General features: G+C 47.1%; 3 protein-coding genes across 8 annotated transcripts; all 3 read right to left on the bottom strand.

The window, feature by feature from the left end:
• Window positions 1-6,718: 6,718 nt before the first annotated feature.
• On the bottom strand, window positions 6,719-16,445 carry LOC101826305 (zinc finger protein 709). Of its 3 annotated transcripts, none has more exons than XM_013122988.3 (5): window positions 16,021-16,445; window positions 10,454-10,543; window positions 9,676-9,802; window positions 9,417-9,477; window positions 6,719-8,875 (listed from the first exon to the last, which is right to left on the bottom strand). In XM_013122988.3, exons 2-5 carry the CDS (start codon window positions 10,478-10,480, stop codon window positions 7,381-7,383), a joined length of 1,710 nt encoding a protein of 569 aa, XP_012978442.1. In that variant the 5' UTR covers window positions 10,481-10,543; window positions 16,021-16,445; the 3' UTR covers window positions 6,719-7,380. The 3 variants fall into 3 exon arrangements, with proteins under 3 accessions (XP_012978442.1, XP_012978443.1, XP_012978444.1); XM_013122989.3 differs by having other exon boundaries at window positions 10,454-10,540; XM_013122990.3 differs by lacking the exon at window positions 10,454-10,543 and having other exon boundaries at window positions 16,021-16,444.
• A 9,438-nt stretch (window positions 16,446-25,883) lies between these two features.
• Window positions 25,884-45,039, bottom strand: LOC101830905 (leukotriene-B4 omega-hydroxylase 3). 4 transcript variants are annotated; one of them, XM_040738132.1, is made up of 13 exons: window positions 37,388-37,433; window positions 36,773-36,971; window positions 34,194-34,338; window positions 31,392-31,445; window positions 31,176-31,303; window positions 30,881-31,002; window positions 29,680-29,950; window positions 28,660-28,726; window positions 28,353-28,482; window positions 27,199-27,350; window positions 27,058-27,122; window positions 26,802-26,884; window positions 25,884-26,504 (listed from the first exon to the last, which is right to left on the bottom strand). In XM_040738132.1, exons 2-13 carry the CDS (start codon window positions 36,968-36,970, stop codon window positions 26,327-26,329), a joined length of 1,593 nt encoding a protein of 530 aa, XP_040594066.1. In that variant the 5' UTR covers window position 36,971; window positions 37,388-37,433; the 3' UTR covers window positions 25,884-26,326. The 4 variants fall into 4 exon arrangements, 3 of the variants coding, with proteins under 3 accessions (XP_040594066.1, XP_012978446.1, XP_040594067.1); XM_013122992.3 differs by lacking the exons at window positions 36,773-36,971; window positions 37,388-37,433 and adding an exon at window positions 43,747-45,039 and having other exon boundaries at window positions 27,199-27,332; XM_040738133.1 differs by lacking the exon at window positions 37,388-37,433 and having other exon boundaries at window positions 27,199-27,332; window positions 36,773-37,177.
• A 709-nt stretch (window positions 45,040-45,748) lies between these two features.
• On the bottom strand, window positions 45,749-66,515 carry LOC101831167 (cytochrome P450 4F6). Its single transcript, XM_005083394.4, has 13 exons — window positions 66,310-66,515; window positions 65,749-65,947; window positions 65,164-65,308; window positions 58,766-58,819; window positions 58,551-58,678; window positions 56,057-56,178; window positions 53,938-54,208; window positions 53,586-53,652; window positions 53,254-53,383; window positions 47,261-47,394; window positions 47,099-47,163; window positions 46,869-46,951; window positions 45,749-46,506 (listed from the first exon to the last, which is right to left on the bottom strand). Exons 2-13 carry the CDS (start codon window positions 65,944-65,946, stop codon window positions 46,329-46,331), a joined length of 1,575 nt encoding a protein of 524 aa, XP_005083451.1. The 5' UTR covers window position 65,947; window positions 66,310-66,515; the 3' UTR covers window positions 45,749-46,328.
• Window positions 66,516-68,771: the final 2,256 nt, after the last annotated feature.

Here is a 68,771-nt window from a genome sequence, read left to right as displayed (position 1 = left end):
AGTTATTTGTGAGAGCTTAGGTTTGAATAGAGGTAAACATTAACCACTAGAGTAAGATTCTCTTTCACTTTGCATGAAGCTGTAATGGAAAATGTTGCCAACTGGATACAGGTGTGTCTAGTTAGCAAGCTTCCTTTGTGGCTTGCAATACTGCTTATGATCTTAACATTAGAGCTATGAATCAAGTAGGTAATGGTTACCAGTAGGAAAGTTGGGGGACAGAAAGGGAATGAGGTAAAGGAACAAACTCTGGCAATTAATGTAACCATTATTAGATACAAGAGGAAACAAATTTGATTGTAAAATTGTTCAGGCAAACTATTGAAACTGTAGAAATAATAATAATAATAAAAATGGTTCCAGCTATCCATCTGTTTGAAACAGGTGGTCAGAGTTCCCTGCTTGGACTTCATATACCCATCAGGTCATTGGACCCATTGGGAATTAGGAGTAGTCTCCCAGCAATGTATGAAATTCAGAAAGCATAAATAAAGGTAGCACCTTTAAAAATAAATAAGAACTGCTGGGTGGTGGTGGCGCACACTTTTAGTCCCAGCACTTGGGAGGCAGAGGCAGGTGGATCTCTGAGTTTGAGGCCAGCCTGATCTACAGAGTGAATTCCAGGACAGCCAGAGCTACACAGAGAAATCCTGTCTCAAAAAAAAAAAACAAAAAACAAAAACAAAAAACAAAAAACCAATCAAGCCAGCAACCAAATAAATAAAACCAAATTAAAGGATTACTTACTGCATTAGAGATCAGTGTAGTAGCTATGTCCCCAAATCTAAGTTGTCTATTTTGTTTCTGGTAGAATTCCTGTCTTTATTCATACAAGATTTAGATTAAGGACTAACTAAAATTTTAAAACAACCAAATTAACACTGTAGCATAAAAATGGGCAAATCGTACCTCTCAGTAAAAGCGCTAACATCTTTGACTTAGAGAGTTATCTTTATGGGAGCTACATGTATGTAAATACTGACTACATGTCCATCCGTCGAATTTGCTTATTAGTGAGTGCAGATGGAGGGGTGGTTCAACGGTGTCTCTCCAGGCCCAAAAAGCGCAAACTGAAACACTCAGCGTGGCCTTCTGGGGGTAAACTACAAAGGAAATTTGATGTCTCTGGGCTCATGTTGAAGACTGATGTGGTCATCACATTACAAAATTCAAAGAGAAGTCACGAAATACACATACTTCTGTATCCTCGAATGGGTGGCATCTTCTTGATCAAGAGCACATTGGTCCTTGTCTTAGTGTTGGTTTATGAGATGCTCAATACAAATCTTAATCATTTAAACAACAAGCTACTAGCTCTTACAGGGCATCTTCCTCCACATTGAAATATTTGCCCCAACGAGGAGGCTTCACCAGCTTCAGGTGGTAAACTGCAGCTAAACAAACAAAAGATATCATATCCAGAAAGAATAGAAACGTGGAAGATTGTTGGCCATCCCTACCAGCAGTCTAAAATGGAGTAGACAGTTACTGGGTGTGGCGCCTCTCTGCCCAGCCAAGCTGCTGGAAGGCATGTTGGGACGGTGGGGCAGCATGGCAACTGAGTAGAAGAGCCTAATGGTGGCACCGGCCGGGAGACACGGTAAAGATGTCCCCCTAAGCTCTTGAACTTTACTTATGTCCCAAATGGAAATGCAGCAGACTTCCACTCAGCTAACGGACACTAGCCAGGAATCAATTGCTGCCTGTAAACTCCTCCAAAGAGACCTACATCATGCTAGCCCTGGGTGGTACTGCAGAATCAGCCAGCCCTGGCCGTGCAGAAAGCCAGTGTAAACTAGTCCAGCCACTGCGGTTGCTCCGTCTCTTCTGCTTCCTTCAGCCCCAATTGGAGCCCCAATTCCAGCTGTGAAGCATTTACAGAAGAGATTACATATTCCCTTATCATCAACAAAGGGCTGGGATGTCAGATCCAAAGGAGATACCAATTCCCAAACTCCATAAAGCAGTCCCAGGAGCCCAACCTGGGCAACAGTAGCATTTCTGGAGGGGAGATAAAAGGCAGTCTTTCTTGGGAACTTAGGAAGCCAGTTTCCCTCTACCAAAAGGAGGCATTTTCCTTACCTTGGGCAGGCATGTGGCTGCCTGTTGCACCTATTCGCATATGAAAGGCATGCTGGTGTCATAAGTACCTGTTACACATTTCCAAGTCCAAGCTGGCATCCAGCCTCTTCTCATCACCTCCCTTATCCAAAACTCCCTGCAGTTCGAGCATGTCCCTTCCTCCACTAAACCCCTATCTGCAGCCGCTCATTCTCCTCACTGTGCTGTCCTTCTATGGCTTTTCTCTGTGCTCTGATCCTGCTGCTTTCCTATGGTTTCTGTACTCAGTAGCCCCCTGCTACTCCCCCTCCCTCTCAGAGAGCCCTCGGCCATGTCCCGTCTGCTGGTCATGTTCAGTCTACTTTCTGTCTCTGTTTTGAACTCCTCCAGATGCCCCGGGCTGTTCTCTCTGGTATCTACAATAAAAACATTGCCCTTAATCATACCAGAGAACCATCCTGTGTCCGTTTACACAGGAGTCTCCGCACCTGCCCTGCTGAGACTTCTCATCTGGTCCCTCCAGACTTCCCCTTAGGCCCACCCCAGCTCTCTGCCTGTGACTTCAGGACAGACCCTGGTCTCTGTGGCCTCCCTCTTTAACCATCTCCTAGGCATCCTGTGACCTGAGCTGTCTGTCACTGTGTGACATGTCAATGTGTGCTCTGCTGGTTAATGCTGGCGATTCAAACTGGGATCAAAGGGTATGGTCGTGTGCATCTTTCATCCCAGTACCTGGGAGGCAGGGCCAGGAAAGTCAGCTCTGTGAGTTCAGTGCCAGCCTCCTCTACCTACATAGGGAGCAGCAGGCCAGCAAGTACTAAATATTTACACAGTGTCTCAATAGACAAACAAACACAACAGCAAAACTGGGGTAAATGAGCAAGAATGGTGACACATAAATCGTAGCCCCAATGCTCTGCAAGCCAGGCAATCAAGCTCAGTGATTTCACAAATGACAGGTGCCTATTTAGCACATCAAAAGTTTCCCCAGCACCCCTCAGCCTCCCTTACAGGGCCTTCTTAGCATACCTTGGCTCTAACCTCAACTGTCCAGTCCTGGGCCTGGGCTGCCCTTCCCTTGATCACCAGCTTTCTTCAGGCCTTCAGGCCGCCAGGCTGCTGCACCTGGTTCCCCTCTCTTCTTTCTCTCTTCTCCTCCCCTCTCTAGTCACATGGCTCAAGCAACATGTCCACTCTGGACTCTACCCAATGTCCCTGTGTCTGACTCTGCCTATGCCTTCACATAAGTCAATAATAAACTTTCTTCCCTACCTAGAGCAGTCATGTTTTCATTTTCCTCTCTGTTTTCATTCAATTCCCACAACAGCGCTGTCTATACAAGCAGGTCAGGCGACCTGGATACCCAGATTGTCTCACCTATGGAGCAAACTCCTCGTTGGGCAGTGCATGCATTCGAGTAAAACTGAGATAGGCCAGTAAGTCTCAGGCCAGACAAGCAACTTCTGCTAGTCAAGGTAGAGATCAAGTCACAGACTCTAGGCCTCTCCAGATCCCAGAATCCTGCCGTCACCCATGCCTGAGCCCCATGGAGGGCTAGTACTGGATGCTGAAGAAAGCTCCAGGGCGTGAAGGCAATTGTAGACCTTGGGGTTGGGTGGAAAACTCTTTCAGAGCTATAACCAGCAGCTGTATCTGCCTTTCTGCTCTGTGACTGTAGTGGTCTCCCTCAAAGACCAAGTCCCTTCCAGGAACAGCAGGGGGAGGGGCTAGATATACATCTTAGTGGTAAAACCTTTGCTGAGCTTATGTGAAGGCCTGGGCCCAGCTATCGAGCCCACCACACCTGCATTAAAAACAAGACAAGGATAAAACTAAAAGCAAAATAAACCAATACTTATTTTTAACTACGTTTACACTTGCAGGTCTGGGGGGTCCGGGTATGAGCATGTGAGGGCAGTGAGTGCCCCCAGAGGCTATTGCTGTCCATGCTGCTGTACACAACGGTGCTGACTCTTTGTTGTGTTGAAAACAAATGCCAGGGTTACAATGAATGCTAAGGTCGAGGAGCTGGGTAGACAGCTGAGTCACTGAGAGCCCTTGCTGCTCTTGGCCAGGTCCAGGCTTCTGTTCCCAGCTCCCACCCCAGCAGCTCACGGCTAAGTCTGCAGCAGTGGTTCTCACTTCCTAATGCTCTGACTGTCACACAGTTCCTCACGTTGTGGTGCCCCAACCATAAAATTATTCCTCTACGTCATCACTGTAATCTTGCTGTTATGAATCACAATGTAAATAAATATTTTTGGAAAGAGAGGTCTGTCAAAGGGGTCACAACTCACAGATTGAGAACCACTGCTCTAGGGCATCTACTGCCCTCTTCTGGCCTCTGGGGTGCCTTCACACACACGTCCATACTCACACATACACAGAAATAAATGTAAAAGAATAAAAAACTTATACCTATACATAATTAAATATATAAAAATAAAAAAGTTTTCTAAATGTCACATTGAACATGGTGAGGTTGGGGACACTGGAAAAAATACATTGGAAGGCTTGCTTCTGGGTATGAGCTTGCCAAGTTGACCTCACCAGGAAAACAAAGCTCATCTTGGCAGTCTCTGACAGTCATGTAGGAAGCTCGCCCCAGCCGCGAGTCACACACGGGCACTGTCGTCCTTCTACATGTTCTCACACTGTTCTGGCTAATTTTCCGTCAAGCTGACACAGGCTAGAGTCATCTGAGAGGAGGGAACCAAAGCGGGGGACACTCCTCCATAGACTAACAAGGCTTGAGAGGCATTTTCTCAGTGACTGATGGGGCAGCGCCCAACCCATGGTGGGTGTGGCCATCCCTGGGCTGCTGGTCCTGGGTTCTATAAGAAAACAGCTGAGCCAGCCATGGGGAGCAAGCCAGTGAACAGCACCCTCCATGGCCTCCGCATCAGCTCCTGCCTCCAGGACCCTGTCCTGTGTGAGTCCCTGTCCTGACTTCCTTCAATGATGAGCAGTGACAGGTAAGTGTGAGGTCAGAAAAGTCATTCTTCCCCAAGCTATTTGGCTTACGGTCTTTCACACAGGCGTATTCACCCACTAAGTCAAGCTCCTAACGCATCTAACGGCAACAGACTAAATAGCGGGAATGGGTGGCTTTAGAAAGCTCCTGCCTTTCCAGGGAGGAGAACGCCCAGGAAAACCAGTAGGCAAGGGGGAACCGAGTCAAACTGCAGCAGTGTCCTGAGGGCTGAGCACCCGTTTGTGGCTAATAAAGCTGAAGCTGCCGAAGGCATTTCCACTATCAGAGACTACTAAAATGTGCTACAGGGAGGAGCAAAATGTTACTATATTCACAACAGACAAGATAGTAACATCGGAGGGGGGACGTTTGCTTAAAATGAAGTAATGGGAAAGTGAATAATTTTTTTCTGAGTATTTTAAAGGACATATACTATTTCAAAATGTGAATATAGAATAAGATAGGGCTGGGGGTGGTGGCACATACCTTTAATCCCAGCACTCGGGAGGCAGAGGCAGGCGGATCTCTGTGAGTTCAAGACCAGACTAGTCTACAAGAGCGAGTTCCAGGACAGCCTCCACAGACACAGAGAAGCCCTGTCTCGAAAACCCCCCCAAAATAGAAAAAGATAGGAATGTTATAGTGAATTCGAGGTCATCCTGGGTTACATAACAATCATGTTAGCAGGTATTACCTAGCTATGGCCTATTTCAAAGAAGCCAAGAGGGGCCGCAGAGATGGCTCTGTGGTTAGGAGCACAGGCTGCTCTCTAGAGGATCTAGGTTTAATTCCCAGCACCCCAGCACGGAAGCTCAAAACCACCTGCAACTCCAGTTCCAGGGGGCCCAATGTCCTCTTCCTCTTCCAGCCTCATCAGGCATCAGGTACATATATGCAGCAGACATAGGTGCAGGCAAAACCCCACTCATGCAATAAACATTTTAAAAGTCCGAATGGGAAAAAGGAAGGTGTGTGTGTGTGTGTGTGTGTGTGTGTGTGTGTGTGTGACAGACAGACAGAGAGAGAGAGAGAGAGAGAGAGAGAGAGAGAGAGAGAGAGAGAGAGAGAGAGAGAGAGATGCAGAGGCAGAGTTTGAGAATCCAGGATAATACAACCACCTTCTGAGACTTATAGCTTGCTACTCAAACTTTATTAAAGTAGTCCTTGAAATTTCTCCTATGTTCAACTGTTAAGTTCTATGATTAGCAAGACATAATTCCCCAAAAGGGAACCTAATTTCCTTGAGAATACCAGAACTCAACATATAGTCCAGAGAGTTCTAAATTTGGGATCCTTCTCACCAGCTTCCCAAGTAGGATTACATGCTCTCGGGCCACACGCAGTGATAAGTGATACTCATAGGGGATCTCAGCCCAGGGCATGGCTGGTCACACCAGACAGCAGACTGTGAGTGAGACTGGCACATTGAAATCAAGTGTCTCCTTTAATGAAACTTATTTTCCAAATCTTGCTATTTCTTAAATTTTGAGTTGAACAAAGGAATGTTCCCTCAAGCCTTCCAATGCCAGGAGTGATAATGGAGACATCACAAATTCTACTTTAGGTTACCCTCAGTGGGTTCTTTCATTTCTACAAAAGGATGAGTAAAAGATTTGTAAGATTCCCTGCGTGTTTTAGTCGCTGTTCAATTGCTGTGAAGAGACATCATGACACAGGCTGCTCTTATAAGACAAATCATTTAATTGGGGGCTTCCTTACAGTTTCAGAGACTTAGTCCGTTAGTATCATGGCTGGAACCATGGTGCTTGAGCAGTAGCTGAGAGCTACATCCTGTACTATAAACACAGACAGAGAAGGAGTGATTGGACCTGGCACCCTCTTCCTCTAAAAAGTTCACATCTACTCCAACAAGGCCACACCTTCTAATCCTTATAATTCTTTCCAACACTTCCATCCCCTGGTAATTGAGCATTCAAATATATAAACACACTTGTAACATTTTTATTCAAACCACCAAATTATATACAAAGGGTTTCTCCTCAAAATGACTTTTGAGGCCCACAATGTCTTTTGAGGGCCCCTAAGAACTAAAGGCTCTCCACATTGTGTGCATAGGTTTCTCTCCAGTGTGAGCTAGTTAGCATCTTCTCCACAATGAAAAGAACTCAGAAGCAACTCATTTTGCTTGCAGCTTTTCTCCAAAAGGTTTTTCTCTGGTATGTCTACTTCCATGTAGTTGAGGGGAACTCCTAGTACTAAAAGCCACATTGATTCAAAAGAATAATTTCTCTACAAATTGTTTGACATTTTCCCACATTGATAGCATAAGCTGTTCCATGTTACTTGATTTCTGTGAGAACTACACAAGAAACGACTTTCTCATGTTATTTACAAACAGCCTTATTTGCTCTACTGTGAACTGCTACATGTCTTCGCAAATGAGTTGAACTGGAAAAGCCTCTCCCACACGTCTTACATTGATAGGGTCTCTCACTGTTGTGGATTCGTTCATGGACTCGAACCTCAAAAAAGCGACGAAAACCTTTCCCACATTGCTTGCATTCGTAGGGTTTTTCTTCACTGTGCATTATTTTATGTTTTCGGAGAGAACTATCAGAACTGAAAGCTTTCCCGCATTGCAAGCACACATAGGGCTTCTCTCCAGAGTGATTCCTTTCATGACTCTGAAGGGAGGAGGAAGAAGCTAAATCCTTCCCACACTGCTTACACTTGTAGGGGTTCTCTCCCGTATGCATTCTTTTGTGGAACTGAAAGGAACTGTGATTATTAAAAGATTTCCCACATTGCTTGCATACATAGAGTCTCTCTCCAGTGTGAGTACTTCCATGTCTTTTAAGGTTACCAGAACTACCAAAGGTTTTCCCACAGTGCTTACACACATAGGGCTTCTGACCAGTGTGAATCCTTTCGTGTGTTTTTAGGGAACTGGAATAAGTGAAGCCTTTCCCACACTGCTTACAAACATAGGGATTCACACCACTGTGAATTACTTTATGCTTCTGAAACTGATACCAAAACGTGAAGGAACTCCCACATTGCTTACACACGTAAGATTTTTCCCGAGTGTGAGTCAGTTCATGTGATTTAAGGTAACGAGAAGCGGTGAAGGCTTTCCCACACTGCTTACACACATACGGTTTCACACCAGTGTGAATCCTTCTATGTATCCGGAAGTAAGTAGAATCGAGGAAAGTTTTCCCACATTCCTCACAAACATAGGGTTTCTCACTATGTCTTCCCACACGTCTTCGAAGGCAAGTGGAAGGAGGAAAAGGTCTCCCACAATGATCAGGCAGAAAAGGATTCCCACCCGTGTCCGTCGTCTGATGCCTTAAAAGGTTACCCATCCGAGCAAAGCCTCTCCCACACAGTTCACACACGAAGGGCTTCTTAACACTGTGACTCTTTTCGTGTCTTTGAAAAGCACTGGAATGGGTGAAGCCTTCCCCACACTGCTTGCACATGTAAGATTTTTTTGCATGGTCACGTTCTTCATTCCTCTGACCAGATCGGATGCATAGGTCTTCTTTGCAGGCTTTATTTTTAGGCTTATCTCCAGGGTGAGCACTTTTATGCACCTTACGGGACAGAAGAGACCTGGAGCTATTCTCAAACTCCTTATGTTTATACAATTTCTGCCCATATTCCTGGTCTCCATGAGGTTTGTGTCCTACCTGATGGTTCAGGGATACACCTTGAGAAGAATGGCGAATGCTTTCTTCTCCACACATATGCTTTTCACATGTGGCAAGTCCTGGGAAAGATTTCAGGTTCACAGAAGGCTCTGGAATGCAGCTGAAGATTTCTGTACATTGAAGACTTCCTTTATAGTCACAGAATTGCTCTACCAGTTGGCTGCTGTAAAACAAATGAAAAGTACGTGACTAAGACTCTATTTATTAACGATTGAAGAAAAGAAATGTTGGTTACATGCCGGGAAAGGTTTGTAACATGTTTGGACTGTTGTGCTTTCCAAGAACACTTGAGAACAGCTACAATAGAAACAACGGTATTCATGAATGGTAGGGTATATCTTCATGAGAACATTAAATATTCGCAAGCATCTCAACACAAATATTAATCCACAATCTTATGTGCATTTTAGATTTGCAATAGTATCAATCAAAATAATCTGATTTTTTTTCCTATTTTTGGTAAATACTTGCACATCCATGAAATAAACTGAAAACTTGCAACTTGTCCCCATGGCTTGTGAAAAAATCAATACAACATTGAGTTTGAAAAAGGTGCTCATTTACCATGTTTGTGGGTGTGCATGTGTGCTATGGTACATGGGGAGCTCAGGATAGCTGGGTCTCAAATGCATCTTTTACCACTTTGTAAATGTTCTATTACACCGGCACTCTGGACTATGGCTATCTCTTGGGAATCAAATTACCTTAGCTTTCTCCAGAGATTTTCATACTCATTTACAATCTTCTGGTTTTCCAACTTGTTTCCTAAAATGTAGAACAATAAAAATAGTTAAGACATATTAATAACAGAAAAAAATTAGATATAGTCAAATTGAAGGGATAAGTGATCCCATCTGACACATTCACCCCATCCCCCTGCCCATAATCCAATTCATACATCACCACGGACAAGGTAGAAACACTTGCCCTGTGATGGACTAAAAGGGCGATGCTCGTGTGTACCTATAGAAGCCAGGTTCCTCAAGGTTTCCTGCATCACATCCTTGTACAGCTTCTTCTGGGGTGGATCCAGCAAAGCCCACTCCTCCTGGGTGAACTTCACAGCCACATCCTCAAAGCTCACTGACTCCTAAAAGCACACACATATATTTGTTGTGGAATATTATCTTAAGGTATGTTATATTTGTGTATGCTGTGGAACATTTGTTTAATGATGTAAAGGTGGGTTGCATTCCTTTGTGTTGCATTTGTTTAACTCTCTGAAGCTGTGATTCTTTGCCTGTCTGAGACACCCGATGGTCTAATAAAGAGCTGAACAGACAATATCGAGGTAGGAGAAAGGCTAGGTGGGGCTAGCAAGCAGAGAGAATAAATAGAAAAAGGAGAAGGAGCAAGATAGAAGAAGGGCAGGAGGATGTCAGGGGCCAGGCAGGCACGCAGCCACACAGCCAGACATGGAGTAAGAAGAAAAGAGACACAGAAATAGAGAAAGGTAAAAGCCTAGAGGCAAAAGATACATGAGATAATTTAAGTTAAGCAAGGCTTAAGTCATGTGCTGCATGGCTACCTCATATGTTTTGTGGCTACATCGTGTGTTGTAGGGCTGCATAAGACTCTGTGCTCATGCGCAAAGGTCCCCTTTTAAGCCAGCTCCTCCTGCCCCTCACTCTCTCTTCAATTCCTTTCTCAGTCGATCCCCATAGCTCCCTCTTACACACACACACACACACACACACACACACACACACACACACACACACGCTTCCTAATAAACTCTCACCTGGGTCTGTTGTACTGTGAGATTCATTTATCGACACCGCTGCTAAGCAACTACACTTCCGGCACCTAACTCCAGCTCCCACGCTGTCTTCTGGTTCCAAGGGGAATACACACACATGGTGCAGGTAAAGTACCCATAAACAAAACAAAATATTTTAAAGAACTTTTACAATTTTTGTTTTCTAGGTATAAAAGACAAATAGGAGCTGGAGAGAGCCCAGTGGATAAGAACCCTTGTTTCTCTACTAAAGGACCTGAGATCAATTCCTGCACCCATATCAGGCAGCTCACAGCTGCCTGTAACCCCAGATCCAGAGGGATAAGATATCTCATACCTCTCTGGGCACCCACACTCATGTGCACATGCTTACACAAAGACACAAACATACACATTATTAAAAATTAAAATTAATTCCTGGGCATGGTGGCACACACCTTTAAGGCCAGCAGGCAGAAGGAGCTCTGTGAGTTTATCTTGAGCCCCCCACACACACATACAATAACTAAATCCATCTTTAAGAAAAATAAGGCATTTCAGGGACAGGAGAGACTTGCTGCTCTTCTAACTGACCAGACTTGGCTTCTCAGTATCCACAGAGAGTGGCTTAACTGCCCATAACTGTAATGACAGCCATCCAACCCCTCTTCTGGACTCCTTGGGAACCCACACATGTGCAGGCAGACATGTAGGCAGGCAGGCAGGCACACACACAAACACCACAAACATACACATAAATAAAAATAAATCTTTTAATTTTTCATACAATATATTCTGATCATATTCTTTTTCCCCCATCAACCACTCCTCTCAGATCCTTTCCACCTTCCTACCCAACCAACTGTATGTCTCTCTCTTTCTCTTTTTAACAAAAGTGGGGAGGGGTGGATGGAATAAAATCAAAACAAAACAATAAAAAAAAAACCTCACAGAAAACATGGACTCAAACTCCCTCCTTCTCAAGGCTCAGGGATCTATGCGAAGAGGAAGTGAAAAACTTTTTTATATATATTTTTGGTTGTGAGCCTAGCCTGTAACGGCTGAGCCATCTCTCCAGCCTGAAAAACTTATTTTTTAAACAGCCAAAGGTAGTGGACGTTAGGGAACCGATGTCTTCCAGACACACCAGGACTGACGAACCTGTGAACTCAGAGAGGCTGCGACAGCATGCACAAGATCTGCACAGGTCTAGGCCAGCAAGATTACAGCACCGGGGGGAAGTATGCACAATGTCCCACTTCCAACCCAGCAGCTATTCGCAAGTGACAGCTCCGAGGAGAGGGAAAATCACTTCTCTGCAATGGAGTGACTCTGGATAGAATACACTCCAGGGCGTCGGGCATGTTCAGGAACAGTTGGGCAATTGCACAGTGAGTGACAGACTCTGGAGCATTCAGCGTTGCTATTTTGTTTAAGATTAGAAATTAGAAGGAGCGAAAAGGTGAAACACGAGCAGGAGCACGGAACCGGGACCGGGAACCAGCTCGATGGGGCAACAGCCATGGAGTGTACAAGCCAATAGTTTATTATAGCGGAGGGAGAGTGAAGGGGGGAGACAGACATGAGAGAGACGAGGGGGTAAGAGAGAGGAACGTGGAATGTGTAAGAGAGTAGAGAAAGATGAGAGAGCGTAAGTGGGCAGGGATCAGTCCTTTAAAGGGGTCCTTTGCACCTGCGTGGTTCTCATGGAACTCTGGGCTGGCCAGAGAACTGCCTGAGTGCATTCTGCCAGGTAGCACGGCAGGCCAGAGTAATGCCTGAACCTTTCATTCGGCCTTAAACTTAAAAAAAAATGTTACAAGAAAAGAAGAAAAAAAGGATATTTCAAAAGGTACAGGGAAAGTGATATAGACACAAGAACAAAGCTATCTCCAAAGCTGGATAGTAAGTTGCCTCCCTGAAAGTATCTGCTAACTCAGAGAAAGCATCAGGGAAAGAGAAACAGGGGGTGTGCTCACTCTCCCTGCAAGGTTGTTGGGAAAGACAAAGGGCTTTGCATGTTTAACAAATGCAAAATCTGAAATCACTGTTCTAAAAGATGGAGCTTTGGGCTGCAGAGATGGCTCAGTGGTTAAGAGGGCTTGCTACTCTCTGACCCAGGTTAACATCTCAGTACCTTCTACAGGTGGCAACTCCATGTATTATTATTTGCTGATTCATTGTGTTTCTAATGTGGGACAACATGTACTGCAAACATCCTTCCTAATACACTGTTTTCACTCACAACAGAGCTTTGCAAATCCAACCTTTTAGCTTCAGCAATAAACATCTAAGCTCATGGAATGACAGACAATACGTAACTAAGTAGATTGTGTCTTTTTGTTCTCTTTGAGTCATAGGCCAGTGATCGCTGACTGACACCCAGGCTGATCCTAAAGCTGCCCATTCCTTATCGTAACCCAAAGACAGGACGGCCTCAGAGAAGACTGCCTTCTGAGCTAGTAGCTTATGGGGACGACACCGTCCATCTCACCAGATCACCACCATCTCTTTCCTCCTCCCTAAGAGAGGACAATCCTCTTCAGCTAAACTCTAGAGAAGCTTGAGAGCTACCACTAGGGGCTTATTGCAACACTCCCGGGCCTAGCTCTAGCACAGATTTACATTTTAAAACAACATTTAGAAAAAAAAAAACAAAAAAACAGGCAGGTGTAGTGGTGCACACCTTTAGGCCCAGTAAAGGCAGGTGATCTCTGTGAGTTCAAGGCCAGCCTGGTCTACAAATCGAGTTACAGGAAAGCCAGGGCTGTTACATAGAGAAACCCTGTTTCAAAAAACAAAACAAAACAAAAAACCCAAACCAACCAAACAAAAAAACAAACCAAAAACCAAGAACAGTGACAGTTATGGGAGAGGCCAAGTCCACCCATCCATCCCTTTTCAGTGAGTTTGACAATATCAGAAACACTTGTTAGAGATTTGTTCCTAGTCCTAAGAATTCTGGGCTCGAGGGCACAGATGACAGAATTCAGAGGGAACTCTGTGACACTCCTAGAGACAATGAGGGGAAAGTGGGCAGTGACAGCTCCTTGATTATTCTTGTGCCAAATATCACCTTCGTGCAGAGCCTAGCCTACAGTCTTGCCCTGATTTGTACACACAGAAAATCAGGACCAGGAAAAGGGGACTGTTTACAGAAGAACAGCTTGTTTACCTGAGTAAACACCCACCATCTGCCCGCACACCAAGAGCCATTAACTCTACCAGTAAGTAACAACACTGAAAATACACCAGATCATACCAGACACACCAGACATGGAGCTTTTGATCCACAACAGATGGGACCCCCTTGCCTGAGACTGTAAAAAACCAAAGTGTGGCAGGCATGAGTCATGACAGGGTCAGCTGTCAAAGCCAGGAAACTTCTCAACTCCTTGCTAACCATGTCCATCCCAACCTTGCTCCAGAAGTTTCTTCATGGCCAAACGCTCAGCCCACTTCAAATTCACCATCCAACAGCCAGACCTCCCAACAGGCACTTGGCATCTCCACACCTGCCCTGCTGAGACTTCTCATCTGGTCCCTCCTGACTTCCCCTTAGGCCCACCCCAGCTCTCTGCCTGTGACTTCAGGGCAGACCCTGGTCTCTGTGCCCTCCCTCTTTAACCATCTCCTAGGCATCCTGTGACCTGAGCTGTCTGTCACTGTGTGACATGTCAATGTGTGCTCTGCTGGTTAATGCTGGCGATTCAAACTGGGATCAAAGGGTGTGGTCGTGTGCATCTTTCATCCCAGTACCTGGGAGGCAGGGCCAGGAAAGTCAGCTCTGTGAGTTCAATGCCAGCCTCCTCTACCTATATAGGTGCCGACCAGCCAGTTCCAAATAGTGAGATACAGTCTTACAACAAACAAACAACAACAAATTTGGGATAAAAGGCCAAGTTTGGTGGCACATAACCTTTTAGGCCCAGTACTCTGGAGGCCAGGCAGGCAGATCTTTTATCAAGTTAGTTTATATAGGGAGTTCCAGACCAGGCAAGACTACATTGTGAGACTCAGCCTCACAACACAAACAAGACCGAAGCAAAGCACCTGCACTGTCACTGCCCAGAGAGAAGGCAAAGTCAGGCTTATTTGGCAAATCACTACCACCAGCACCAGTGCTAAATCCTGACACTGTGACCTACCCGGCAGAACTGAGGACACTGAAACAATGGACCCCCTCACCGCAACCCTCCCCACCCCACCCAGCGTTCGAACCCTCGATCGAGTGCACACACACACACACACACACACACACACACACACACTCGCTTGCGTAAATTTCCTCAGGAATCTCATGCTGAAAGGGAGAAGTGCTCATCAGAGGGAGCAGCTTGCCTCTCAGAAAGGGATTTCACACCCTTTCAACACCTCTTCAGGCCACTGCTGGGAAGACTCAAGCCCAGCAGTGATGATGGGTCAGTGGGTTGGGACCACACCTTGACTGAGCTGTTTGCATGGACATGCCCTTGATCCTCTGTAGAATCCTCACTTCAGGGCCCTGAAGACAGACTCAGGGACTCCCTAGATAGATCTCTCTGTCCCGTTCTCCAGTGTGCATACTGACTGCTCTGGAGAAATTCATTTCCCCAAAGCTTGGTATGTAGACAAAAGCCGGTATTCCCTCAGGAAAGGAAGGCAAAATAAGTGTCCACAAAAGCTTGGTTTTTCCCCCACCTTAAACGCAGGTGCAGCTTGGGTTGTTTAATTGAGTCAGGCTGGGATGGATAATAGCCTAGCCATAAAGAATTGCTCAACCTGAGCCTGCCCATTCCTCTCCTGCAGATACAATATCTTTGTAGAAAACAGCCCACTGTGTTCCCAGTCAAACCAGAAAAAAAATACCTGTAACTTCCTGGTGGCTACCTTTCTGTAAGTACAAATCCCTCAGGTCATCTCACGCAGTTTCTCAACCCGAGTCGCGCTACCCCTTAGGGGTGGAAGGGAACAGGGGTCCCCTATCAGATATCCTGGATATCAGATATTTACCTTAAGAGTCATAACAGTAGCAAAATTACAGTTATGAAGAAGCAACGAAACTAATTGTATGGTTGGAGGGGGTGACAACATGAAGAACAGCATTAAAGGGTTCAGAACCAGTGCCGTAAGGGCATTCAATCTTTGTTCCGGAAAGGTTGGTGCCACTCCCTCGCTGCTCCAATAAATCGGTCTCGGTCAATTGTGATAAGAGTTTGCCTCGTTTTATTTTTCTTTATTTACATTGAGAGTCACAGGGGCTCTGCATGTGGTGTGACGAGGTTTTCGGGGTTAGGACGAGGCAGTTACAGAACCAGTGTCCTAACCTTCACCATGTAAGCTGCTCCAGCCCCATCCACCCGCATCTGAGCACCTGCCCAGGGCTTCTGGTTCCTAGCGACCTTCTGGCGACACAGCCCAGACTAGAGACGCGGGCTGCGGGCGCCCCACTGACCCGACCCGCGCCGCAGCACTGAGCGCTCGGGCCGCGGCTCTGCCTGCAGAACCGGCACCACCCGCATCGGACCCGGAGCCAGGGAAGGCCGGTTCCCACTGCAGCCTCCGTGTGCAGCATCCCTGCTCCCCACATTCTGGATGCGGGCCGAACGTACCATTTCCAGCCACGGAGTGTCCTCGTGTCCTCCTGCCGCTCCTGCTGTCAGTGGAGGGGATTTTGATTCCTAGGACTGGAATCTAGGACGCACTTCCTAGGAGCGCTACATGGCTAACGTTGGGGGTTAAGGAAACAGACCCAGGTCAGGCAAATTCCCTCACCTAAGAAGCGTACTCCTCATTGGACGACTCAGACACTGAAGTAATAACCTTTATCCCGATAGGCCAGCGAGCCCTTGGCTCAGGTCCTGGAGCTCTAGTGACAGGGGACATAAGTTTTCCTAGGACAAGTAGTGAGCAAATTACACACTCTAGGCCCTAGCTTTCTATCCGTGTCTGGGGGAAAGTGCTCTAAACATAATTTGTCCTGGCCTCCACTTGCTCGTAACAAACAATTCCTATTTCTTCCTCCTCAGAGTGGGGTGACAGCAGGAGTTTAGAGAATTCCAGACTCGGTAGCCATGGAAACAACTCAAAGGCTGCCTTCAACAGACTGGTCCCATTGGATAAGCAGGGAAGGAAATTCCCTGCCCCCATCACCCCACAGCCCATACACCCTGGACCAACTTGCCCAAGACTTTGGGAGACCGTCTACCCAAGGAATTTACAAAAACAGGCAATCTAGATTGCCTTCCACCTGGCAATTTACAGGGGTTAAAAAAAAGGGGGGGGGAGAAAAAGACAAGAAAAGAAAAAAGAAAACCAGTTTCTGGGACTGTGGAAGTCAGGACACCCCTACCCCCACTCTCCAGTCCAAAAATTGATCCTCAGCCCTAGCTTGGTGCGTTCAGGTTTGGAAGCCTCAGTTTGTCAGACCAATAGATATCTGGTCTCAGTCTGTGTTAGTCAGGATTCTTTAGTGTAACAGAACACACACACACACACACACACACATGTATATGTATGTGTGTGTGCGCATTTGTGTGTATATACATATGTATGTTTTTAGGGGATTTATTTAAATGATTTACAGGCTGTAGTCTAGCTAACCCAACAATGGCTGGCCATGACAGAAAGTCCAATAATCCAGTAGTTGCTCAGCACACAGGCTGAACGTCTCTGTTGGTCTCTAGTAGATGCTGGAATCCTGAAGAAGTAGACTCTAATGCCAGTGAAGGAACGAACTTGCCAGCAAACCGGCAGAGAGCAAGCAGGCAGAGAGCAAGCACTTCCTTGTCCCGTGTCCTTACACAGACTTCCGGCAGAAGTGGTAGCCCAGATCAGATCTGGGGTGAAGGTATGCCTTCCTGCCCCAAGATCTGGATTAAAGGCCTGTCTTTTCTCAGCTCAAAGCAAATGAACAAAAAGCAAACACACAACTCAAAACCCACAGTATAGATGTGCTTTCCTACCCGAAAGACCTGGATTGGATGCGGTCAAGCTGGCAACCAAGAGTAACCAGCACACATTGATTCACAGTCAAGTTGAGTCTGTTTTTTCCTTTTCCTTTGCTGACTTATTTCTTATCACAAGGGTATTTTCTCACCTCGGAATTTGGAATGAGGGTGGTTCCCAAGGCTTTCTCAATGCCATATTCAGCCAATAACATAAAAACACACAAACAGTGATGACAGTTATTCCAGTCAGGGAGAAAGTGGAACTTTTATAGTGAAAAACCGGTTCAAAATAATATCAAAATTTCTCACACATTAAAAATTAGATGTGGTGGTGCAGGCCTTTGTCCAATGCACTTGTGAGGACTTGGGATAGTCCTGAGCTCTGTGAGTTCAAGGCCAACCTGATCTACCTAGCTAGAGCTACCTAGCTAGACCTTGTCTCAAAAAATACAACAATAAAAAAGTTAGACCCTGATTCTCAGTTTGACAGCATGATTCATGATGTTGTAACAGAGTTCCAGACTTTTCTTTGTCCCCAGAACTTTGCACAACTGAGTCCATGATGGGAGTACCATTAAGGCTGTAAAACTCAGCATATACACAGTACCACCAAAGTCCATAGTTCTGGTAAAGTCTGTTAATATACTGTCCTTGCTTTTTGGCTAACTGTTCTTATTAAATGAAGTATGTCCACACAGGACATGGGATTTGTGCATGAAAGCTCACCCTGAGAAAAGCTTGGGAGTACACTAGAAGCCCACTGGCTGGCTAATAAAGATGCTCTGTGGACACCCAGAGCAGTGTCTCCTACAAACAGTTACAGCTGACCTTCCAATGAACGACACATGGCACCTGACCCTAAATGGCCAGTGTAAACAGACTAAGAAAGAAGTCAGCAGAGAAAAAACAAATAGACCCAGCTCAACCTCAAATCAAAGAGAGCAGGCTTTTATGAGTCTGAGAGGATGACCTCCCAAGCCCTGGACTCAGTATCCCAGGGTACAGGAGAGTGAGCCTAGGGGACCTGCGAATCAGTGTTTGGAGTGGAGAGTAGGGAGGGGGAAGGCCTGGATTCACCAGATGCACAAACTGCTTATTTTTTTAAAGCAGATTTTGAGGCGTTTGAACCTCCAGGCTCCAGGCACATCTTGCAGGCTGGCTGTTTTCCAGGAACTCATAGACAGCACATTTCTTGAAGCCTTGGGCCTGTCAAATGGCCCTGGTTTAGGGTGGGGGTTTCCTTTGAGCATTCTCACCTAAGCTCAGATACAGAAACCCTTTCTCCACAAGACCCACATTGCTGAAGGCTTCCCCTAAGCCTGGCCTTCAGAAACTGTGCATTTCAAATCAAAAAGTTATCCAGAAAATGCCACCATCCCAACAGCTATCACTTCAGTCACATCTGAACCTCAGTTTCTTGTGTCTGTACTTCCTACTCATCTGTCTTTCCCCTAAAGACTTCAGCTGGTTGGTGGAGGCCCACCTGCACAGCAGGCTTAATGTTTGTAGCATCTCCAAAGGCTTCATGGCCACAGACATAGCTTTGTCTGACATTATATCCTCTATTGTCATTCCAGGCACCAGTTAGATGTGACATTCCTTTTATTCTGTCACTTCTATACATGGACACTTGTATAGAGACAAAAAGTTAAAAAAAAAAGAGGTCAAAACCAAGAAGCAAGTTTCCCCTCTTAACAGCAGACAGGCCCAAAGGAAGGGTTTGGAGGCTGAATCAGCAGTTTGTCATAACTTATACAATTAGTGCCTAACTCCTAAGGCCTTGTTTTGAATACTGGAAGACAACAGTCTGTCCTCGGGTGTGAAGAACACTGTGTGCACATGGTATAGGGGCTTGGAGTTTTATGGGGTGGCAAGGGCTAGAATAGAAGATAACATTTGCAGGTCAGCTCCCCTCACATCTCAAAGAGACCGATACCAGCATGGGCGGCAGAAGCTTCCACAGGTGTTATCATTGATTCAGCTTTCCTGTCTAGGGTTACTCAGCGCACCTGAGGCTTTCAGGTCTTTTTTTTTTTTTTTGAGAGGGTGGGAGTGGGGTGTGATGGTGGTTGAAATGGTCTCTCTTCACAGTCCTGGCTGACCAGGAACTCGCTATGCAGATCAGGCCGGTCTTGAACTCATAGAGATCCACCTGCTTCTGTGAGTGCACAAGCCATCATTGCCCAGTCCAAGAGCCATTCTTGCTCAAACCACCACACCCTGCTTCCTGTCTCCATTATCCTCCCAGCATCTGCGGAGATTGACAGCTTGCCTGCTCGGTTTCTTGTGCTAAACTCTATTCAAATTGTCCTTCACTTCAATTCGCATGCATTCTTTATATTCTTTTCTTAATGAGACTAAGACCCCAAGAAAGGAGCCCAGTTCTAAGGGATGGACTCAAATCTCTCTGAGACCACAAACTAAAATGAAGCCTTCCGCCTTAGATGGCTTCGGTCACCTGTCTGGTCAGGGGCTGCCTTGAACATTCGTATGTGAATCTGTGTCCACACACTTGTTTTCTTTGTGTTGACTACACACTCACTAGAGCTTCGGGATAAAATGGGAATTCTGTTTCCCTCTCCTTGAACTGACAAGCTGTTTCCATAGCAGCTGCAATAATCCACATCCTCTCCAGAAAGGTATAAGGGTCCCAATTACTCCGCACCCACCCCAATCAATGCTTGTTGCTTCCCCTTTCTGGATGCTGACCTTCCTGGTGGGTGGAAATTGGCCTTGTGTCATAGTTTTCTCTACATCTTCCCAATTACTAATGATATTGAACATTGTTCCAGATACTCTGTAGCCCGTGAACTAACATCTTAAAAAGGACATTGTATTGTATGATTGCATTGTGTTGTATTATAATCGTACTGTGTCATATTATTAGAGGAAAATAAAAATAAACATAAAAATATGGTTATACTACATTGATCCTACCTATCCAAGAGCATGGGAGATCTTTCCATTTTCTGAGGGCTTCTTTAATTTCTTTCTTTAAAGATTCAAAGTTCTTTCGATACAGGTCTTTCACTTGTTTGGTTAGCATTACTCCAAGGTATTTTATGTTGTTTGTGGCAATTGTAAAGGGTGATGTTTCTCTGATTTCTTTCTCAGCCCTATGATCATCTGTATATAGTAGGGCTACTGATTTTCTTGAGTTGATCTTGTAGCCTGCCACTTTGCTGAAGGTGTTAATCAGCTGTAAGAGTTCCCTGGTAGAGTTCTTTGGGTCATTTATGTAAATTATCATATCATCTGCAAATAGTGACAGTTTGACCTCTTCCTTCCTAATTTGTATCCCCTTGGTCCCCTTTTGTTGTTGTATGGCTCTGGCTAGAACTTCAAGTACAGTGTTGAAAAGGTATGGAGAGAGTGGACAGCCTTGTCTTGTTCCTGATTTTAGAGGAATTGTGTTGAGTTTCTGTCCATTTAGTTTGATGTTGGCTGTTGGTTTGCTGTATATAGTAAAAATGTAATCTACGGAATCAATGCAATCCCCATTAAAATCCCAGCACAATTCTTCACAGACCTTGAAAGAACAATAATCAATTTTGTATGGAAAAACAAAAAAACCCAGGATAGCCAAAACAACTCTGTTCAACAAGGCAACATCCAGAGGCATCACCATCCCTGACTTCAAGCTCTATTATAGAGCTATAGTCCTGAAAACAGCTTGGTATTGGCACAAAAATAGACAGGTAGACCAATGGAATCGAATTGAAAACCCTGATATTAACACACACACATATGAACATCTGATCTTTGACAAAGAAGCTAAAAATATACAATGAAAAACAAAGCATCTTCAACAAATGGTGCTGGCATAACTGGAGGCTGGCATGTAGAAGAATGTGGATCGATCCATGTTTATCGCCATGCACAAAATGTAAGTCCAAATGGATCAAAGACCTCAACATAAATCCAGCCACACTGAACCTCTTAGTAGAGAAAGTGGGTGGTACCCTTGAGCGAATTGGTACAGGAGACCGCTTCCTGAACATAACACCAGTAGCACAGACAGTGAGATCAACAATTAATAAATGGGACCTCCTGAACCTAAGAAGCTTCTGTAAGGCAAAGGACATAGTCAGCAAGACAAAAAGACAGCCCACAGAATGGAAAAAAGTATTCACTAACCCCACATCTGACAGAGAGTTGATCTCCAAAATTTACAAAGAACTCAAGAAGCAAGTCTCCAAAACACCAAAGGATCCAATTAAAAAGTGGGATGCAGAACTAAACAGAGAAGTTTCAATAGAGGAGTCTAAAATGGCTGAGAGGCACTTGAGAAAGTGCTCAGCATCCTTAGCCATCCGGGAAATGCAAATCAAAACAACTCTGAGATACCATCTCACTCCTGTCAGAATGGCTAAAATCAAAAACACCAATGACAATTTATACTGGAGAGGATGTGGTAAAAGGGGAACACTCCTCCATTGCTGGTGGGAGTGCCAACTTGTTCAGCCACTTTGGAAATCAGTATGGCGATTCCTCAGAAAAATGGGAATAAACCTACCACAAGACCCAGCAACTCTACTCTTAGGCATATATCCAAAAGATGCCCATTCATACAACAAGGATGTCTGTTCCACTGTGTTCACAGCAGCATTATTTGTAATAGCCAGAACTTGGAAGCAACCTAGATGTCCCTCAACTGAAGAATGGATAGAGAAAATGTGGTACATTTACACAATGGAGTACTATTCAGCAGAAAAACAATGGAATCCTGAGATTTTCAGGCAAATGGATGACACTAGAAGAAACCATCCTGAGTGAGGTAACCCAGTCACAAAAAGAGAAACATGGCATGTACTCTCTCATATATGGATTTTAGACATAGATCTGGGGAGTGCCATCTTACAATCCCATGGCCAGAGAGTCTGGGAAACAGAACCTTCATTCAGTGGCTGATGGAAGAAGAGGCAGAGACTCCTATGGCTAAGCACTGAGCTGAACCCAAGAAAGCCAGTAACAGAGAGGGAGGACTGAGGACCAAAGGGCTGGTTTAACCCCCAGAAACAGCTGACCTAACAAGGGTTAACTCTTGAATCCCAGGCTGATGCCTGGGAATCAAGCATGGGACTGATCAAGACCTCCTGAATGTGGGTGTCAGTGAGGAGGCCTAGGTAATCTATTGAGCCTTGGGCAGTAGATCAGTATTTATCCGGAGTATACAAATGAACTTTGGACTCGAATCCAACAATGTGAGATGCACTCTCATCCTGAACTCTTGGGGGAGGGTCTAGGCCCTGCCCTGGATGAAATGACAGACTATGGACACCCCCAAGGAAGGCCTCACCCTCCCTGGGGAAATGAGGGGATATTGGGGGGGTTGGGGGGAGGCCACGGGAGGAGGGGAGGGAAACGGAGAGGGACCTGGAACTGACTTGTGAAGCAACCTTGTGTCTAATTTAAATTTAAATTTAAAATAAATTAAAAAATACAGTTATAGGGGCTGGAGAGATGGCTCAGCAGTTATGAACACTAGCTGCTCTACCAGAGTCAATTCCCAGCACCCACACCCAATTCTAGTACACTTGACACTCTCTTCTGGACAGATGGTGTACAGACAGACAGACAGACATGCAGGCAAAACACCCATACAATACAATACAATAATAATAAAATAGTTTAAAATATTGTTATGAAGAAACACAAAAGACGTGTCTGAGAGAATATTGACAATGATTACCTAGTATATTGGATTCATGGGAGATACATTTCTGTTTTGCATCGTCTTTCTTTTATGGGTGTGTATTTGGATAAGAAAGTATTTGGCGTGAGAAGCCTAGAGGCAAAAACCCCAGATGTGGCTTTCACAAGAAGCAAGCACACTTTCCTTCATTTCTTTTTGAGGCCAGAAGTTAGACCTCACCAGGCAGTCAGGATGGGGCTCCTAACCTTGGAGACTTCCCTTCGATGACAACCCCTTGCCCACTAGAGTTGGTTCTTGGAAAACCCACAGAGATGCCAGGAGTGGTGACACACTTTAATTTCAGCTCTCAGGAGGAAGGCAGATCTCCAAGTGCAAGGCCAGCCTGGTCTACAGAGCGAGGGCTACTATACAGAGAAACCCTGCCTCAAAAATCAAAAACCAACCAACCAACAAAGAAAAAGAAAAAACAGGGTAACCAGTTGCTCTTGGAACTTCATGTCTGTTTCCCCTAGGGTCCCCTACTACCCTTTGCTAAGCGGACAATGCTAATTGACAGCTGATGGCTACACCCCGTTAGTCACTCTCAGTTTACAATGTTCCTTTTAGAACCCCAAGCAGGATCCAGACAGCTGCACCTGCCTTGCAGATTTTATTCATGGGACTCAAGATAAGTGAGTTTGGGACTGGAGAGATGGCTCAGAGGTTAAGAGCACTGGCTGTTTTTCCAGAGGTCCTGAGTTCAATTCCCAGCCACCACATGGTGGCTCACAACCATCTGTAATAAGATCTAGTCCCTCTTCTGGCCTGCAGGGACACATGCAGGCAGAACACTGTATATATAATAAATATAAATAAATCTTTTTTTAGAAAAAGATAAGCGAGCTTAGCCTTGACCTCTGGTCACTATTGATTGTTCACTGCCTTTGCATGGATCCCAAACCCATTTGAATCTCTTCGACAGACTCCTTTGCACCAAAGGAGACCATCTGCAACTCATTTTAAAGTTGTATTTACATTGTTATTTAAATTATGTGTATCTGTGGGGGGGGAGGGTGTTGGGAGTTTTGTGTGTACTCATGTGTCTGTGTGTGTGAGGGTTTGTTAGGAATTTTGTGGGTACATGTGTGTCTCTGTGGGGGGGGTTGTTAGGAGTTTTGTGGGTACATGTGTATCTGTTGGGGGGTGTTGGGAGTTTTGTGGGTACATGTGTATCTGTTGGGGGGTGTTGGGAGTTTTGTAGGTACACGTGTATCTGTTGGGGGGTGTTGGGAGTTTTGTGGGTACATGTGTATCTGTTGGGGGGTGTTGGGAGTTTTGTGGGTACATGTGTATCTGTGGGGGTTGTTGGGAGTTTTGTAGGTACATGTGCATCTGTGGGGGGTGTTGGGAGTTTTGTGGGTACACGTGTATCTGTTGGGGGTGTTGGGAGTTTTGTGGGTACATGTGTATCTGTTGGGGGTGTTGGGAGTTTTGTGGGTACATGTGTATCTGTTGGGGGGTGTTGGGAGTTTTGTAGGTACACGTGTATCTGTTGGGGGGTGTTGGGAGTTTTGTGGGTACATGTGTATCTGTGGGGGTTGTTGGGAGTTTTGTAGGTACATGTGTATCTGTGGGGGGTGTTGGGAGTTTTGTGGGTACACGTGTATCTGTTGGGGGTGTTGGGAGTTTTGTGGGTACACGTGTATCTGTTGGGGGGTGTTGGGAGTTTTGTGGGTACATGTGTATCTGTTGGGGGGTGTTGGGAGTTTTGTGGGTACATGTGTATCTGTGGGGGTTGTTGGGAGTTTTGTAGGTACATGTGTATCTGTGGGGGGTGTTGGGAGTTTTGTGGGTACACGTGTATCTGTTGGGGGTGTTGGGAGTTTTGTGGGTACATGTGTATCTGTGGGGGGTGTTGGGAGTTTTGTGGGTACATGTGTATCTGTTGGGGGTGTTGGGAGTTTTGTGGGTACATGTGTATCTGTGGGGGGTGTTGGGAGTTTTGTGGGTACATGTGTATCTGTGGGGGTGTTGGGAGTTTTGTGGGTACATGTGTATCTGTTGGGGGGTGTTGGGAGTTTTGTGGGTGCATGTGTATCTGTGGGGGTTGTTGGGAGTTTTGTGGGTGCATGTGTGTCTGTTGGGGGGTGTTGGGAGTTTTGTGGGTGCATGTGTATCTGTGGGGAGGTTTTAGGAGTCTTGGGTGTGTGTATGTGTGCACATGTGAGCACAGTTGCTCACTGAAGCCAGAGAAGGGCATCAGATCCCCTGGAGCTGGAGGCAAAGCTGACATGGGTGCTCAGAATCGAGCCCAGATCCTCTGAAAGGGCAGGTAGTGCTCTGACCACTGAGCCATATTCCTAGCCCTCACATCTCACTCTTTATTCATTTATTTTTATTTTAGTTTTTTTTCCAAATCAGGGTTTGTCTGTATAACAGTCCTGGCTGTCCTGTAGACCAGTCTGGCTCGAACTCACAGCCTCCCAAGTGCTGGGATTAAAGGTGTGTGCCACCACCGCTTGGCCTGCATCTCACCTTTTATTTGTTTCCTTGTGTTGGTTTTAAACACAGGGCTTCCCACACTCTCAGCAAGGGTTTTATCGCTAAACTCCCCTCACTGTGAGGGGCATCTCCCAGATACAGCCCTTGTCCATAGTGCTAAAGGAGTGGTCTCCAATGCCCCCAGTACCCATCACCCTCAACCCTTTGCTTTCTGTCTTACTAGGGAAAAGCCTGAAGACATAAACCCAGGAAGAGCCTAACACGATGACCGACAGATTTGCAGTGCCAGCTTGCAAAATCAAGGCAGAGCTTAAAACCAGGAGTTTGAGACTGCTCATGGTGACATAATGAGACCCTAACTTTAAAAAAAAGGCAATAAATGCCAGGCTTTAGGTTTAGGTTTAATAAGCACAGTAATTTAGTGTCCCTCCCCAAAAAAATAATTGCGAGGTGAGAGAAGACAGGTCTACAAATGGTTAGAACAGAGGCCAAAGTAGTGGCAATGAAGCCGAAATAAAGGATTCGCTGCGAGAATCAGAGCTCAAACTTGTCCTTCTTCCTGGACCCTTCCTCTTGCACAGACACCTCCCCTTGGCTTCCTGCGTCCAGAGAATAGTCCAGCTTGGCTGGAGACTGCACCTTCACTGGAAAGACCTTTGGTCAATTAGAGGAAGTCAAGAGTCTTTGGCTCAAACACCAGCCGGTCTCCTTTGCCCATGCAATGTCCCCTGATGGCATTCTGTAAGGCTCAGGTATGGGTGAGAGCTCTGTTTATCCTGGGATCCAAAGAGGTAGCTGGGTGAGTAGGATGGTCCCAGGCCAGGTGTGGAGTCACTTCGTGCCCGTGCTCAGCGGTTCCACCCGCAGCCACAGCCCGCCCTCAGCACGCAGGATCAGCTCTGGCTTCCGGTGGGGCTCCTTGTCATCGGGCAGGACCCGGAAACGCAGCAGTGTCAGTGCCAGGACCACCTTCATCTCGTTCATGGAGAAAGTCTGTCCTATGCAGTTCCTGCGGGAGGGTGGGGACTCTGACTGCGACAGGACCCAACCAGGCACCGTAGGACCCAATCTGACAGGTTCCCTATGGTGCTTGGTCTGCATCTGGAAACTTGCAGCCTCAGCGCCCAATTCAGACCAGGGCGGGACTCTGAGCACAGCGGCAGCCCTTCACCTCCCAAGCCCTATGCTCTAGACCTTTGCAAATCCCTTGAGTACAGGGCAGGAAGGAGACCCAGAACCAGACCATCCCAACTCCCCGCTATTCCCACTGTCAGCCCCAGACCCCACACCATTAACCCAGCCTCACCTGGGTCCTGCTGAGAAAGGAATAAATGCCAGAGGTGACCTATCTTTGACTTTTTCGGGGTCAAAGCGGAAGGGATCATAGACCTGCAGAAGACATTGAGCCAAGGTGGACGGGTGACCTCCCAGGACAACCAGGGACAGAGTCCTAAGCGTTCTGGGGGAAGGTGAGGTCTGGTTTCCTAGGTCAAAGCCAAGCCTCCTCCCCTAGGATCCCTACCACACGATGTAGGGAAATAGGGGCTAAGACAGGCAAGCACCTCAGGGTCCGGCCACACAGATGGGTTGTGATGGATCCCAAAGATGCTGATGAGGCAGATGACACCTAAGGGAGAAGAGGGGGTTGTAAAGACGAGACTGTGCTGCCTACCCATGACCCTCTTCCCCTGTCTTATGGGCACCTTTAGGGATGACCCGGCCATCTGGGAGCCCAGTGTCCTGGGTGCAGCAGCGGGAGATGACAGGGACCGGGGGATGCAGCCGCAGACTCTCCTTGATGCACATGGTCAGGAAGGGCAGCTGGTTGAGGTCGTCCCTAAGGAAACCCTTTGAACTATTACACAAGGAGCAAAAGAGAGGCTGGAAGCCCATGTGTATCAGTGCAGTGTTTTCCCACAATGAAGAAATGAGCCCAAGGGGGACCAAATATGTGGTAAGTGGAACAGTAGAGCATTAGGAAGTGTTCTAAATTAGGACAGCTCTCCTGCCAAGTTGGAACTGTCTGACCAGTCCTTGGCCTGCTCCCTTCTGGGTCTCTGGAACCAAAGGGGAGCTGAATACAAAACTGGGGTGGGGAAGTCATTGTAGGAGGGTTTTCTTAGGGAAGACTGGATGGATCAATGACCCAGGGGCTCCGGGTAGCACGTAGACTATTTTATTTTACTGAGAGAGAGACTCTTCGCATAGCCTTGGCTGTCTTGGAACTTGATATGTAGACCAAGCTGACCAGCAGCTCAGAGGGCCTCCTGCCTCTACCTCCCAAGTGTTGGGGTTAAAGGTGTGTGCCACTGCATCTGGCTATTTTATTTGTTGTATGTGTGCGTGCACGCACATGCGCATGCAGGTCAGGGCTTCAGATCTACTGGAACTGAGTTCCTGGTGGTTGTGAGCTACTAGATGTGGATGCTGGGAACCAAACTGTACAAGAGCAGGAAGTGCTCTTAACAGCTGAGCCATCTCTCTAGACCCAGCACACTTTAGTATCCAAGTTTCACCTATGAGTCCCTGAACTCTAGGTAGGGGAAATCTAGGGTAGGGGAGAAGAATGAACATTCATGGAAGAAAACATCTGTTGGAGGAAAGAGACTAGGGGAAGAGCTTTCCCTGTACATGTGCAAATGTCACCATCTTTTCCTTATGATTATCTCTGTTCTTTCAGCAACACAGATGCTTCTGTTCCAAAGCCAACAACCCTGTCCTTGCTAGCCAGACTTAGTACCAGGTCTCTCCTCTGGGCTCACATGAGCAAATATAGGAGAATCAGCAAAAAGAGTGACTCTCCCAGGTTTGAGGAGAGCCAATGAGAGAGAAATGTGCCAGGAAGACCTAGGCTCACCACTCAATCTCCTGAGGCTCTCGGTCCCTCAGCAGCTCCCGCACCTCCTGCCGGCAGCGCTCCTGGTATTCCGGGTGCCTCGCCAGGTTGTACAGGATCCAGGAGAGCCCACTGGCTGTGGTGTCATGGCCTGAGGGGCAGACAGACAGGCATGGGTCTGTGCTCTGCTTCAGCACTACTGAATGGACAGCACCCAAGTATTGCTGTCCAGGAAAGGATGGGAGAGGGAAGGATTCCATGTCCTCCCAACAAGCCTCAAGATGGAGAAGCTTCTGCCTCGTCCCTAGTCCCACAGTGCGACCCTCACCCTCAAACATGAAGGTGTCAGCCTCTGCTCTGATGTCCTCATCTGACAACTCCTTTCCGTCTTCATCCTGAAAACAAAGCAAGACAGCAGTTCTGCAAATTTGTGTTTAAACTATGACATTATCAAAAGATCCATTGTTCAGCCAAAGGCCACCCATCACTGTATGTCTCCTGGCTATTAGTCCAATCTGAAATTCCCAGGCTTTATTTTTTCTGGTTATCCTGTCTCATGTGGTCCACAGCTGGAGTCAGCAACCCACACATAAATGTCACCATGTTTCTGCTTGACGAGGAATTTCTGAAAAAACAACAGTGACTTGATGTGGAGGGTGAGTGTGTGGCGACTTTCCATGGAAATCAGAAGTAAGGCTTTACTCTAAAGACTTTTACCCAGATTCAAAAGCACTCGTTCCAGGGAATCTTATCTTACCTGTTGAAACATTTGGTTTGCAAATCTATAGACTTTGCCCCGGAGAGAACCTGTTCAACTCCAGAACAAAGTTTTCTGTCTCTCCTTCCTCCTTCCCTCTTTCTTCATTCAGTATTTACCACCTGGAGAGGAACTAGACTCACTTATACAATATTCTACAGGAACCACCAGTGGCAATGCCCCTTCTCTGTGGAGGAAGCCCTCCTGCACATGCAGGTAAATGCTCCCTCTCCTGGACAGGGGGAGCATGGAAAAGCCAGTGCTGCATCCTATTCTGGCCTGTTGCCATGACTGACTAAGGGCTGCTGGGATCATTGATTTGAGGTAGTTGCCAACGTGTGTGTGCGCGTACAGGTATAAATGCCATACAACGATGTATTAACCTGTAAAATGCCCAGGCTCTTCAAAGTTAGAGGCTTGGCAGTCTCCTGAAGTCTGCATTCCAGGATCACGTCTAAAATCTGCCAGTACATGCCACGTCTCAATCAACCCCACACCCCTGCCTGGCTCCACAGTGCCCCCTGTATCAAGCTCACTTTATTTCACCTGACATTGGCCATCGATACCCATCCTGCTGCTTGAGAAGCCCACCTTGATCAGCAGCAACACATCAATGAAATCCAAAGTCTTGGACTCAGCCTTGGTCTTAAGGAAGTCATCCAAACCTTGATCTGGGAGGGTGTGACGCCGCTCCTGGATGACGGCATCGGTGAATTTATGCACCAAGCTGCAGGCCTTACGGAAGCGCATCCCATCAGGGGTGAGATGATACAGCAGGTCCATGTACAGCAGAGGCTGCTGTTGCCTTTTGGCCACTAGAGCACTGAGCTCCAAGATGGCAGCAATATATTCACTGGACTTCCTGCAGGATTTGCACACACACAGCAATTTAAAATATGTGAATCTTGGGCCTCTTACCAGTAGCCAGGAACAGTTTGCCACAGAGACAGAGTGGAATGAGCCCTGAGATTCAGACCTGCTAAGGCTACATAGAAAGACCTTGTCTCAAAATTTTATTTATTTATTTTATTTTATGAGTTTTTCCTGGTGTCCTTGAAGGGCAGAAGAGTGTGTGGGGTCACCTGACCTGCAATTACAGATAGTTGTAAACTTCCATGTGGGTGCTAAGAATCAAACCCAGGTAGTCTGCAAGAGCCATCTCTCTAGCCCCCCCTATAGAATATTTGAGACCATAGAACTTCAAGATGTAGGGTCTAGGGAGGAATTTAGGACATTAGGTATGCTCTTCATGGGGATAGCCTCTCTGTCTGCCTCTTTGTCTGTCTGTCTGTTTCTGGGTGGCATGAGGCATCAGACTCTTTTAACAGGTGCTCCTGGCTGTGTGTTGTACAGACTCAGAACCAATGGGGTGCATGAACTGACCACTGCCTAAGGCTTCTGAAACCACAAGCCAGAACAAGTCGTCCTTCATTTCAGGGTCTCTCAAGCACTTGGTCACATGGTTGGAAATACTATTAATACAAACACCTTCATAGTTTCCCTGGAACCACAGGCCTTACCCTGGCTTTAAGATCTAGCCACTGCTGATCCCTTGAATTTAATTTCCAAGGTGCCTCCCCACTTATATCCTATAAGGTATGCTTGTCATCACCTTTGTGGCTTTACTGAAATAATCCCACCTCCTGGAAGGAAGATGCACTTTCTTCTTTCTCAGGTCTTTCGGGGTTGGCTCTGAACCATCTCCTCCAGGGAGGCCACTCTGATTCCCCTGGTTAGTCCTCCCTCCTTTTGGTTCATGACCCAGGTTCTGAGACCCAGAACAAGGACTCACTCCTGACAGTTGCTGTTAACGCTGAAGACACATTTCTGCAGACTGTCCAGAGTCATAAGGCTGACATGCTCAAACATGTCCAGACGGGTGTTACCTTCAGAGATCAAGTGCTGCCACTTGGCCTGACAGAAGGAGAGAGGATAGGGATTGGACCTTGGCTCCTTGAGACCCTGCCTGATCTCAACCCCCAACCCAGGACCAGTCTCCTCATCTTATGCCCCAGCCACACAAACCCCCGGAATAACCAGCGTTTGGGAAAGAGGGGAGGTTGTGACTCAGGGTACCAGGCACTCACGTGCATGATGTTGGTGCTGTCGTTGAAAACCTTCACATAGGGCTTCAGGATGTTGAAATGGAAGGCGGGTGTCAGCATGCGACGGTGGCGGCTCCACTTGTCACCAGCACTCAGCAAGAGCCCGTCCCCTGATGGAGCAGCCACAGCATTAGGCAAGAGTAGCACCTTTCCCAGGTCCCCAAGGGTGTCCTTTGCCCCTCACCTCCAGATACTCACCCAGCCAAGGTTTCAGGAAGCTGTAGAATATCACATCCTTGAGTGCAACTGCAGCTGACATGAACAAGGACAGTCACGGGTCATGGAGTGGGTGAGGACAGACCATGGGAGGTGGGGGGGATTCCCTTCTGGGAGTCTGCACTTCCCTCCAAAGTCCACATGCCGTGAAAAGAAGCAAGGACAGAGGAAGGGAAATGAAGTTGAAAGTGAGGAAATTGAGGACTAGACCAGACAACATCAGTGTCAGCAGGTAAGGCAAAGGCATGGCTTGACACGTTACATTGTGCTGTAGCACTGCTTCACATGGCTTCTACATAGTCTAACATGTCTGCCATGCCTGTGTCCATCACAACACTCTGGCATTTACTGGAACCTCGGTTCCTGTCATCTAGGCACCCTAGGTATCTGATGTTTCCTGAACAGATACAGGACACACATGGACACATAAGGGCTAGTATGACATGGCATGGCCTTAGCACACTTAACTACCCTGACATCATGACCCCTCATGCTGTAACATGGACCAGAAATTATCTGGCAGACCTCTGTGTATACCTCAGGCAAGCCACTGACAAGATCTGAGAATGGCTGTGCATGGTGATTTGAATAAGAATGTCTCCCAGAGGCTAACGTACAGAGTACCTGTCCCCAGCTGGTGGCACTGTTTAAGGAGGGTGAGCAGGTGCTGCTTTGTTGGATGAAGTACCTCGCTTGCACTGGGTCTTTGGGGGTTCGGGCTCTAGCTACCTCTAGATTGCTCTTTCTTCTCTGTGTTTATGGTTGAGTATGCGATCTCTCAGTTTCCTACTCCTGTCACCATTCCTCCATCAGGATTATGGATTCCTCTGAAAACAATCTAAAATAAACTCTTCCCTCTATGAGTTCTCTTGGGCACGGCGTTTCATTACAACAACAGAAAAGTAATGAAGGCATTGTGGGTTCAGAAAATTAATAAAGGCATTGTGGGTCTTGTAATTTCCAACACTCAAGGGGTTAAAGCAAGAAGAACCAGAGTTTGAGGCTGACCTGGACTGAGCAGCCAAACAGTATCTCCAAAAAACAAAAGCTCCATTAATCTACCAGATTTGGCCCAGATTGTGACCCATTGATCTCACCTGGAGGTTCTTACAGTCTTGCCTTGGATACAACATGGATAAGGCATCCATCATTTCTCAGAAGAACCATGGGTCCCAGACCTCAGATAGCCCCAAAGAGGGCCCAGAGAGGAAAAACAAGATAAGAAGGCCACCTCCAACAGCTTCTAGAACCTGCCATGCCTCAAATATTCAGATCTGAAGTTAAAACCAGACATGACCATTATTATGCATCCCCGTTGGAGCAAATACAAATGCAAAAAGAGATGGATATGTAAATGTAAAGTAGCAACAGCTGTGGCCACACAGATGACATCACATGGTTATGCTCATAACATAAACAGCATGATCAGACTTGACACAGGGCATGTGCAGGTCAGAAAGATACAGGAGCATCATTGCCATTACCCAGCCTGTCTGCCTGATACACATTACCAGCCAGAGGCATCACCGTGTTACGGGTAAGCTGGAGCCAGTGCAGTGTCCACCTGGGGTAAAGAGCGTGGGCTTCATGGAAGTGGGGTGATCTAGATTGGGGAGATGCCTCAGTCGATAAAAGCACTTGCTGTAAGCCTGAAGACCAGAGCCTGGATCCCCCAAACCAGATGTTTGCAGCACATCTCTACAATCACAGTGTTCATACGGCAAGATAGAGCCAGAATCAGGAGGGTTCTCCACCTGCCCCTGAAGCTTGAGGACTATCCAACTAGCATGCATATATGGGAGCGGACTATTAGGAATCCTGTCTCAAACAAGGTGGAAAGTCAAGGTGCCCGCCCTCTAACCCCCACACGTGTGCCCCAGCATATGCTTGCCTGCGCTACACACACACACACACACACACACACACACACACACACACACACATGCTCTCTCACAAATATTTTAAAAAGTAAAGTGGGGTAAGATGCTCAAGTCCCAGGGCTTAATTGTCATAGTTTGGCAGCCAGAGAGCATCAGGCCCACGGCCTGGCAAGGGACAGAGCTGTGGTGATACTTCTCTTTCCCTTCTTAGCCTGGCCTGTCCCAAGATGGAAGATGAAAACGCAGGAGAAGGGGGCTAGGCTGTGATGGGTGTCCTGGAGGAGATTTCTGGGCCCTGACAAGACACCAATCCACATAAGGTGATCAACCAATGGGGCGGGGTGGAAAGATCAACTCAGCAGGGTTCAGTGGTAGGGAAAGCACAGAGCAGATTCTCTAGTGGCCACAGTCTTCTCATTGCTCTGAAGCTAGGGAAGCTTTTTCTGGTTGGAGGCCTTGACCTCAGATGTTTCTGATGCCCACTGAGCCACCTGGCCATGCCTTCAACATTCCTGCTCATGCCCATAGACACGGCTTGAACAACTCCTCCTCCAGGGAGCCTTTGCACATATTCTAGCAGAGTCCACACCTCTCCACATGGCTGTCAGGACCCCTGTCCTGCTGACAACACATGCTTAAGGATGTCCCTGTCAAGCTCTGTCTCAAGAATGGACTTCCCATAGGACCTTGGGTTGAAGACAACTGGGGACCCAGAAAAGCCCAGGACACCAAGATCCAGGTGGGTGCAGAAAGTAGAGCATTTGGGAGCTGGTGAAACCATGAAGAGAAGAGAGAGGCTGTCGGAGAAGACAGGGGGAGCTGGACCACCGCAGGAGCCACACAGAAGTACGTAGCTAGGGACTGGGGAAACCCTCGGGTTCCCACCACCGGCTCCCACGGGTACCTGAGGCATTGAGGACAGATCTGACGATGTCAGAGTGGCACAGGGTGATGATGGGGAACATTGGGCCCATCCACATCATAAAGCCCTGAGGGTAGGTGACCACCAACTGAGTCAGTCTCTTCATGCCCTGCTCGGTAGGAGATACCTGCAAGCAATAAAGGAACAGTCACCTCCTGAGGAGGTTTATAGCAGGGATTGAGTTGTCTGGGTTAAGGGATGCCCAGCTAGGGATGCTCGTGACCTCTGGGTGTGTTTGTGTTGGTATTTCAAGAGGAATTATTGTCTGCATCAACGGACAGTGTGGACAACACCATCAAACCCACTGAAGATCCAGATACACTAGGCAGAGAAGGAGAATATTTAGTCCCTTTTCCAGAGCTGGGACACCTTTCTTCTTCTGCCATCAGATGTCAACTTCAGGTCCTTGAGATGTTGAGCTCCAGTGTTGTGAGTCTTTCTCTGTCCCACCTGCCAGCTCCCAAATCACGACATAGAAACGTACTATTAATTATGAAAGCTCAGTCAATAGCTTAGGCTTGTTTCTAATGAGCTCCTATAACTTAAATTAACCTATTTCTATTCATTTACTTTCTGCCTCATGGTTTTATTGCCTCATATCTGTTGTGCCCATTCTACTTGCTCTGTGTTCCCTGTCACTACCTTCTTCTTCCCAGCATCCTCTCTGTCCCCCAAATCCTGCCTGACTATTGGCCATTCAGCTTTGTTTGTTTTTTGAGACAGGGTGTCCTCTGTGTTGGAGCTCTGAATGTCCCGGAACTTGCTTTGTAGGCCAGGCTGGCTTCAAACTTGAAGAGATCTGCCTGCCTTTGCCTCCCAAGTGCTGAGAATAAAGGTGTGAGCTATCCAGTGGTCATTCAGCTTTTTATTAAGCCAATCTGAGTGACACATCTTCACAGTGTACAAGGATTATTGCACAACTCTCCAGTATTTACACCTGAGCCCCTATACACCCTTGGGTTCTCACACTGTTGTTCCAAGACTGAGTTGGTCACAGCCCAGATTTCTGTTTGCAGATGGCATGCTGAGGTACTCCTCCATCTCCATAAATACATAAGTCAATTCACATAATGCAGTGTACCCCCTCTCTCTTCTACTTTACATATGTGTATAGTTTCGTATGTGTGTATACATGACTGTAGAAACATGGTCATATGCTGCATAATGATGTTTTGGCAAAGACAGACTGCACAGATGAACTTATTTCTCATGACTTCAATGAAAGTAAAATATCTCTGTAGCCTTTTATTTTTCCTATCCATTTCTATGTTTAGAAACATTCAAATGCATAAATACTATGGCATAACAAATTATACACAACGTTCAGGATAGCACCACAATGTACAGATTTGTATATCTGAACAACAATCGGTACCATAGAGACTAGGTGTACAGTAAACTACACTTAGTAGGTTTGTGTCAGTAGACTCTGATGTCAGCACAATGACAATACCACTTTTGGACAAACTTCTCAGAATGTCCTCATTACTCCTTGATCTCTCTCTCTCTCTCTCTCTCTCTCTCTCTCTCTCTGTGTGTGTGTGTGTGTGTGTGTGTGTGTGTGTGTGTACCCTTTGTTCCACATCTCCAGAAAACCATAACTAAGCCACTTTCCCAGGAGCATCAGCAGGTCCCTTCTGCAGCTGGAAGTGACACAGCTTCTGTCATAAGTGAACCTATGTCTAGATTTTACAGGGATGAAGGGAACCCTTGCCTCTTTCTGTTTTGTTGCTCCCAGAAACATGTCCAAGGCCCAAGTGTCCATTCCAGGCCTAGTGGAAAAGTTAGGTTATGTTCCCATGACCTTACGTGGTCTCTAGTTCTTCCTCTGGACAAAGGGCCACACACCAGGCACCTCCAGCCTTGGCAGGGGAGCAGCACCATTATGATAACAGCCCCCACTCATCAACATCAGCTGCCCACCAACCTCAGAGCATCCCCAACCTCTGTGCACAGCCCACACTGAGCTATTTACTGGTGAAGCCACCTAAATGGGAGATCAGACGGGAGCCAAAAGTCCAAAGGGTGGGGTCAAGGGTGGGGTCAAGGAAGGTCCATGGGAGGGGGAGTGGGTAAAGGGCAGGGTCAAAGAAGTCCATGGCAGGGTGAGCTGACAGACAGCTTTTATCTAGGTCTATCTTAGGGAAGAGCATGATAAGGAGGAAGTGGCCCAGGGAGGGAGCTGGGGAGGGAGCTCTGCCCAGCTGTTCTCTGCCTGTGTGTGGTTAGGGAGAGAGATCAAAGATCAATACTAGAGAACAGTAAGACAGAGATAGGCTCACATAAGACACTGTCCCAGTCCCCGAGGAGGCCTAGAGTCCAACAAGATGACACTGAGGAAACATCAGGGTCTTCACTCTGTACATCTCATCGTGAGACCTTCTTAGCATCTCCAGTGTGAAGAGGATAGTTGAAATGCCAGGGCAGACTGGCGTGGGAGCACAGGGAAACGAGAAGGCAAGGCATACCCACCATCATCAGCTAACCCACCCCATCAGTCTGAGCCCCATTCTTGGGGCTCATCCACTCCATCACCCCACCCATCATGACGCTACACTTACCATGCCCACATGACCCATAAGCCAGTTCTGTTTGGGGGGCTGAGGGAAACCACGGAGGCGACGATAATTCCCACGGGCAGCATAGATCTGGGTCAGAACTCGGGCCAGGAGCCAGAGCGCCCCAACTAGCAGCATGAGCTGCCATGGGGAGGCCACTTCAGGTGCCAGTCCCAGCCAGGCCAGGCTCAGCTGTGACATCCTGCCGGGTAGGTAAACACACAGTGGATAATTGAGGTGCAGGAAAAAGACAGGAATCTCCAGAGACACTGGATAGAGGACAGAGCAGGAAGGAGGAGTGAGATCCAGGGAAACGCAGGGGAAGAGGCTAGAAGAGTGGAGAAGGAAATGAGGAAGGGGAGGAGGAGATGGTGACGAGGGGGAGGATCAGGGTAAGCAAAATGTACAGGAGGAGAGAGATTGATCTACATTAAGACCTCCCTAAATTATGCAAAAGTAACCGTGGGTTTAGTTATTCAGAAACTACCATCCCCAAGGCCAGCTGGCTTTCTGCCCTGCTCTGGCCTTGGGTTGTACCCTCCCTGTCCCAGACTAGGTCTCTACAATATCAACACCCCCAGCCTGGCACCTGTTCTCAGGAACAACAATCTAGCATACCTTCCCTCTCCTCTTCTGGGACTCTTGTCCCTGACTTCTGGATGCTGGGAGGCTTGGCCGTTCTAAAGCAGCCAATCCCTGCCAAGCCTGCGGTCTCCTCCTTGCCCGGGAAAGTGGCCAAGATGGGGGTAGAATCAGCCTGATGCAGACAGGAATCATCATAGGCTGGGAAAACGCAGACACCTGAATCCAACGACCATTGCAGGGTGAGGTTGATGCTGCGTTACGTATTTCCAGCATCCCTGCTCCTCCACGGACATGGTACACTAAGTAAAAAGGTAACTTGGGAATCCACAAGCTGGGAGATAAATCTAAGCAGTCTGGTCCCAACCACCTCGGGAGCTGCTGTCCAATGGGCTGTGAGGATGGCAAGCAGCATTTTTTCAGTACCTTCATATAAGAAGGTTATGGGACTGAAGAGTCTGCCCACCAGCTAGCCGCTCAGCCTGGTGGAGTTCAAGTCCTGTCCTCTCAGCAGAAACAAGACTTTCCAGCGCAGAAACAAAGAATGAACCCCAATTGGGGTTTCCAGGTCCAAAACCAGGTATCAAGAATTCAGCCGAGACTGAGATGGGTAGAGCTGGGATGAGCAGAGTTGTCGTGTGGGGGTGAGAGAGACCCTGAACAGAGGGGATCCAGGGAAAGGTAGATGTGTGTGTGTGTGTGTGTGTGTGTGTGTGTACACGAGTGTCTGTGTCTGTGTCCCTGTGATGAAGACAGGGATGGGTATAAAGATTTCACTAGACCCAAGATAAATGATAAATGGGTGTTTATTGGAACACTTACACAGAAAATATAAAGAACCGTGGGAGTGCTCTCTGCCCCTCATATGTATACCAGCAGAAGCCAGAAGAAGACAGCTGCTCCCCTGTAGCTGGTGTTCAGGTGGTTGTGGACCACCTGACATGGGTGTTAGGAAATGGTTCTCCGGAAGAGCGACAGGCATTCTTAACTGCTGAGCCATCTCTCTGGTTCCCTTCATTCCTTTCCCTTCCTTCCTTCCTTCCTTCCTTCCTTCCTTCCTTCCTTCCTTCCTTCCTTCCTTCCTCCCTCCCTCCCTTCCTTCCTTCCTTTCTTCTTTCTTTTCTTTATTTTCTTTCTTTTTTATTTTTTTCAGACAGGGTTTCTCTGTGTAACTTGTTCTACAGACCATGCTGGTCTTACACAAAGGTCCACTGGCCTCTGCTTCCCAAATGCTGGAATTAAAGCTATGCACCACCACACCCAGCCCACCTCCTTCCTTTTCTAAAATGGAGCCCAAGTACTGCTTTAATTAATATTCACTCTTCTATATGATCATAATTTGTGTATTTTGCTGTTTTGAGACAGTATTTTATGCTAACTTAAGGTTCTAAACCTCTCAATTCCAGTCCTAAGTGGAATTACAGGTGTGCTCCAGAATTCTCAGTTGATACAGACTAGGAGATCAAACCAAGGGCCCTCTTTTTTATTTTTAATTGAATTATATGTTCATTGGTGTTTTGCCTGTATATATGTCTGTGTGAGGATGCCAGAAGCCCTGGAACAGGAGTCACAGACACTCGTGAGCTGTGATGATAAATGGGTTGCTGGGATTTGAACCTGGGTCCTCTGGAAGAACAGTCAGTGCTCTTAACTGCTGAGCTATCTCTCCACCCCATCCTCTTCAATGCTAGGGCATGCACTCTATAAACTGGACTATAACCCCAGGCTTCTAATTTATAGTTTTAGAAAAGCTCAGAGAGGAACAAGGACCCCCAGGAACAGTGGACAGGAACAGCTACTACTTGGGCTAGGGACAGAGAAAATAAGAGGGATACTCAAGGAAATGCATGGCAAGGGATGAGAAGGGGACAGAAGACAACGAGGAGGAAGAGGAGATTAATCTGTGAAGACATGGAAAAGAGAGACAGGACAACTCCAGACCTGTCTCAGTTGCCTAGAAATCCCCATCTCCTGGACCACCTGCTCCCTGCAGCTTTGGGAGTGTTCGACCCATCCTGAGCCAGGACCCTAGAGCCCCACCAGCATCAGCTTGGTACCTTCTTGTGCGTTCCCACAACCCCCTCTACCCTGTTTTGGGATATCTCTGTTCCTTGATCCTGACCTGGGGTAGGGGTCATGTTATGAGTGGCAGGGTTGAACTGGACCAATCAATAGATTCCAGACCTAGTTGCCTGCTCCTAGCTTGGGAAGGTGGCCAAGATGTGGGGGCAGGGCCGGCCTTGTTTAAAGGTAAAGCAATCAGAGCTGTAAAGCACTTGATCCTTAGAACCTGGGCACTCCCTTCTGGGATAAGGGACACGAATGGAGGTGTGGACAATGGTGATCCTGAGTTACCACATGTCCAGCCCCCATGCCCTTGTAAGAACAGGATACATTAGGCAGAAGAACAGAATTTCAGAGGCCAGGAGACCAGGATCAGGTCATCCTGGCCCCAGGGCAGCTTGCAAGGTGGAAGGATGGTGTCCAACATTTCTTGGTGTGGAACTAAGATTTTGTGATGCTCCTGCTGACAACCTCACAGCCTGGGAAAGTTCACGGACTTCCTCTAAGGCTTAGCGTCTAATCAGACCAGGGTCCAGGTGAAAAGGATCAGGGATAAGGAGCCCAGCCCTGCTGGAGATTACCCAGGTCAGGTTGCACAGATAAAGAGCGTAGAATGCCAGAATGTGACCGGGGGTGGGCTGAGCTCCAAGGGGGGTGACAGCACCTGTGGGGCAGGACTGGAAAGGGTTCTGAGAAGATGGGGCCCACATAGGGGAGGGCAGAACAAGGGGGCCCTGAGTGAGTCCTCTTCCTACACTACCTTTCTGGGATTTTTCTTTTTCAGACAGTTTCTCTGTGTAGCTATGGCTGTCCTGGAACTTGTTCCAGGGGATGGACAGCTCTCTTGACTGCCGGTCTCACAGCTGGGGAGTGAGATGTCCATTGAGTCTTCGAGGAGGAAAATGGAGGGCCAAGAAGGAGGAGTGAAGGAAGAGTAATTACTGGGGAGCTGCCGTGAGCAAGTCCTGCGTGCCGAGAGTGTAGCGTGTGTAGGGGAATGTCTTGGTCAGGGTTTCTACTGCTGTCACAGAACACCATGACCAAAAGCAAGCTGGGGGGAAAGTGTTTATTTGGCTCACACGTCCATATTGTTCTTCGTTTTTGGAGGAAGTCAGGACAGGGACTCACACAGGGCAGGGTCCTGGAGGCAGGAGCTGATGCAGAGGCCATGGAGGGTGCTGCTCACTGGCTTGCTCCCCATGGCTGGCTCAGCTGTTTTCTTATAGAGCCCAGGACCAGCAGCCCAGGGATGGCCACACCCACCATGGGCTGGGCCCTTCCCCATTGATCACTAATTGAGAAAATGCCTTACATCTGGATCTCATGGAGGCATTTCCTCAGCTGAGGATCCCTCCTCTCTGATGACTCTAGCTTGTGTCAAGGTGACACATCTAAACTAGCGGTACAGGAAAGTACAACACTGTGCAGGCTCTTCTCCACAAAATGAGCTTACTGCACACTGGGTGGCTGTGGTGCTTAATCTTGGTTGCCAGCTTGAATGGATCTGGAATCAACTAAGAGGCACTGCTCTGGACAGGCTTATGAAGCTATTTCCCGGAAAGATGAACTGGAGCAGAAAACCCTCCCCTAGAAGGCAGGACCTCCCGACTGCAGCCCCCATATAAAGAGGTCTGGAGGAAAAAAATGGTGTTTTTTTTCCTGCCCACTTTCACTCCTTGCTGGTAAGCAGATCTACTTTGAATCTGCCACCATTTGCAGACACTGGAATCTAGATTTGCCATTTTCCCAATGTGGACTGGAGACCAGTGATTCTTCAGGTATCCTCCAAGTTTCAAACTGCTGAGACGAGGCATCTGGCTCCATGGACTGAACAAGAAGAAGGTTCTCAACTTCACCATACAGACATCTCAACCTCTCCACTATACAGACTCAGCCAAGAATTGAGTATGCATGCTTACACACCCCTTAGTAATGTATTATCATTGTACCGGCTCTGCCTCTCTAAAGGACTGTGATGCCTTGATGGTATAAAGTGTCTATTCTTGCATGCAGGCCACCTCAGGTTTTCCAACCATGCACTCCTCAGCAGTCTGGGCCAGAGTCCTGGATGTCACGTGGGGAGACACAAGTGATGGCATCCAGAGGAGAGAAGATGCCCATTTAATAGAAGAGCTAGCTGCTGCTCAGGGAGGACAAGCCCCTAGCCCAGACCACGTGATCCCCTTTGACCCACCCTAGAACCTGTCCAAGGCTCTGTGATTGGTCCCAGAAAGCAAGTGCTCAAATAGTGAGACCCCTAGCAGAACTGCTATGAGGGAAAGGGTTGGGGGGAGAGTCAGGGCTCCTGATGCTGTAGGATGTTAGGAACCGCCTCACATCTCTCTACCTGCCTCATTCAGTTCAGTCAGCAAGAACAGCAGGAGTGTCTCAAGAACCCTCAAAAGGTATGTGCCCTTCCCAGAATCCCCACTGCAGCCAAGGACACACACATTTAACCCATGAAGATGTCTCCTTCGTGCCTACTGTCCTCAAACTGTCCTATAGAGGGAGCAGTCCCACACTAGCCCAGCAGAAGCAGGCACTAGAGTCTTTGAGGAATTACAGTCATCTGCAGCAGTTCCAGAGACCCACTAACCTCCATCTCCCAACTCATCATGAGCATTGTGATACTAGGCAGAGTCGTCAAAGCCTCTTCAGAAAAGGAAATGAAACAATGTAGCACACAGGTTACTCTATGAAATAATTTGCTCCATCATACAGGAGTATTTCCTGGTGAAAAGAATGTTTGGTTTGTTTCTATTTGTTTGTTTTTGTTTTTGTTGTTTCTAGACAGGGTTTCTCTGTGGAACAGTCCCAGCTGTCCTGAAACTCACTCTGTAGACCAGGCTGGCCTTGAACTCACTGCCTTGAACTTAACTGAGATCTACCTGACTCTGCCTCCCAAGTGCTGGGATTAAAGGCGTGCGCCACCACTGCCCAGCAAAAAAGAATATTTTTTTAAAGCTGATGGGCACCATAAAAAGTGTACTCAGTTGTACAAAATATGTGTAAGACATCTGTGATGAAAACCCCAGGGCACTGATGAAAGTCAAGGAGATCCAAACACATGGAGAGACATACAATGCTCATTGATGAGTCAACAATGTTAAAATGCTGATTTCCTTCAAACTGACCTATTGATTTAAAACAAATCCCAGTTCAAATTGATTGAACAAAATCCCAGCAGCACTCTTTGCAGGAGTAGACACACTGATTATAAGATTAATTTTGAAATAGGGTCTCACCGCATATGTCAAAGTTTTCTGGAACGCCCCAGATCCACCCGCCTCTGCCTCCCAAGTACTAGGATCTAAGTGTGCACCACCATGTTCATCTGATTATGAAATTTATATGAAAACCCAAATGGCACAGAATGGCAAACCTTATTTGAAAATGAAAATGTAATTGAAGAATCCCTATTGCTCCCTTCAAAACACACTATACGGTTATCAGAGTCACAGGGCTGGAGAGACAGCTCAGCAGGTAAGAGCGCTCGCTGCTATGCAGAGGACCAAGGTTCTACTCGGAGGATCACCATATCAGCTCACAGCTGCTTGTAACTTTAGTTACAATGGATCCAATGCCCTCTTCTGGATTCTGTGGGCATCTATGCTTACACATGCAGTGCACTAATGCACATGAAATAAAAAGAAGTTGGTTTTTTGTTTTTTTTTTTTAGTCAGGATCCCTCTATGTGGTTCTGGCTGTTCTGGAACTTGCTATGTAGGCCAGGCTACCCTTGAATTTACGAGTTTCACTTGCCTCAGTTTCCTGATTGCTAAGATAAAGGCTTGCACCTGTCATAAATAAATGGTCAGCCTTAAAAACATACATACAAGTAACTCTCCAGACTGAGCAGGTTATATTTAGGAACATGTATGTGCATACTTACACATTTATGCACACAGTAACAATAAAAGAGAGGCCATGAATTTGAAGGAGGGTGGGCAAGGATATATGGGAGGGTTTGGAAGGAATGGAAGGGAGAAATGTTATAACTACATTATAATCTCAAATAAATAAATAAACAAACATCATGGGAACAATGAGTATGGTGGCCAAAAGCTAACTGTTGTAGTTACTGAAACAGTCCACCTAGCGACAACTGAAATATCCATTTCCTATTCTCCTCCCAAAGGCTGCACCACAACATTCCTAAGGGAATCTAACCCAGAGTTCACCCGTCCCTTCTATTTAGTCTTTCCTGTTGTGCGATGCTCCCTTCAGGTTCCGAGGTGGGTGGTTGTGGTCTAAAAGTATAAAGTCAAAGGTCTCCCTAACACAGCCAAGAGAGGAATCACCAGTGTAGTAAGACCCTGTAAAAATCTCACTTGAGGGGCTGTGGAGCGGCTGAGCAGGGAAGCCAAACCTGCTGGAGTCTCCGCAGCGACTCTGACTCCCTCGGAGCTCTCCTCTGACCTCCACATACGCACTGTGGCACATGCACCCCGTGTTGTCTTTGCTGCAGCTTTGGGTGATGAAACGCGATCCACCAGACTCAACAGACCCACGTGGAGTTTATTGGGAAAGGGAGCAAAGGGAGGGGTAGGTGTGAACCAATCGGGAGCAGAAATGGAAAGAGAGAAAGGTGTTCGCCTATAAGGGGAGCTGTTTGTAAGGAGAGTCTCAGCTGTTGGGGCCATTGAAACTGGATGGAGTCATGGAGCTGCCGTTGGCCCAGCTCTGCGAGGTCGCAGTTCCTCATGGTTTCTGCACGCAGAGTCCTTAGGCAGCCACCTAATGCATGCAACCTTTGACAGTCTTTGAGCTGTCAGGGAGGGGCCATCACCTGTCAAAGATAGATCCCTGGGCGAGGGAAGGTCGCCTGGAGAAGAGCAATCCTGGGGCAGGGAGAAAGTTGGAGGATACAGAGGCCTTCGACTAGGAAAGACTCCCTAAGGAGAAGGCCCAGGCCCAGGAGAGGGCTGGCATGGAGTGACAGGAGGGCAGTAAGGAAAACCATTGGGGCAGGAGAAGGAGAGGACCCGGGGACAGGGAGAAGCCAGGATGTCCACCACACACACACAAAATGAATAAGTAAATGGAGTTTAAACTAAAATAACTGCCAGGAGTGGAGGCACACAACTTAACCCTAACACCAGGGAGGCAGAGATGGATACATCTCTATGAGTTCGGGGCCAGCCTGGTCTCCATAGCAAGCACCAAGCCAGTGACACCCTGTCTCAAATAATTGTAAACAAACAAATAATGTCACGTGAGACTTGTTTCAATTCACAGTAAGCTAAGTCATTTGGGCTATGTTTCTGGCTGTTTGCAGCTCTCAATCCTGAATATTTTCCCAGTTCTTTAAGTGAATACATGGCATGAAAAGATAACAGTTAGGCGTCAGATGGGAGTTTGGCTCAGTTGGGGAGTATGTGTTAAACTGTCCCCCTTAAAAAGCAAAAGAAAACATAAAAAATAATTTAGGTGAGGGTAGAAAACTAAAAATAAAATAGACTTGACATAGACTTTTGCTCTGAAGCCATTTCTCACATTAGAAAAGGAAAAAAAACTATTTATTTATTTTGGTTTTCAAGACAGGGCTTCCCCTGTTTAACAGCCCTGGCTGTCCTGGAACTCACTCTGTAGACCAGGCTGGCCTCGAACTCACAGAGGTCTGCCTGCCTCTGCCTCCCGAGTGCTGGCATTAAAGGTGTGCGCCACCACTCCTCAGCAAAAGTATTTATTTTAAATGTTTTTGAGGCAGTGCCTCCTGTATCCCAGGCTGACTTGGAACTTGTGTAGCCGAGGATGACCGCAAATTTCTGATCTTCCTGCCTCCATTTCTCAAGGGCTAAATTTTAGACTTGTAACGCCCTGTCCAGATTATGGAATGTTGGGGATGGAACCCAGGACTTCCTGCATGCTAGGCAACCATTCTACCAACAGACTTCCGCCCTCTTCGAGACTGTATGTCTCAAAGGCTGACCTCAACCATTGGTCTCTAGCAACCCTCTGCTTCAGCCTCCCAAATACTGGCAGGATAGGCATGTGCCACCATGACCAACTGAAACTCTGGGTTTTATGTTTTTTTAAACTAAGCATGTCAGTTAGCCTAGAGCAAAAGCCAAGACCTAACTTTTTTCCTAAGGCTTATTTTATTTATTATGTATACAGTGTATTATGTATACTGCATGTTTACCTACATGCCAGAAGAGGGCATCAGATCTCACTACAGATGGTTGTGAGCCCTCATGTAAGTTACTGGGAATTGAACTCAGGACCTCTGGAAATGCAGCCAGTGCTCTTAACCTCTGAGCCATCTCTTCAGCCCCTGAAACTCAGTTTTAATGGTTTTGTGATCGGAGAAGAAAAGTCAAACCCTGGAAGTGACTCGTTAAGGTTACTTTGTTAGACCCTCCGGCAGGTAGTGGGAAGCTTAATGGACAAGAACAGTTTCGGAAAAGGCAAAAGAAAGCTGGGGAGCCTGTCAGTATGACTTCATGTAAAATTTAGCTGCTTTAGCCATCACAAGTCCTGAACATCATTTCACACCATCCTCCAGGGTCCCAAGATTCCTCACACTTGAGGAAGACTCTTCAGATTCTACAACCATCCCTTAACAGGCCAGGTCTAATGCAGTGGTCCACTCCTTTAAGTGCAACACCGCAAGTACAGAAGCAGGGATGACTCTAAGTTTGACGAAAAGAGAATAAAGGTGGAAAGGTAGTAAATTTAAGAGTTTGCCTCAATGACCATAGAGAATCCGTTCAGCTGGAAAGCCTGCTCCCCTCTCCTCAAAACACCGCCGGTGGCGCCCAGGGGATGAGGGTCTAGGCTTGAGCTCCAGAAGAACACTCATCATCACCATGGAGGCACACATTCTGGGCTGATGCTCCCCGCCGCTCAGGCACCGGAGACAGCTCTACTTGTTCAGAAATTCAAAGAGGTAGGCGGGTGGGTGGGGGGGTCACTGTGCACCCGAGCTCAGCGGTTCCACCCGAAGCCACAGCCCGCCCTCCGCGCGCATGATCAGCTCCGGCTGCCTGCGGGGCTCCTTGTCATCGGGCAGGACCCGGAAGCGCAGCAGTGTCAGCGCCAGGGCCACCTTTATCTCAGTCATGGCAAAAGTCTGTCCTATGCAGTTCCTGCGGGAGGACAGGGTAGGGACTGCACTGAGACCCAGTCAGGCACCTTCGGACCCAACCTGAGCACCACCCCTTCCACCCGATGCCTGGTCAGTTTGAGCGGCAGGGGGTCGCTGATGTGCCTGGGACTCTGCACTATGGTCCCTATTATTGGGGCCTGCCATAGCCTCAGCGCCAAACCAGACCAGGGCGGGCTCAGAGTACAGAGCCTTTGACCTTGCAACCCGGGTTTTGCAGACTTTGGCATATAACCCATGCAAAGGTCGGTAAGGATCCCCAAAACCCTGACCCACGCAACTGTCCTGCCTTCATTGTCAGACCCAGATGCCCCTCGCCCCCTACCCCAAGACCACTGACCTCACCTGGGACCCGCTGAGAAGGGAATAAAAGCCAGAGGTGACCTCTTCTGTGAAGTTTCTGGGTCAAATCTGAAAGGGTCGTAGACCTGCAAGCCGGGCAAGATATGCTAACGTGGCTCTCCCCACATTCAGCTGGCCGCAGAAAACAGACAGAGGAAGGGGGATGATAGCTCTGGTTTCCCAGGTAACCCTCTTCCCCAGGTCCCAGAGTTAGGGAAAGAGCAGGGTCACACCTCAGGGTCTGGCCAGACTGAAGGATTGTGGTGAACCCCGAAGATGCTGATGACGCAGACATTCCCTGTTGGGTAAGGAGACAATGAGGAAAAGGTCTACGTTGTTTCTGGGGACCACCATCCTACCTAGACCCCTCCTCCCACTGATAACGTCGAGGGCACCTTTGGGGATGACCCGGCCATCTGGCAGCACAATGTCCTGCGTGCAGCAGCGGGAGATCACTGTGACCGGAGGATGCAGCCGCAGACTCTCCTTGATGCACATGGTGAGGAAGGGCAGCTGGGCCAGCTCGTCCCTGAGGAACAGCCACACAGTTATGCAGGAGCAAACCAAAGTCCTGCCCAGCCCCTCTGCCATTCAGTGACACTGACCCATACAATGTTCTGCCCCGAAACTATTGTTTTTACAATATTAAAATTACGAGTGTGCATGTGTCTGTGTGTGTGTGTGCCACACGTGTCTGTGGAGGCCAAAAGAGGGTGGAGTGGGATTATAGGTGGTTGTGAGCTGTGTGATGTTGGTGTTGGGGTCTAAACTAGATTTCTCTGGAAAAACAGTAAGTGCTCTTTTATTTATGTATTTACCTACTGTGTGTGTGTGTGTGTGTGTGTGTGTGTGTGTGTGTGTGTGTGTGTGTGTAAGGCTGTCCTGGCACACGCTTTGAAGACCAGGCTGGCCTCAAACTCACAGAGATCAGCTTGCCTCTGCCTCCCTAGTGCTGGAATTAAAAGTGTGCGCCATCACTGCTGGCCAGTAAGTGAGCCATCTCTGTAGTCCTTTCGCTTTGGTTAGTTGACCTTGAACTAGTTATTTAATTAAGGATGACCTTTAACCTTGATCCTCTTGCTTCTACTTCCTAAGTGCTGGAATAGAGGAATATTAGTAGATTCCAGGTATGCTCATGAATACATGATTTCTGGCAAAACAAAGAGGATACACACACACACACACACACACACACTCAGGGAATCTCAAAAACTCAACAAATAAAGAACATATGACCCAGTAGAAAAGTAAAGAAAGGTTATAAACTAAGAATTCACAGAGGGCAAGCATAAGATATTTTAAAAGAGATGTTCAAGTTGCATCTATAATTCCTGGAAACAAAAGGAGGAAGATGGCAAATTCCAGGCCAGTCTGGGCTACATAGCTAGACAAGTCCATAAAAAACAAAGAAAGACCTGCTTAGTGGCACACATTTTTAATCCCAGCATGTGGGAAGCAAGGGCAGATGGATCTCTGTAAGTTCCAAGCCAACCTGGTCTACATAAAGAGTACCAGGCTACAGAGAGATACTGTCTCAAAAAAAGAAGGAAGAGAAAGAAAGGAAGGAAGAAAGAAAGAAAGAAAAGAAAGAGAAAAGAAAAGAAAATATCAAAGGGCATCCCAGGCATGGTAGCTGGTGATAGAATATTATTTTAAGGTGTGTGACTTTTGTTTATGCTGAATTTGTTTAACTCTGTGACACTGTGATTCTTTACCAGTCTAGAACACCTGATGACCCTAATAAAGGTCCTATCGAGGCAGGAGCAAGGATAGGAGGGACTGGTAGGCAGAGAGAATAAATAGAAGGAGAAATGAGGAAGTAGGGGAGCAGCAAGAGAACAAGGATGTCAGGGGCTAGCAGCCCAGCCGCCCAGCCGCCCAGCCGCCCAGCCAGCCATAGAGTAAACAGTAAAGGTAGATGGGATAACTTAAGAAAAGCTGGTAAATTACAAGTCAAGCTAAGGCCAAGCATTCATAAATAATAATAATACTCCATGTGTGGTTTATTTGGGGTGGTGGGCCCCTCACAAAACCAAAAGAGTAAAAAAAAATCACACAATAGTGGCTCAGATCTATAATTTCAGGACTCGAGATGCTGAGGCAGAAGGAGGTCAAGACTAGTCTAGGCTATACAATGACTCACATATCAGAAGAATAAGAGCTGTCAAGAAGAGGAGGAAGGTGGTGACTGAAAACAAGGAATGCCAGCACTCTGGAGACAGAGGCAGGTGAATCTCTGTCAGTTTGAAGACAACCCGGACTACAGAGTGAGTTCCAGCACAGCCCAAGCTCCACAGAGAAACCCTGTCTCAAAAATCAAAAACAAACAAGAAGAAAGAGGGGAAGGAGGGGGGAGGGGGAGAAACACCAGATTATGAGTTCAGGGAGAGATGAAAGATTTTGACAGTGGGGGGGAATGTTATGTCACATGTATTCCAGGCAAGAATTAACAAGGTATGGAGACTGGCTGAAGTGTGACAACAGAAGGGATCCATGCACTGATACTGCGGATGTAGCCATGGACAGAGGCGACCGGAAGTGAACAGATGGTAGCTCAGGGGCCCAACGCTAGGGTACTTGCAAAGGAAAGTCTGTATGCTGAGCGGCAATAATCCAGGGCTGGGGATGAAGCCCAAGCAACAGCGGTCCTACTGTGTCCAAGGCTCGGGTTTCCAGCCTTAACACGGAAAGGAAAAGCAGCCTGATCTTTCCATTCCTGATAAAGAAGAACCAGGATGAGGTGTTGAATATGTAATGAATTCTTGGGGCTGGGGAAATGGCAAAGTAGATAAAATTCTTGCCATGCAAGCAAGAAGAGCAGAGTTCAAATCTCCAACCAGGAGGTCACAGCAGACCCAGAGGCAAACCAGACAACCTGTTAGACCCACTGCAGCAGCAAGCTCCCTCTGTTCAGTGAGGGACCCTGACTCAGTGAAACAAGTGGAGAAAAATATTGACATCTATGATGTCAATATCTGGCCTCCACACACATGCTCATACACATGTACACACGTTTGCCTGCATACATACAAACATCCTTATAAACATGCCCACCCCCTACATACATCATACATATTTTTTTAAAGTTCTCAAGCTGGAAAGATTAATGGCACTCACTTCTCCTCCAGAGGACCTGGGTTTGATTCCCAGAACCTATGTTAACTGGTCACAGCTGCCTGTAACTCAAGTTCCAAGCTCTCTGATGCCCTCTTCTGTCATCTGTGTCACCCCACACACACACATGACAGACACTCACACAGCCACCCACATATATGAAAATACATACAAATTAAAAGTTAAATAATTGCTAGATGTATTGGTGCCTTTACTCTCAAACAGAGGCAGGCAAAGTCTGTCTGAGCTAAAGGCCAGCCTGGTTTAAAAGGGAGTTCTAGGACAGTCAAAGTTACATAGTGAGACCCTGTCTCAAAACAAAAGTTAAAAACATTTAAGAAATTCATAGATAAGGAAAAAACCCACAGATATTCCAAAGATAGGAAAACAAAGTAATTTGACATGTCAAAGAAAAAGACATGTGCATGGCTGATCATAGATGAACGTCATGTTCAGCACCATCAGTACATACAGTGGTGTTCATTCATGTAGCAGAGTGTGCTACAACTTTTCAGATTAGCAAACACTTTCAAGCTCCACACATATACTGATGAAGACACAAAGAACTGAGCACTCTAAGGTTCTATGTGTGGATGTGGATTTTCCAAGAGCCACTAAATTACAGAACTCATGAGTAATGTTTTAAAATTGTGAGTGTGAGTGTGTGTGTGTGTGTGTGTGTGTGTGTGTGTGTGTAGTTGGAGAGGCTGAGAAGGCATCAGATGCCCTGGAGCTGGAGTTTCAGGCAGTTGCTAGGCACACACTAGGAACCAAAATCTGGTCCTCTACAAAAACAGCAAGTGCTCCTAACTGCTGAGCCACTTGTCCAATCCCAATTTTCAAGTATACAATTTACCAGCATATATTCAAAAGGCCTTACATCAGCAACTTCAGTCTTGGAATTTGTCCTGCACAAGTATCACACATGATACAAAGGGTTGAAGTACACAAACACTCCCTGCATTGTGTTTGCTAGAGGAAAAGGCTGGAGGGCCAGAATGATGGCTCACATGGTAAAGGCACAACACATAAACACACAGTAATAAACGAATATGAAATTTAAAAAGGAGAAAAAGATTGGAAGCTAAGGCAAATGTCCGTTAAGGTGGGGATGTTTTGATAAATCATGACACACCCTGGCTGCCCCAAAGGCAGCACACCACACATCTTTCCTTTGTTCATTTTGAGAAAGGGTCTTGCTTTGTAGCCCAGGCTGCTTAGACCTCACTGTCATCTGCAGCAGTCTCCCTGGTGTTGAGAGCGCAGCCTGAATCGCCACACCTGGCCTCCCCACTCACGTTTACCTTTGATTTTACATTGGCTTCCAAAGGTCTTCAGTGGGAACACCTTTGGTTAAAGCTCAAGTTATTTAACTATTTATTGAGACAGGTTTTCACTGTGTAACCCTGACTGTCCTGCAACTCCGGCTGTAACCAGGCTGGCCTCGAACTCACAGAATCCACTTGCCTGTGCCTCTCTGAGTGCTGGGGATTAAAGGTGTGTGCCAGCTTCAGTCACGTGAGGAGCCTCTCTGGTCCTCACACGTGCATTTACCAAACATCTAGGAACATGACTCTCCCTGACCCCCTAAGAATGCCAATCTGTCTCATGCATGCTTCCTTTGTGCTATGGCAGAGACATCTCCTTGACCTGAAGAGCTTCTGACTGCCTTGTTCACTGTGCCATCAAGCAGCTTGGCTTCCTTTTTTTTCTCTTTTCTTTTTTTCTGACTTGACTTTGATCAGCCATTCTGTAGACTGAACACTTGAGTCCATCAGTTTGGCACCAGCCTGGGCAGTATAGCAAATATTCCATCGCAAACTGATCAACTTAAAAATGCATCTAGGAATGGGCATGGTGAGATGGTTTTATAATACCAGCACTCAAGAAGGGCAAAAGGACTGATCTGAAGTCACCCTGGTGTTTTAGTTGGGGTTTCTGTTGCTGTGAAGAGACACCTATGACCATAGCAACTCTTATAAAGGAAAACATTTCATTGGGGGCTGTTTATACTTTCAGAGGTCTAGTCCATTATTGTCATGACAGGAAGCATGCTTGCATGCAGGCAGACATGGTGCTGGAGAAGGAGCTGAGAGGTCTACATCACGATCGGCAGGCAGCAAGAAATGAACTGGCTTGAGCTTGAGACCTCAAAGCCTACCCCTTAGTGACACATTTCCTCCAACAAAGCCACACCTACTCCAACGGGGCCATACCTCTTAGTAGTGCCATTCCCTATGGACCAAGTATCCAAACATGAATCAATGGGGGCCTTTTCTATTGAAATCACTCCACTGGGCTACATAAAGATATCCTTCCTCAAAAAAAAATGTAATTTTGAGGCAGGGTTTCACTATGTTGCCCAGGCTGGCTTTGAACTTGGACAGAATTGTGACAGGCTAGGCACTGTGGACATGTGACAGGGAATGGCCTTCTGTATATATGTTTCTCTTATTGGTTGATGACTAAAACACTGACTGACTGTAGCCAGGCAGGAGACAAGGCGAATTCTGAGGAGAGGAGGCCGAAAGAAGCAGGAAGAGAGATGCCATGCTACTGAAGGAGTAACAAGCCAGATTACTGGCAAGCCACAGCCCCATGGCAATACATAGACTAATAGAAATGGGCTTAACAATTAAGACAGAGCTAGCCAATAAGAAGCCTAAGCCACCGGCCATCAGCTCAATAATTAATATGTCTCTGTGTGCTTATTTGGGGTTGAAGGGTGGTGGGAGCTGGTGGGACAGAAACTCCAGCCACAGACACGTTCTGTGAATGAAGAGATAGATACCATTTACCCACTGAGATCCTTGTGAGGCCCAGCATCAGCTGCATGGTTGAGTTACACAGAAGAGCAAAACAAAGGGGAGCTAAGGTCTCAGGGAAGAAAATCAAGCTTAAGCAGAAAAGGAAAGCGGGGAGGGCAGTTTTGAATCTGTGTTGGTGGCATCTGCTCTCTTCATATTGCCACTGATGGTCCAGGCAACCCTGGAGGGCAGGCTTCCCCAGTCTAGGGAACATATAGATGATTTATAAACGTTTTCTAATTTTGACTAGCAAGTTAATGAGGTGGTAAATTTGGGCTTTGAGATCTCTCTGTCCCTAAACATACAACCTTCCTCTTGCTGGTCAGGCTAGCTGTCTGCCTCTGAGCTCAGCTTCTAGGCACACCAAGTAATAATGGAAGAATCAACAATAAGAGCTTCTCTTCCCCATGGGGGGAGCAGAGCCAATGAGAAGGGCTATAGAATACACCGGAAGGACCTGAGCTCACCACTCAATCTCCTGAGGCTCTCGATCCCTCAGCAACTCCCGCACCTCCTGCCGGCAGCGCTCCTGGTATTCCGGGTGCCTCGCCAGGTTGTACAGGATCCAAGAGAGCCCACTGGCTGTGGTGTCATGGCCTGAGGGGCAGACAGGAAGGCTTGTGTCTCCAGACTGCTTTTGCACCCAGACTGGACAGTGTCTAGACACCGAGGTCCCCAGGAAGGACAGACAGGGAAGGGATGGATGGAAGGAATGGAGATACCCTGTGTGTCCTCCTGACAGATGACTCTGGGACTAACAGATCCTACCCTTTCTGTAGCCTTACACAGGGACCCTCACCTCCAAACATGAAGGTGTCAGCCTCTGCCCGGATGTCCTCATCTGACAGCTCCTTTCCGTGTTCATCCTGAAGACAAAGCACAATCACAACTCACACAGTGTCTGGGCACTCCTGAGTCTATCTTGAGACAAGCTTTGATACCCACTGTGTACACAGGACTCCCCGTTTTATCTCCAAAGCCTTCCACCCAATTTCCTCCTTGGCTTCTTCCTGTTCTTTGCTTCTTCCACACAGCATTCAACAGGCAACAACTGTAGATGCCTCCCCAGTACTGTCTACAATGAGCTCTCAACTTCTAGCTAACATTGAACATCAAGATTCATGCAACTCAGATCACCAAAAAAAGCCCACCTTGGCCATCAAGAGCACATCAATGAAGTCTAAAGTCTTAGACTTAGCATTGGACTTCACGAATTCATCAACACCCTGGCTACTGAGGGTGCGGCGTCTCTCCCTGATGACAGCATCCGTGAAGTCATGCACCAGGTTGCAGGCCTTGCGGAAGCGCCGCCCATCAGCAGTGAGGTAATACAGGAAATCCACGTGTAGTAAGAGCTGGCGGTGCCGTTTCACTATGAGGGAGCTGAGCTCCAAGATGGCAGCAATGTATTCACTGGGAGACCTGCGGGGCGGGGCAGAGAGACAGCAAACTCACAGGGCACACGAATCCCTCCTCCCCAGGCAGAGACTAAGGTCCGCCCCCCCCCAAAGGTGCCCTCCAGGCTTACAGCTCTCAGCCTCTCCTTACGAGCCGCCATGCCCCTGGCATTCCAGAGTCTGACATGGGCATTGTCCTCATCTTTCTTTCTTCTGCTTTTCCTCCTCGATTTGCTGCAGATCTGCACTGTTTTCTACACTATGCTCAGCTCTTTCCCTCTCTAAATCCTACATTGTGTATGCGTCTACCTGTTTGTCCTCTAAAGCGCTGGTATCCAAATTCAACTTCATTCAACTTGGACTTAAATTCTCCTCTTAAATACCCATGGTTGCCTGGGAAACTCATGATGAAGCTCACATCCATCTGGCTGACTGTTTAACATCATTAACATCTAGCTGCCAACTGGACCTGGTGTTCATGCTGCAAGCTTAACATTTAGGGGAAAAAAGCAGGAGGTTGTGAGCTCCAGGACAACCTGGGTTGAGTAGTAAGACCCTTTCTAAAAAGGAAAAGGTTCATGTTTGGGTTTTTTTGTTGTTGTTGTTGTTGTTGGCGGTGGTGTTTTTCGTTTTTTTTGTTTGTTTGTTTGTTTTGTTTTGTTTTTGTTTTTTTGAGACAAGGTTTCTCTATTGCTTTGGAGCCTGTCTTGGAACTCCCGAGTACTGGGATTACAGGCGTGCACCACCAACGCCAGGCAAGTTTCACATTTTCTAAATAAAAGTTTCTCTATGTAACCCAGCCTGACCTCAAAAAAAAAATCCACTATCTAATTTTGAGTGACAGTTAATCTTTTTTGTGACTGGGTTTCTCTGTGTAGATCTGTCCATCCTGGAACTCAGAGATCTGCCTGCCTTTGCCTCCCAAGTGCTTGGATTAAAGGAATTGATTACCACTGCCTGGTGACAATCTTTTTTTAAATAATTTTTTAAACTTTTGGTCATACTCCTTCCCCTCTGCCAATTCCTTCTTGAATCTTCCAACCCATCCAACTTTGTTTTTTCTCTCTTAAAACAAAACAAAAACCCAAAATGAAACGAAGGGGACATGCACACACACACACACACACACACACACACACACACACACACAAATGGTGTCTGATTTGTACTGAGCAAGAGGGCTGCCTTCGTGTGTGGTAGATATACCCGGTATCACTCCATTGGAGAAAATTGGTTTTTCCCTTTCCCAGAAGGCACCAATGGAAATAGCTTCTTAGGTAGGGGTAGGACTTTGTGCCCACTTCCCGGATTCTACTGGAATCTTGACCATCACCTTGATTAAGACACATCAAGGAGTTTAGTGAAGCATATTTCTGTGTGTCTCCGGGGATATCTCAGAGGAGACTGACTTAGTGGGTAAAAGCCGGCTCAGCGTGTGGGCAGACAAAGAGAGAGGGTTGGGGGCAAGCACAAGCAATGTTTACTCTTTATTTCTCCGCCATTATCATGGGAGTTGCTCTGCCACCCTGTTCCTACCAGGAAGGACTTAAACCTCTGACACCAGGAGCTCAAACACATCTTTTCTCTTTAAGTTGTCTTGTGCATGTATTTTTCCACAACAGAAAAAAAATCCAACCCCCCCCCAACCTAATTTCCAGATGCCTTGTTTCAAACTGCATGTTAATGACAGTCCTCATCTCCAGCTCCCTGCCTTCATCTAAACAATCCTACCTATCGGAAAGTACGCCCTTTCTCCTTTCACTGTCCTCAAATGGCAGTTAGAGCCCACCGTTTCTCCCTCTGGCCAGCTCCTCCCTCCCCAACCTCTTCCCTTGGTCCACGGCTCAGGTTCCCAGATAAGACAGTGACTCACTCCTGGCAGTTGCTGTCGAAGCTGAAGATGCATTTCTGCAGACTGTCCAAGGTCATGAGGCTGATGTGTTCAAACATGTCCAGACGGGCGCTGCCCTTGGCGGTCAGGCGCTGCCACTTGGCCTGGCCAGGGAGGTAGACTGAGATGGGCTAAATCCTGCTTCCTTGAGCCATGGCACAACTCCAAACACTGGAATAGAGTCCCCTACCCTGCTCTGTGCCAGCCTTCTGGTCCTCTGCCCTAGGCACAGCACCCCAGGGTAGGCCAAGCATGGGTGACAACAGAAGTGTTACTATATGAGACAAACGTGCAAGTCTGGGAGTCAGGAGCCCTGAGTTCAAGTCCACCTTCTGTGTGCCTCTGTTCAGTATGTAACACTGTCCTCAGAGCCTCCTATTAAACCTTTAGTAATAATTAAGTGGGCCTGATTATTTTCCCCCATAAACTATACTTAAGTATCTTCCTTCACTGCTTATACTTTCTTACTGCTGGTGAACTTTGACATGCTCCCTGACCTCTCTGGCCCCCAGTTTCACCATCATAATGTAATAGTCATAATCTTCTCCATCTTAGAACAGTATGGAAGTTATATCAGGCGACTTAGATCATGTAAGTGTCATAATATTTCTGTCAATAGTAGGTGGTCAACAAATGTTGTCATTACCATCCTTACTTCAGTAATGGCTCCAGTTTTTCCTCATTCCTCCACCCTCAGCCTCTGCATCGAGCCATTGAGGCTCTCCCCATTGGGAGGTAGGCCTGTTCCTCCAGGTCTTGAGTCTGAGCTGAACTAGGAACTTATTTGTTCTTACCCGAGGAGTGCCATAAAAATGATGGTGTGCTGTCTCTGAGGCTAACCTTGGAGAGATACTAAGTTTTTCTGCATTTTCTCTTTCAGAACCCAGTCTCTCCGTGCTGGAAACCAGACTCTCTTAAAGAACGTAAGGAAGGGGTAAGGCAGATCTAGCTGGCCCACCAAAGCCAGTGCTGCTGCTTTCCTTTCCTTTCCTTTCTTCCCTGTTTTAGCCAGTCATGGTGGCGCACACCTTTAATCCCGGCACTCGGGAGGCAGAGGCGGGCAGCTCTCAGTGAGTTCAAGGCCAGCCTGCTCTAACTAGTGAGTTCCTGGACAGCCAGAGATGCATAGTGAGATCCTGTCTCAAACTGCCCCCCAAAAGCAAAGCAAAACAAAACACAACTAAAACAACCCACTCCAACACACACACACACACACACACACACACACACACACACAAATCCCCCAAGCTCTGTTTTTATTGTTATTTATGCTGGGATGGAAAGAATGGCTTTGTGCATGCTAAGCACACAGGCCAGCACTGAGCTGCACCCAAGACCTTGCTTTTTTGAGACAGGGTCTTGCTATATAGCCATGAACTCACTATACTTCTGCCCCAGTCTCCCGAATGCTGGGATCAAAGGTATGTGGCACCATGCGGAGTTTAAGGCCAGGGAGTGGTGTGTTGTTGTAGAATATTATTTTAACCAGACAAAGATGCGTTACATTTGTTTATACTGACTTGTTTAATGATATAAGTAAGTGTTGCACTTGTTTATGCTGCATTTGTTTGGTTATGAAAAGATAAGTCACATTTGTTTCACCTCGCCTGCTTAAGGCACCTGACTGATCTAATAAAGAGATGAATGACCAATAGCTAGGAAGGAGAAAGGGACAGGTGGAGTGGGCAGGGAGAGAGAATAAATAGGAGGATAAATCTAGGCTCTAAAGGGACAAGAGAAGGAGGAGGGGGAGAGACCATGGAGATACCCAGGTTAAGAAGCCAGGAAGATGCCAGCCAACCAGACATAGAGAAGCAATGAAAGTAAGATATACAGAAGTAAGAAAAGTAATATGTCCCAAGGCAAAAAGTAGATAAAGAGAAACAGGTTAATTTAAGTTAAAAGAGGTATCTAGAAATATGCCTAAGTTACTCTGAGCATTCAAAACTAATACGTCTCTGGGTCATGATTCAGGAGCTGGTTGGTGACCTAAAATAAAAGGCCTGGTACAGTGTGGTATGTAGAAAGACCTACTGTGCAATAGTCAGCATGAATGTGTCAGCTTGCTTCTTGACCATAAGTAGATACGGGTCCTTCTGAGCCCCTTCCGTATGCTAGGAGCATGACTCCACGGGGTCATCTTGACTACCCTTTAAGAATGGATTATTATTCCCACTTTACAGATAGAAAATTGCCGGGTGGCGCACATCTTTAATCCCAGCACTCAGGAAGCAGAGGCAGGTGGCTCTCCGAGTTCCAGACCAGCCTGGTCTGCAAGAGCGAGTTCCAGGACAGCCAAGGCCACACAGAGAAACCCTGGCTCAAAAACCAAAAAAGAAAGAAAAAGAAAGCTAAGGTTTGGAGAGGGGGAATTTGTGATCCCAAAGGCATCTAACAGACCTCTACCTGCAGATTACATCTGAAACTACAGCGCTTTCTACAAGGTTCCAAAGGGACGTGGTGTTCAGGAACTCACGTGCATGATGTTCACACTCTTGTTAAAAATCTTCACGTAGGACTTCAGGATGTCAAAGTGGAAGGCAGGAGTCAGCATGCGGCGGTGGTGGCTCCACTTGCCACCAGAACTCAGCAGGAGCCCGTCCCCTGGTAGCACAGCCATGACAACAGGCAAGGGTCATGCCCTCCCTTAGCCTTCAAGGTGTCCCCTGACCCTCACCTTTAGCTACTCACCCAGCCAGGGCTTCAGGAGGCCGTAGAGCGTCATTTCCTTGGGTGCAACAGCAGCTGGCACAAAGGAGGACAATCAGGGGTCACGGAAAAGGCTGGCAGTGGACTTCAGGAGGGGCGGGGACTCTCAGGCAGGGCTGTGCATTTCCCCTTTAAGCCCAGCATGACAAGAAGGGGATGATGGCAAAGAAAACAGGGATAAAGGCAAGCACCAGGTAGAGCAAAGGTCGGGTTACCACGGCACACATGCCCCATCACGCCTTCATGTGGCTCCTACTTTGTCTAACACACCTTCCACATCTGAACACAGCACACACTCTCCAGGCCTTCCCAAAGACCCAGGACATGGTGCCTGTTGCAACTCTCTGATCTCACCTGACACATCCTCGGACATATGACATGTGTTATCATGACCTGTCAAGGACACAACACACATGGTCTTCCTTGACATGGCACAAAATAGTCTGGCATGATCAAAATTGTGCCCTTCAGCCAGGCGGTGGTGGCGCACGCCTTTAATCCCAGCACTCGGGAGGCAGAGGCAGGCAGATCTCTGTGAGTTCAAGACCAGCCTGGTCTACCGAGCGAGTTCCAGGACATGGTCCAAAAAACAATACAGAGAAACCCTGTCACGAAAAAAAACCAAAAAAAAAAAAAATTGTGCCCTTCGGATACATCTCAGACAAGATTTAAATACAGTCCTATGAATGTCCCAAATGTGACTTAGATATATCCCAGACATTTCCTGTCTCCTATCACATTCAATTAGCATTCTAGCATTCTAGCAAGATGGATTTTTTTTTTGAGACAAGGTTTCTTTGTGTAGCTTTGGAGCCTGTCCTGGAACTATCTTTGTAGACCATGGTAGCCTCGAACTCACAGAGATCCGCCTGTCTCTGCCTCCCCTCCTAAGTGCTGGGATTAAAGGCATGCACCCCCCACTGCCCAGCTAAGATGGATAATTCTTGAGGGAGGAGTCTGAGGCTGAGGGAAGCCAACGGCATACAAAGGACTCCCCATTGTTCAGTGACCTCTCATTGTCCCAAACAGTCTAGATGGAAGGGACTCCAAGCTGGAGAGTGATTTGGGAAGGAGATGGTGTGTAGGGCATTACAGGGGAAGCGCCAGCATAGCCCAGATGAGTCCAGCTGTGTCTCATTGACCCAGGGGCTGGAGAGGGAAGTGGCGGCTCTAAGTGGTGAGCGCATGGGCGCTGCACCCTGTGGTATCTTTGAGGACAGAGAAGTCCCTAAGCGCTTGTCACATCCTTGGAAATGCCTGAGCCCAGCTGTACAATAAGGAAGAAGCATAGGGCGTGATAAGGGAAGCAGCATCAACATCATGAAACCCAGGGGGACGGCTGGCCACGTGGCCAGAGGGGAAAGGCCAAGCTCTGGAATGATAGTCTGCTGTTCCTGCAGCACCTCCCCACCCCTGCTATATAACGTGATGGTTAGAGATGAGAGGTAAGGCAGCTTTGTTGTTTTTAGTATGTTGGAACTCTCTGCCTTCTGGGATTGCAGGCTCTTCGGATAAAGCACAATCTGAAGATTACATTATAATTTCCAATCATTGGCATTCACATTGATAGGAAGTATGGACCTCAGTGTTCCGGTTACCTGCTCTGCTCCCCCTGCCTGGATGGCTTTAGGATTCTCCAGCTGGTCATTGGCTTAGCAAGGAGGCTCAGTGCTGCCTGGACAAGGGGTCCTATGCTCTCTAGAAGACCCCCTGCCCCAGCTCCGGGCGCTCCATGTCACTTTCACTTAGTGAATTGAACTGCTGTGCCTCCAGCTTAGCTCCCCGGGCTACAGCTTGCTTGGCTTCTGGTTTAAACGTTTGCTCTAGCGCAGGTTTTTTCCTTCTCCAAAGTCATGGCACACGCGGCGTCTGGTTTAAAGGCACCGTCTGCTCTGCTGTTCGGATCTCCGTCACAGTTCTGTCTGTTATGATGGGTGTCATAGACTCCATTCCTGGTGACAGCACTCAGGAAAGGGCATCCTAACTGGCCCAACTATGTTCACTGTCTTATAAGAAAAAGACAATGATAGCCGGGCGGTGGTGGTGCACGCCTTTAATCCGAGCACTCGGGAGGCAGAGGCAGGCGGATCTCTGTGAGTTCGAGGCCAGGCTAGACCGACAGCCTCCAAAACAATACAGAGAAACCTTGTCTTGTAAAACCAAAAAAGAAAGAAAGAAAGAAAAAGAAAATGATACGTTATCGTAAACGTTCTGGCCAGCCTATGCATTACATCCTGGGGGTGACGGTGGCCATTAGATGTCTCTCTAGTTACCATACTACTTTACAATTATAGTTGTTTAGCCAATGAAGGGAAAGATATTGCCTTAAGTATACATAATGGGCTTACAGTCTCACTATTTTGCTTTCATTTCAGGAAGTTCTGTTCAAGAGATGTAAATTTCCTACCTGGTTTCATTTTAAGGGTGCACCCTGAATTGATGGAGGTGCTTTCAAATTTTCTTTTCTTCAAATTTTCTTTTCTTTATTTTTAGTGTGTGTGTGTAATGTGTGATGTGTGGGTGTGTGCATGTGTGCATGTATGCATGTGTGGCACTCATGTGGAGGTCAGAGGACAAATCTGTAGAGTAAGTTCTGTCATTTTACTCCTAGTAGGTGCCAGGGATCAAACTAGGCCATTAGGATTGTGCAATAAGTGCTTTTAGTCACCAAGTCACCCCATCAATCCTAATGCAATTGTTTTTAGGTAACATTTTATAACAGTTTGCAACAAAATTCAATCGGGCCTTACAGATCCTGACAATGAATTAATGGTTTACAGCCTCTATTTTATATATTTTTAAATGAATACACAAACTGAGTCCAACTATCGGTAGGCTCAATAGTCCAGTCTGTACTACTGGATACCCACTGCCTTTTTTTTCTTTGGTAAAAAGCCAGATACTTGCTCTCTCCCAGTTTTCAGGGTAACAGATGTCTTTTTGTATCTCATACAGGGTTGGCATAAAGATTTTTGGCCCCCTCCCTTATGCCTTCTTGCTTATACAATATAGTTCCCTATCCAAGATCATTGAAGACTTTGTTAGCTTGCCAAACTCTGCTGGAATGCAATATTCTGTAACCCTCCAACATCAGTGAGACAAAGAAAAATGTGTAAAACAGACTTAAAAAAACCTAAGCATCGACGAAGTCTGGATTGAATACTCTTTTTTTTCGAGACAGGGTTTCTCTGTATTGTTTTGGAGGCTATCCTGGAACTCACTCTGTAGACCAGGCTGGCCTCGAACTCACAGAGATCTGCCTGCCTCTGCCTCCCGAGTGCTGGGATTAAAGGCGTGTGCCACCAATACCCAGCTGAATACTTTCTTAAGAAGCTGATAGATATGTTTGTTGTGTTGCTGGGTCTCATGATATCAAGAAAAGAAATAAAGCCAAAAACCAAACCAACAACAAAATAGTTTAGTGGGAGAGAGAAATGCAAGAGAAAATAGAAATGTATATTTTTGATAAGAAAATTTAAGAAGTATTTTAAGAAAGTTTTTTTTTGCATAGTAAAATAAGATTTTGCCCTAAGATAAAATGACCAGATTTTTCCAAAATGGTAAAAGGTAAAGCCAGGAGACGTAAGCACATCCCAGAAGATCCAAGCAAACCACACAGGGGTTGTAGACAGAATCTTCTTTAATGGTAGTAGCGTATGATGACAGGGTTAAAATTAAGTACATGAATGTAAAACTAAAGTCTAGCTCTCTGTTTAAATCTGGAATGATATGTAAGTTAAGCCTTTATATCTGGCTTTAAGTGAGATGTATAGTAAAGCCATTGTCTCTGGATTTGAGAGAGATCTTTCAGCAAAGCCTTTGCTATGTTTGGGTTAATCAATAATTGTTTTGAGACTGTTTGAACCTTAAAGAAATGTTTCTCTGGAGAATGTGGACTTGGTTCTATGCGAGAGCTTGCAGCCACATGGGCCTTGGTCCTAAGACACTCCTGGCAGACCTGGAGTTCTTACTTTTGTTTATGGATGGCCATATTCAAAAGGGATTGAGATTTGTGCTCTCATGGGCAGCAAGAGCAAGATGACTTTGGTAGTTGGAACCTTTCCAAGCTCCTATTAGCCTTGCATATGTTTGAATAAAGTAACTGGAGTGAGCTATCTGGGTGTCAGTCTTTTCCAAGAAGGTAGAAGCCCTCTGCCCCCTTGGAAAATGAAGGCTTAGCATCTTGGTGAGCTTTTCTCTCTACTGTGACTCCTACGACCCAACATCAAACAATATAAATCAATGAGGTTCTCTAAAGATATTTATTTGTTCTTGGTAACTTTTACAAAACCAACTTAAAAAAAAACAAAAAATTATCTTTGATCAAGGTATGCTTTCTGGTAACATTGTTAGGCTCTTAACTACTTAGAAAACTGAGTCTTTTTGTTTTGTTTTGTTTTTTTTGTTTTTCGAGACAGGGTTTCTCTGTGGCTTTGGAGGCTGTCCTGGAACTCGATTGGTAGACCAGGCTGGCCTCGAACTCACAGAGATCCGCCTGCCTCTGCCTCCTGAGTGCTGGGATTAAAGGTGTTCGCCACCAACACCTGGCGAAAACTGAGTCTTAATGACTTATTTAATTATCTATCTACAGATTCTAAAAAAAGAGTACTTGCTATCTTTATTTTTGTTTGTGTGTGAGAGTGCGTGTGTGTGTGTGTGTGTGTGTGTGTGTGTGTGTGTGTGTGTGTGTGTGTGTGCACGCGCGCAGGTGCTCACAAAGGCCAGAAGAAGGCATCAGATCCCTTGGGTCTGGAGCTACAGGCAGTTGTGAGCGGCCTGATGAGGGTGCTGGAAATTGAACTCAGGTCCTTTGCAAGAGCAGTGAGTGTCCTTCACTATTGAGCCATCTCTCCAACTTCATTTTCAACTTTATAAGCAAGGTTATTTTAGGATGGCGCTAGTTATTTCAAGATGGTTCTAGTAGAAGATAACTAGATTATTTTTGCTGATTGGGACTCTTTTTGCAAAACTCTAACCAGGACTATTCTAATTCTTTTGTTTCCCACAGTTCTAGTCTTTATAAAATTTATAATTCAGATACCTGGTTGCAGAGGGATGAGTCTGTTACCGTAAGCCCAAAATAAAGCCTTCTTCTGTAAGTTGTCTTGGTCGTAGTGTTTTATCCCAGCATATTAAACTAGTGCCTTCTCAGGTCACCAGGTATCTGAATGAAGTGCAACTTAAAACCTGCAACTGCTGTGGCTCACTGTGGTCGTTTGCACTGATAGACAGAAATGGCTTCAGGGTTCCAGTAGCAGATCGATGACTCATGGTGTCTGCTTCTACATTTCTATTCTCTCTGATCAAGCACCTTGTCACATCTTCCCCCCTTCTCAATCCCAATATTTTGATGGGGGATGTCCTTCTGTATGTATATTTCTCTTATTGGTTGATGAATAAAACACTGACCAATAGAGGCAGGAAGACAGGTTGGGCTAGGAGATGAGAAGAATTCTGGGAAAGGTAGGCAGAGAGAGAGAGAGAGAGAGAGAGAGAGAGAGAGAGAGAGAGAGAGAGAGAGAGAGAGAGAGAGAGAGAGAGCATGAAGAGACACCATGTAGGGATCAGGAGGATGGGACGCTCCAGGCTTTCTCTAGTAAAATAAGGCCATGTAGAAAGAAGTACATAGATTAGTAGTTATGGGTTAATGATAAAGACAAAGCTAGCCCATAAGAAGCCCTAGCTATCGGCCAACAGTTTAATAATTAATACAGCGTCTCTGTGTGTTTATTTGCACTGAGAAGGGTGGCGGCACCTGGCGGGACATGAAACTCCAGCAACAGGCCATGCTGCCCAGAGCCTCATCGATCAAGCCTCCCTGATTAGAGGAAGTAGCCAGTCCTCTCACCAAAATTAATTGAAGGCACCTCAGAACACTCCCCAGTACTACATGGGGTTTTTGGAGGATGCTGAGCTTCTAGGAGTCATCTGTGAAACCACCCCAAGAACAGAACTAAGAAATGAGGGTTCCTGGAGCTTTTGTTTACAACCTTTATCCACTTGTACCCCCCTTCCCTGACCTCTAACAATAGGTTCCTTTCTTTTTTTTCTGTGCTACTAGTGCAACCTAAGGTTTTGTACATGGCAATTAAGTGATCTCTCTCTCAATCTCTCTCTCTCTCTCTCTCTCTCTCTCTCTCTCTCTCTCTCTCTCTCTCTCTCTCTGTCTGTCTGTCTCTGTCTCTGAGCTACACCCCCCAGACAATAGACTCACAACTCAAACAGACCTCAGCAGCCTGGGACGGAAGACTGGTGACAGAGCCATGGCCTCTGTTCCACAGGGCTTCATTCCCTGTCCTGTTTGGTCTGTGTAGGTATGAGGAAGACTAGGAGAAGAAGAAGCAGGGAAGAGGCCAAGCTTGAGATCCTGGGAGAGATACCTGGGGCCTGGAGCAGGGGAGCAATGGTCTTCGGGTGATTGAGTCGCAGGACAGGGTAGACAGGTCCAATCCAACAGAGGTGGATGTCGCGGAAGTAGTGACCCAAATGTGCTGCATACTGCATGCCTTCCTCGTTGCTCTTTATCTGGGAAATGAGAAATCTGAGGCTAGCCCCGGAAGGATGTCCTCCCACTCTCTGGCAGTCACCACCCCCATCTCTCTCAACCCTTCACTTGCATCAGGTTCATCCATATGTGTCTCTCACTCTATTCAACTTTCAATCTGCATACCTCTCTTTGACACCTTTGCATAAATGAGGGGGAGAGACCTCAGACCTTGAGTCCTGCTCATAACGTGACCTAAAGCAGGCTAGGGCCAGGGAAGGGAGAGAAGGAGGAGGCCTCAGAGCTTGGAGTGGACAGATAGGAGCAGAGCGGATGCTAGGCTGAGGAGAGAGGCGTTCGCTCACTTCTCCACTGTCCTGTGTTCCAGGTCTCTCCTGACCCAGGTTCTATGAGCACCTTTCCTCACCCCTTGGGAACACATCTACCCTGTCACCCCGAGACCCACTACTGTCACACTCACCATGGCCAAATGACCCCAAAACCAGTTCGGCTTAGGGGGCTGAGGGAAGCAACGAAGGCGACAGCAGTTGTCATAAAAGACATAGATCCAGGCCAGAATCCGGGCCAGAATCCAGGAGGCCCCACCCAGCAGCAGGAGATGCCATGGGGAGGCAGCCACGGGCCCCAGTCCCAGCCAGGACAGGCTCAGCTGTAGCATCCTGAAGGGCAGATGGGCAGAGGGTGAGGGTCTGAGGCCCACAACAGGGATGGGATGTGTAGGGTTCCTGGATCGGGTTATAGCCATATCAACTGGGGTGACTTGGAGGCAGAGGAGGAGGAAGGGCAGGGACCACACAATGAGAGAGAAAAGGAACAATAGGAAAGGGACTGCAGACAGGAACTGTTTGCATTCTAGAATGACTCAGCCTGAAGCATGGGCCCTAGGTGCATCAGGAAACCAGAAGTCTCCTAGGCCAGCAGACACCCTGCTGTGGGCGGACACCCTGCAGTCCTCCCAGCCCTGGGCAGAGTTTTCCCTGTTCAGAGCCAGAATCCTCCTTCCTGCCTCCCAGCCTGGCACCTTCTCCCTGGAGCAGCGAATCTTCCAGGACCTCTGTCTTCTTGGAAACGTCTTTGTCCCTGGCTTCTGACCTGCCGGAAGCTGGAAGCTGCGTGGGGAGTTGGACTGAGCTGAACCAGCCAATCCCTCCCAGGCCCAGCTGTAACCTCCCTGCCTTGGCAAGTGGCCAAGGGGAAGGGGGCGGGTCCAGCCTTAAACAGACTGGAACAGGCCGAGAGCCACAGGTTCCGACAGCCCCGGGATCCTCGGGATTCAACACCTTCTGTCTGAACCAGGGACGGGGGTGTGTTGAGACTCCAAGTTTACAACTGCACCCGCCCTCCCAAGGCCAAGGGTTGGCAGATGAAATCATGAACCCCAGAGTTCAGGTGCTCGGGTGCCAGGTTCCGGCCACGCCTATTGCGGGGCTCCTCCTAACTCTTCTGAACAGCCTGCAGCATTTCTCAGTGCAGAACTGGGAGACTCTGAAGTGTCCCTGCCCACCAGCTGCACAGCCTGACAGAGATCAATTTCTCCCTTCTTGCACCACAGGTCCTGAGTTGACAGAAGACTCCCAAAGCAAAAACGAATACCGCAACTCTGCTACAACCAACGGGGTCAGAGTCTATAGATAAATTCATCTGGAGGCTGAGGTGTCAGGGTCCCAGGGAAAGCATGGGGTTAAAGGAGCCGTGAGCAGAGGCAGTACAGGCAGTGGAGGGCAGAGCAGGCCATGGCTGGTGTCACGGATGCTCGGATGCTAAATATCGGGGCTCAGACAACTTTTGTAGCCAAGAGGAGGATCACAGTTTCAAGCCCAGCCTTAGGTATGTGGGAGAACTTGTCTCAAAAACAAACAACAACAACAAAAAAGGGCGACTTTCCACAGAGAACCCTGAGGGTATATTGAGGCCTAGATTGGATGGGGGTTGTGCCGAATTCCTTGGCCAGTCTGACAAACATCAATAATCTCAAGATAGAAAAGGGACTCTTGCAGGGCGGGCGTTGGTAGTGCAAGCCTTTAATCCCAGCACTTGGTAGGCAGAGGCAGGTGGATCTCTGTGAGTTCGAGACCAGCCTGGTCTACAGAGTGAGTTCCAGGACAGGCTGGAACAGAGAAACCCTGTCTGGAAAAAACAAAAGAAAAGGGATTCTTTTTTTTTTTTTTTGATGATGTAAGTCTTTTTTTATTATTAATTTATTTTTTACATTCCAATACCAGTTCCCCCTCCCTCTTCTCCTCCCGCTCCTCTCACTGCCCCCCTCCATCTGCTCCATGGAGAGGGTAAGGCCTCCCCTAGGAAGTCTACCAAGTCTGTCCCATCATCTAGTGGAGGCAGGACCAAGGCACCTCTCCACCCCCCACACCCCTGTGTCTAGGCTGAGCAAGGCATCTCTCCATATAGAATGGGCTCCACTAAGTCAGCTTGTGCATTAGAGTTAGGTCTTGGACCCACTGCCAGTGGCCTCATATACTGTCCCAGTCACACCATTGTGACCTATATTAAGGGAGTCTAGCTTGGTCTTATGCAGGTTCCCCATTTGTCAGACCTGAGTCAGTGATCTCTCTCTAGCTCGGGTCAGCTGATTCTGTGGGTTTCCCCATCAAGGTCTTGACTCCTTTGTTCATATTATTGCTCCTCCCTCACTTAGATTGTACTCCAGGAGCTTGGCCCAATGGTTAGTTGTGGATTTCTGCATCTGTTTCTGGAAGAGGGTCCTAGCTTCTCTGGGGTTGTGGATCGTAGGCTGGGTATCTTTTGCTTTATGTCTGGTATCCACTTATGAGTGAGTACATAGTATATTTGTCTTTCTGGTTTTGAGTTACCTCACTTAGAATGTTTTTTTTTTCTAGTTCTGTCCATTTGCCTGTGAATTTTAGGATGTCATTATTTCTTACCACTGAGTAATACTCCTTTGTGTAAATATACCACATTGTCTTTATCATTCTTCAGTTGAGGGGCATCTAGGCTGTTTCCAAGATCTGGCTCTTACAAATAATGTTGCTATGAACATAGCTGAGCAAAAAGGACTCTTAAAGAAGGGGTTCTTTCACACATTCATTGGTGTTACGAATATGGAGCGAGGTGAATGAAGCAGGTGGTGGCACCTCACGTCAGGTCCCACGGTGAGTGGGAGATGGTGGCAGGTGAGGGACAAGGGGGGAATGGGAAACAGAGACCTGCAGATGTGGCATACGTGGAAAGTTTTATTGAGGCAGAGGTAAGGGAAGGGAGAAGGAGAAAGAAGAGAAAGAGGGGGGGGGAGGAAAAGTCTCGTCAGAGGAACAGTGGGAGAGAGAGAGAGTGCAAGTGGGTGGAATTTTCCTCTTAAAGGAACCTTTGCACCTGTAACTAGCAGCCATAGGACCCTGGTGCTGCCTGAGTGCATGCTGTCAGGGCAGGCAGCATAGTGCCCGACCACTATAGCTGATCCTGTAGTGGTGTTGGAAGCTGCAGTGAGTCACTCAGTATACTCTTCTG

Source organism: Mesocricetus auratus, unplaced genomic scaffold (genome assembly GCF_017639785.1).
Source record: "Mesocricetus auratus isolate SY011 unplaced genomic scaffold, BCM_Maur_2.0 Super-Scaffold_100676, whole genome shotgun sequence".
Lineage (NCBI taxonomy): Eukaryota > Metazoa > Chordata > Mammalia > Rodentia > Cricetidae > Mesocricetus > Mesocricetus auratus.
Note: the sequence above shows the minus strand (reverse complement) of the source record. Positions and strands in the feature narration are given on the sequence as shown.

What these genes read in the sequence shown, in the direction of transcription:
- LOC101826305 (XM_013122988.3), bottom strand. Translation starts at nt 10,480, where the DNA reads ATGAATCTCACAGTACAACAGACCCAG. An exon ending in TCACAGTACAACAGACCCAG is followed by an intron (nt 9,803 to 10,453) that starts GTGAGAGTTTAT and finishes GTGTGCTTTTAG; the next exon opens with GAGTCAGTGAGCTTTGAGGA. An exon ending in AATCTCTGGAGAAAGCTAAG is followed by an intron (nt 8,876 to 9,416) that starts GTAATTTGATTC and finishes TTTGTTTTACAG; the next exon opens with CAGCCAACTGGTAGAGCAAT.
- LOC101830905 (XM_013122992.3), bottom strand. Translation starts at nt 44,058, where the DNA reads ATGGCCCCAACAGCTGAGACTCTCCTTACAAACAGCTCCCCTTATAGG. An exon ending in ACAGCACCAACATCATGCAC is followed by an intron (nt 31,003 to 31,175) that starts GTGAGTGCCTGG and finishes TCCTTCTGTCAG; the next exon opens with GCCAAGTGGCAGCACTTGAT. An exon ending in CTGTGTGGCCGGACCCTGAG is followed by an intron (nt 26,885 to 27,057) that starts GTGCTTGCCTGT and finishes TGTCTTCTGCAG; the next exon opens with GTCTATGATCCCTTCCGCTT.
- LOC101831167 (XM_005083394.4), bottom strand. Translation starts at nt 65,946, where the DNA reads ATGCTACAGCTGAGCCTGTCCTGGCTGGGACTGGGGCCCGTGGCTGCC. An exon ending in AGAGTGTGAACATCATGCAC is followed by an intron (nt 56,179 to 58,550) that starts GTGAGTTCCTGA and finishes CTCCCTGGCCAG; the next exon opens with GCCAAGTGGCAGCGCCTGAC. An exon ending in TGGCCGGGTCATCCCCAAAG is followed by an intron (nt 47,164 to 47,260) that starts GTGCCCTCGACG and finishes CTTACCCAACAG; the next exon opens with GGAATGTCTGCGTCATCAGC.